Here is a 72,089-nt window from a genome sequence, read left to right on the forward strand (position 1 = left end):
GTACTTAACTTTCTGGAAGATGGTAGCTAAAAAATACCAGATCAAGAATGTTACTAGTTGTTCCGTCGACACGTGTAGGCTGGTGAACCATTTGCGTGAGGTTGAGACTTAATATAATGTCAAAAGGTGCGTCAGCACAGGTTGTGTCATACGGAAGAGTGGAAAAATTGATATCAGGTAGGTTGAAATCGCGAGACAAAATAAGTTTGCAATCTTTAAGATGACTAGACATGTAATCATGCAACGCGGTCAAGCTGTCAAGGCCAGTGCCAGGTATCCTATCAACTGCACCAACCAATATCACATGCTTTTTGAAAATGACTTTGCAAAAAACGGCCTCAACGTCAGGTGCGTCAAGCAAACGTGTGAACACAATTCTTTTTTTTTAAATTATTATGACTACGCCACCTCCACGTGATTGTCTGTCTTTTCTTATGATAACAGAGTTTGGTGGTACTACTTCATGATTAAGCACAAACGGTGATAGCCAAGTTTCTTCGACAGTGACAATGTCAGGTTCGTAATCAAGAAGTACACATTCAAAGGCGATAGTTTTATTCAATAAGCTTCTTGCGTTTAGATTGATTAGTTTTGGTTTTGCAGGTTGGTTCCGCGGGAGACTTTGCCTTCGCTGGCTTTGTCGTTTCTTTGAAAAGGAATCAAGATTATCCTTCTTGATATCGTCCCAAACAAATAGAGTGCCATTGATATTGATTTTGTCTAATGCTAGTTGCACTTTTTCTCATCAATCTCTATTTTCCTTGGCGCTATTCAACAGATTTTTTTCTAATTTCCTGTACAGGGCGGGAAAAGTCTTTGCTGATTGCATGGATCGTTCCTTTCAACTTTTAGCAGTTTTTGAGTATTTTTGCCTTGTCTCTGAAGTCGAATAGCTTAAAAATGACCGGCCTTCTTTTGTTTTCTTTTTTTTTTCTTTTTTTTCGAGTTTATGTATCCTTTTAAATCCTGCAGATTGAACCTCGAGAATTTGTTTGAGCATCTTTTTGGTAACAAAACTATCAAGTGATTCAATACTTTCATTTACGATTTCTGGTATTTCATAAACAATCAAGTTTGACCTTCTGCTACGATTTTCGAGATCGTCGATCTTGGCACAGAGTGTTTTATAGTTCCAGCCACTACGGACTTTTGTTCCTGACAGGCAGTGATTCTACCGTCAAGAGCTGTTGTGGATTCCCTTTTCTGGTCTATCGCCAGGAGCCTTACGTTCGTTTTGATATTCTCTGCTTTGATTTCCTGAAGGTTGTCTCAGATTTTCTTCAGCTGTTCTAGAATATTTTCCATGTCAAGACCGGGGTTTGTTTCGACATCTCCTCCCAGCAATAACAGATCCCTGATAAACGAAGAGGCATCACAGAGCAAAGGACACAACGACCGTGGGCACGGCAGTACAAACAGGAAGAGATTGTCGCTACGTATACAGTTGCCCGTAGTTTCTTCCCAGCTGCACAAAAAGGCTGCATGGTTTGGAGGTGTTCATGCTGGTAACGCTGCCGTGCCCATTGCCGCCGTCCCGGGAATCGTTCGCATTTATAGGGTAGCTGCTAGGAGGCGCCGTTGATGTCCCAGGCGTCAACCAATTCGGCGCTGTCGCAGCCTGGCCGTGCAGACTGCCGAGATACCCTGATATTACCGGCAGCGGCGTCGGCACCTGGGCGTCAGTGGGGAACAGTGACTGTGCGCTAGGTTTTGACGTGGTATTATCGGGGCGTCGATGAAGTGGTCGGGCATGCAGAAGGCCCAGCAGGATCTGCACAAAAAGGATGCATGGTTTGGAGGTGTTAATGCTGGTAACGCTGCCGCGCCCATAAATCGTTAAAACACTTGAAAGACTGCAGCGACATGAGACCGAGCGCGTTTTGTAGTATCATAAATCAACAAATAAACCAATTAAGCGAATGGTTAAATCGCAAAAACGATTGAGAAAGTTAAATACATGTAAATGTAATATGATGAGAAAAAAAAATAAACCCTGATGTTGACGCATTAATATTTCTAGCACCAGATAAAAGGCAAGCTGAACGTTCGTTGTCTATATTCTCTCCGAGTTCCCTCGCATAACCAACAGAAATTGATTTCAATTTATTATGAATGCAAAGGACGACGATTTCAGTAAACGCACATAGCCTCCTTTGCTGACCATTGTCGTCAGCTTCCGATACTAAATGCGCGATCATAAATATATGCGCTTGTTATTGTGAATGTTCGGCCGCTATTATTAACCAAACTTTAATTGTCCAAAGTAATTTATATTTGAACCCTCGTGCTGTCTTGGTCATCCGCATAATCGATGTGGCTTAGTGCTAACGCTGATTCCTGCGCCCCATCCTCGCACGCATTCGGTACGCCGACAGTGAAAATAGTGAAATCGTTCTACAAAATTAACTGCAGACGTTGTGCACATCATGATGTAATGCAAATCCGTAATAGATACAAGCATGGAATCATACTTTACAATGTAAGGTAAGAAAGCGCGGTGAAGCGGGGCAAGAAACAAGAATACAACGTATCTGCCAAGGCGCGGCGCGGAGGGAGGAGCGGAGAGACGAGCTGAAGGAATCTAATGGCGGCCACGTCCTGTGAACCTAGGATGGCAGTGCCCATGCAACTGAGGATGAAAAGTTCTATATCTGCCGGCGCATCACTTACCGGCTGACATGTTTTGTTGTTGTTTTTTTACAGCGATATCACAGCGATAGCTGTTAGTGGGACACTTCGTGGTTTCACGTCGTCGATCGCGCTTTATAGACAGGGAGAATTTTCGGCACTCCGCCTCCAAAACATTCCACTGCCCGCCGAAAACATGTCAATAAGAAAGCAAGATAACATGCATGGTCAGTAAAACAATCCTAGCTGGGCACTCTGGCAATGCACTGGGATAGGTGCCCACGTGACCCAGAATTAGCACGAACAAAAATTCCCAGGAGATACGCAGATAGAACAGCCCTAGAATTTTACGACGTATTCTCCATCAGAAAGCAGGAGAATACAACTGCAGTAATACTCGCTCAATGCACCTGACAGATACAGAGTGTTATTTTCTGAACGAATAGCCAGACAGATGGTATTAATATTGAAAGGTAATAATCCCTGGAGAAGGGGAGCAAAGGGGAAAAAAGACAAGTACAAATCTCCAAAAGACAGGTGACTGATGCACGCTGAAAAAGTCCGCCTGGTCCTGGTATCGAACCAGGTACCTCTCCAATTCCAGTGGAGTGCTCTAGCAACTGAGCTAACCAGGAGTTTGACGTCAGTAGAACAAACGGGTTTTATCAGCCGCACCAGTCACCTGACCCTGTTTGGAGATTTATGTTTGTCCTTTGTCCCCTTTGTTCTCCCTCCAGGGATTATTATCACTTATTCTGTCCAGCTGATTTGCGCCTTTGCCTTAATTGCATTATCATAGTATTCATAGCGTGTGTTTGTCTCCATAGACCCTCACTTGAGAGTGCACTTCGTCTTATACCTGCTTACTTGTTCTTGTTTATTCGGCTCTTTTCGTTTGGAACGTGGGACCTTTTGTAGAAGTGACGTACACAAGAACACGCTCCCCTCCTACGCAGGCAGCTGAAATGCTCTCTACCTAATACACCCTCATCGGTTTCAAAACGCTAGGGAATTTTTGTCCGGTGTTTCTCGGTTTAGCACGAAACGGCCTATGAGGAATTTGTGGCGCGCGCTCGCACTTTTACCTTTCGTTCGGTCCATCTGCTCTGAAATGACACGTTAGTGACTCCGACGTCACGCCTCAGCTGTCGCTGCGGTTCACCTTACGGGTTGCGTAAGTGTTTACAATTTTATTTTGTGCTAGGGAAGGCGGTGTTTGAAGAGTTTTATATCGTGAGTAGCACGTTCATACGAAACAAGGACAAAAAGAGATTAATGTGAATAAATGTGGAGTAAAAGACTTTTGGTGTTAAAGATCTACGAGAACTGAGGCCGAGAGTGGCTAACAGAGTCTGGAAGTATAGTGACTGTGAGTCGCCAGAATAAATTTCGCCCCGTCGACTCATCGTTTGATATCAGGGGTGCTTGATACTTTTTATTAAAAAAACAACGACAAATGTTTGAGAGGAAAGATGATTTTAAGTTTGATTGACATCGCTCTCGACACCCAGCTCGATTTGAAAATCGATTTTTCAACTTACTTTTTAACCAAAAAAAATTAAAAAATTCGGCTTCGAGGGAGGCGTAACCGCTAACCTAAATGTAAAGGCAGAAAAAAACAAGAAACCAAATCAGAACTGATTTTATAAATATAACGGTAAACGTAACCGTAACCGAACTGTTATTATTTTTTGTTTGAGTCTGGCAGTAATCGTGAGCTACACCTTAGCCCCCGTTTTTGTTCCGGCACTCGTATACACGCATGCAGAACAATTATTCATATCGTTCCAGAAAAAAAAAAAAGAAAAATAAAGAAAGGAAGGGCACAATGCTATTGCGCGTTTAGCTTGTTCTCGCGAAAAGCTAACTGCGCACGTAGCAGCCCATGATTCATTACTCCACTTAACGTGCGATGTGAATTATCGCGGAAATATTTCGGCTTATTCAGTACCATTAAATTCCGTGCGGCAAGTGCAACGCAACAAACGACAAAAATACATTTAAAAAAAATCCGTTGAGGTAGGAGCTATGTGTTCTACGCAGCACAGCGGCGCAAAAACCGAGCAAGAATGTTTTCGATTTCGGGAGAGGGCACCCCAGAGAAAAAATAAATTCAAAAGCTTATCGCAGGTATTGCGCCTTGCGAAACTCCGAACGACATGGAATTGCGCCATTTCGATCGGATCGTGCGGTCGTGATCTCTACTGCGTCATGCACGTTAAAGGCTAGCAGGCCCTAAACTCGTCAAACACAAAGTTGGGCCAAAGTTGAGAGATCTCACCGACTGGACAGTCACGACGATGACTTGGCGCTTTTGTCGCCAACATCCAATCGGCGCGCTCCTCGAACTTTTGCCTCCAACTTTGTGTGTGACGAGTTTAGGGCCCCAGCACTGGCTAACTTTCCCACCACATGAAACCCCAGACGCCCATTGGGGCTGACTAACATCCTGCTGTGTAAACTAAGCACACAACACAATTCCTTTTTTCCAGTTAAGAACTCGGAAACAAAATGAACCGACATTTTATTAGCATATGGCAAGCTTACGGGAAAAATGCAGGCGCAGATGACTTCGTGTTTGCAAGAAATCAAGAGGGATTCATTCTAATTGCAACGACATTAATTTACATTTATAAAATTAATAAAAACTAGGAAAGCTATGTCGCCTCCGGTGATTGTGAAATAAGAGCTTTGCCAATTAAGCACACTGCAGTAGTCTAATATTTATTTATTTGTTTATTTATTTAAAAATGCTCCTGACCTCTCTCAGGGATCGTAGCAGGGTGGAATGCAACATAAAACGAGGCGTTAAAGTACCAAAGGGTTACTCATTCAGAACACAAAGCGGAAACAAATTCACTTACAGAGTCTTGGTTAATAATTTTGTAAGGAAGCCCATTCCATTCTACAATCGTTCGAGGAAAAAAGGAGGATTTGAAACTGTTGATGCGCGATTAGTAAGGTGCAATGATAAGTTGGGTTCTTTCTTGGGTGGCGTAACAGGTAGAAAAAGTGATATATAAGTCAACGTTAATTTTATAGTGTTCCTTAATTAATTAAAATAAAAAAACGAAGTCTGCTTACACGGTTTCGTTCTTTAACCGGGACAAACCTAAGCTGTCTGATAAGCTCGGAGATGGACGCCTTCTTATAGGCGTTAAAAATGTGTTTGCGTACTCCAGGGTCGGGCGGATGAGAGTATTGTTCGCCAGGACTCGAGTATCTGAAGTGGCTGATTTTAGTGTTCGTCTGAGAGAAACAAAAATGATCTATGGAGGGCATTAGAGGAAATTAAATTGATCTCTTTATACCATCTAGCATCGGAACTCATCCAGAGACCTAGATATTTGAATTCAGTAACTTCTCTTAGTATATGTTTGTTCATTGGATGGGATAATGAAAGTGGCTTCTTTTTATTAGTGACAGACATGCAAACACTTTTGTCATAATTTATACATATTTGCCATGTTTCACACCTGTTCAAAGTCTTGTTCAAATCACCATTAAGTTTAATTCGGTCATCAACACACTTTACCTCATTATACAGCACACAATCGTCGGCATAAAGACGTATTTTGACTGAAATCTCGTCGGGAATAGCGTTGGTAAATAGCAAGAACAACAAAGGCTCAAGTACCGATACCTGGGGGACGACAGGGTCCACCGAAAACAGGGAAGAACACTCAATTTTAAATCCTACATATTGTTAGAGGCTTGTTAGGTAAGCCCGTATTCAACCAATAAGTTTATTATTTTTAAGTAGTTATTCAATTTTTCTATAGCATTGCATGCGAAACTTTATCGAAGGCTTTCGCGAGATCAATAAAGATCACATCTACCTAACTTTTCTTGTTCAGGGCGAAGGTAAGGTCATGAACTGTCTCAAGCATTTGAGTCGTTGTGGAAAATTCTTGTCTGAAGCCATGTTGGCTGCTCTACAGTGCGTTTTATGTGTTTCTAGAAATTCAGAAATGTGTTTATAAATAATGTGTTCAAGGAGTTTGCAGACAGAACAAGTTAATGAGAGAGGTCTATAATTATTAATCATCTCTCTGTTTCCGGATTTATGCAGCGGTTTAACTCTGGCCACCCTCCAATCGATCGGCACGTCGCCTTCATTTAGTGACCTGTTAAGTATATAATGGCTAGATATTTCGACACAAGCTCTGCATATCGTTTTAGAAACGCGTTTGGCAAGCCATCCAGCGCACTAGACTTCCGTGGGTCTATGTTTAAGAGTAAGTTAAAAATTCCCTGTTCAGTCACACGATCGTTCTCAAGGGCTGGTAAGTGGTCGAACTTGGTAAGAAAAGGTCGAGATGCCGTCATCACGTGTGAACACAAATTTAAACTGTGTGTTGAAATGATCAGCTCTTCTTATGGAGTATGTTTCAAGAACGCCATCAATTGTAAATGAATTTGTGTTTGTAGTGCTTGGTGAGATATGGTTGCAAAACTTTCTGGACGACGATTTTATAAAGTTGGGAAGAGAGATGTTTAAAAAAAATTGTGTTTATTTGCCCTCATTTGTTTTTTTAACTTGTCGGAAAGTCCTTTAACGCTGTTTTTTAGGGACTGGTTTATATGGGTTTTACATTTCGCTTTTAAACGTCGAAGTCGACGTTTTAAATGAACGGATTCACGTGAGATCCATGGATTGTTACGGCTTCGCTTTCTAGTTCGTACTGGCGCATACATTTTAATACAGTAATTCGCAATGTTTTTAAACCTATGCCACAATTGGTTAACATCAGAACCGGACTCGGATGAACGTAGGAAAAACACATCAACTGTAAATCAAGCGTATATAAAATTGTTGCATCGTCCGCCTGAACGAAGTCCAGCACATTGGTGACCTTGGTGTTATCTTTGACAACCTCGTTCGAGAGCTAAGGTAGTACAGCATTGTGGTCAGAAATTCCCTCAACCACTTCACAAGAAGAAAATTTTGCTACAGAATTTCAAATAGACTGCGAGTTCCCGTGCACTCTTGTGAACGATTTTACAGCTTGCGATAAGTCAAGCAATTCTTCGTTATATTCAAAGTCAACACTGCCTAGAAAATAATTAAGCCAATCTATGTTAGGTAAGTTGAAGTCTCTGCACAAGAGAACTCTGGTTTTATTTGTTATATACTGCACGAGATAAGCCTTTAGGGTTTGAAGAACAGAAATGGGCGAATTCGAAGACCTATACACGACTCCAAGGAGATAGTTGTACCGTTTATCGTAACTTAACAGAATACGCCCTCGACACCGTAGGTATCATCCCGTTTCACGATTGCTAATGTTTTTATATATACACTACGGCAATTACGTTAAGCAATCAAAAACCACAGGCGGTAATGTTTTTAGTCATAGTTTCTTAATTGCTTTGATGTCGAGCCTTTCGCCTTTTGTTTCGTCCCAAATATAAGTCGTGTCGTCCATAGTCATCTTATCGTAACGAAGCTTTATTTTTTTATTTTGATCAAGCTCATTAGCCGCACTATTCTACAGGTTTCTTCTGGACTCACAAACTTTAAACGAGAAATCTTCAGTAATGTACAAATTTGAGCCTTTCGGCTTAGCGCAGTTGTTCAAGACCATCATTTTTTCGCGATAATCGAGAAATCTAACGATGACAGGCCGTTTTTTTTTTTTTTTTTTTTTTTTTCTTCCGAAAATTTGCCTACTTTATGACAGCGCTCAATTCCAGTCACATTCGTACCGAGGCGGGTTTTAAAGACTTCGTTCGTGATATGGTTGGTCAACTTATCGGAAGTTTCTGCGGATAGATCTTTTATTTACGCCGTGAATGATAAGATTGTTTCTGCAGCCTCTGTTCTCGAGATCGCCAATTTTCGCAAATTACAAAAAAAGAAAAAAGAAATATATATATATATATATATATATATATATATATATATATATATGCTCCGTTTTTTTTTTTTATCCTGCAAATTAACTGCGCCGACACTATATCGTGCCTTTGACGCGTCTCCAACTAATGTGTTTACCGCGTCCTATGCTCCGAATGCATCAAAATTTGTCCCGAGGTGGCAACAAATGACGTCATAAAAGCCGGAGTATCACGCTGTCGGATGTCGCGATCCTGGCGGTTGGTCGTAAAAATGCTGGCGAAAAGCACGAGCAAACGCGAGTGTCGCTGTCGTCACGGCGTCCCAACTTCTGCATCGCTGCCGAAGCTTGCGTCAGCTGTCACAGTGAAGAGCGACCTGCAGCGGAACGGGCGTCAGCCACATTCACCACCGCTGCTGGGCCACCGCCAGGATCGCGACCGGCGACAGCGTGACGCTTGTGTGACGTCACCAGGCGGAAATTGAGGGACCACTTTTTTCGGACGCGGTAAGCACACCAGCCGCAGACGCGTTCCAGGCACCATACTTATACCGACAGTCCAGACGCTGCACACTGTTGCACACGGTTACACTGCTGTGTCTACATTGGGCGGACGTCGTTCACGTGACACTTCGACGTCACGTGACACTAAATTCCCGCTAAATTTAGCGGAGAAATTTCCCGAGATTAATCCACTAAATTTAGCTGGAGTTCCAGTGTTGCAGCATTGTGGCGTCAAGGTGTCGCCTGACGTCATATAAGATGACGTCAATTTTGTTCACACGACGTAAACGATTTGAGGTTTTGGAGATATAAAAAAAGTCAAAGCTGCACTAATGCCCTCTGTGTAGGTGAGTTATAGCGAAGGGGGAAATAATACAGTGGGCTAATCATCGCAATAAGTAAAATAATTTACGACGCAGCACATGGTTGAGATAACACAACATCAGGGCTGACTTAGCTCCGAGTTACCGGTGCATTGCGTGTGTACGCTGGAAAGGTGAGGTAACATGTAGCGAAGCGCTCATACAGCGCTCATATATCGCTAAGTTAACGCTGTGTCTATACATGGCTTGGACCTTACGTCATTGGATTATGCTGGTACTCATTTCTACGCGCTGCTGCCGAGAAATAATAATGTCGATGGTGCGAAACGTACGCTGCAGAGGGTATGTTCTCACACAATACGAAATTTTACACCCCTAAGAGCGTAAAAACGCTCTTCCAGATACTTGCAAACTACACTCTTGAAGCACCGTTATCGTAGAGTGTTGTTGCTTAGAACAATGTACACCTTTTTTTTTGTTGTTGTTGTTGTTTTTAAGAATGTGAGAAAGGGTGTGAAAAAGTGTGCTACGGTAAATTGAAGCGTACAGCCTTCTGGCCATTGTTTGAGGAACGATCTCAAAATACTTCTTGCTCCTTACAATGCGTTTTATACTTGAAGATACATTCCCTGAACTTAGATACATTATTATGCTCTAAGGCGAAATATTGAGAAGAAAAAAACAAGATAGTGTAATTTTCGCAATTTCGGATGTTGTGCACCTGCGAATGAGTGTATTTGAATTGTCGATATAAAGGCGACAGAGCGGTTACTATGCAGGGTCATCATTTCTTTCTTGTGCGTTAACCATTTCGGCTGTGTAGTGTACCGGTAATTTTAGGGTAATGCAGGATATATATGTATTTAACTGATAGATTACATTCGGTTGACAACGTCTTCTTCGGTCTGCGACCGCGCCCAGTCTGTTCTTTCGCGCAGGCGTCACGTTCTTCACCGGGGCTCGCTCTCCCTCGCCGGCATCTCCGATTGCACCAGCCCGCTCGCCGTTGCCTGGACCAACGGTCGTGTTCGCTGTGCGTGGCGAACACGCACACATTACACGGCACGCACACAATACACGGCAGGCTGTATTTGATGTTACTGTGTATGCTATAACTGTGTGTGGTGCTTGTTGTTTGTAGACTTCTGCTTCTAACACATTGTCCCCTAGGATGATAAAATCGCCAACATTCTATTTTTCCGTCGGTCACCAGCATCCTAAGGGTTTTAGTCTAACACCATTAGGGTGTTAGCCTCGGGACGAGCTGCTTTATACCCTTAAGTGTGTAAAGCTTTTTAGTATGGAGCAACGGCCACCACAATGATCTCTGGTGTAACGATGTATGTGTGAACGGGTCTTTAAAGGAACCTTCCAAGCACCGTAACATCCAGAACGCTTGGGATTACCATTTGGATAGGCAAATAATTTTATGCTTCCGACGTTCACATTTTTCGCGATAGCGGTGTATACACCTTTGACTGAAGCCTGAAACGCCGCAGTCCTGTCACGGACTCCCGTTTGGAAGCCCGAAGGACGTCTCATTGTCGCCAGGTGCCTCGACAGGAGCTCCACCTCGACGGCCACGCAGACAGCGAAGATGTCAGCGACGAGGGCGAGGAGGGGGATGCGGCGGTATCACGGACGACTGGATCCTCGATGCTCGGGTGGCGATGGAGAGAGGGCACCGGACCACCTGGGTCTAGAACTCCGAGACGGTCCTGAAGGCGGTGCGCAGCCACGCGGAGTGCGGGGGGCTCCCCGGGATGACCAACAATAGCTGCGGCACAGCGCACGCAGTCGGGGCGTAGTCGTCGCCGCGGTGCGCCCTTTGTGCCGGAGGTGTGCCCGCGACCCATCGCGGAGTGTCAAAGCTCGATGGAGATGCGCGCTGTGTAGAGCTGCCTCCTTCATTCGTATAGTCCTACGACGTTTCTTTATTCTTTTTTTATTTTATTTTTGTATGCGCCGTCGTAGCAGTCAAGTTTCTCACGACGTCTTCATCGTTGTTCTGTCCCCTTTCGTGAACATTTATTGTCAAAGAGTTTAAAGCCGTTCTGAATTTGCATGGGGAAGTTGCCGACTTGGGTGTTTTCAAGGTGTTTATAAACTTCGTGCGTCGGGATACTAAAGCGTTTATTTACATTAAAAAAAAAAAAAAAAACGCGTTTTCGTTTACGGTGTTTCCGGACAAACAAAATATTTTTTTCCGTTCACTTTTTTTTTTTTTTTTTTTTAACGGAACAATGTTTGTTGTTTTTTCAGGTTGTTTTTGGGAGTAGTGCCTGTTGGTCCCATCAAGTTTGGAAAGTTAGATTAGTCTTCCATAAAAGCTTGTTCTCAATCTTTTCAATTCCTTTTTTTTTTTATTTTCTTGAGGGGTTGCACGTGTAAAATTACAGTACTGCTTGCTGGTGGTAACAATACTGTGGTCACCCGCTCTCTTTGACGAGTTCATGATCGTTCCCAGGAGGAAGCTAAACAGTTTCACGTGTAATCCTTCTTTATGAGTTCGTTCTTTAAAAGTCGCAGCGGCGAGTTGTGAACTGAAGCCATAGATTTTTTCCCAAATCGAAGCGCCCTTGGTGGCATGGTGGCACGAAATGAATTCTGGGTACCAGTTGGCCACTTAGTTTTGGGTTTAGTTTCAGATTTTGTCAAGATCATCGTTCCATGACAGAACACGCTGCTTGCGTTTTCATTGCTGTGACTTCCTACAAGTATACAATACTGTAGGCGTTGCCGGGAAAGACACAGAACAAAACACTTGGCACTGTCTTTGTGGTTCCCGATGTGCCGGATTTTGGGCAAAGGTACGCAAATGTAGAGCGATGGATTACAACGTCCCCACTGGTGCCCCTATCGTGCAAGGCCGTTCGCATGCGCGTGAAGAAAAGTTATGCAGGCTTGGACGTTTACGTGCTTGGCTGCAGGAGTACAGAGAGCGACTGTCTGATCGAAACCGAAACTATCCCACCCCGCTCCGTGGTTCCCAGCGTGCAACGCGCGCAGTGCTGCATGGAGGAATTTTGAAAGTGGCCTATTGAGGTTCCCACATAAATTACTCTTTTTGCGTTCCTGACGCAGCGCTGAGCTTACTTAGCCGAACGCTGCGTAAATGTCCTAAAGCCGATACACAGTACCTTGCTTTGTCATCGTAACGGGCACCTATCAAAATGTCCGTAATCTAGATGATCGGCCTTGAACTTGTACTACTACTGTGCTAGATCTGTGACGCGTCTAATTTCAATTTTGGCAAATACGAGCGATTTTGCAGCATTACATTATCTTTTGAGACAGGATGGTATAAGCAAGCATCTTTATTGAGAATTCAGTCATCTATGAACTAGCGACTGCGATTGTCGCGGTTACCACCATCCCTAAGAGTCGCGAACATTTGTAAAGGAACGTACATATTCGTCACTTTTTTGCCGTCCTGTTCGACGACTCGAGACACTTACTATACTTCGTTGTCCCTTAAGTAAGACCGAACGCTACCAAAGTTACGAGCCAATAGTGCCAAGCACGCTTATTGGGTGAAAAGCGATAAACATAGATGTCCCCCCTCCTCCCCACAAAAAAAAAAAAAAAAAATACAGTGTATTTTTTATTGCAAAAATAAGCTAAGCATCTCCGAACGCTGATGTTCCGCCCACATGTAGCCCTGTAGAGGTCCTAACCAGATGCCAAAGGTGCATTACTAAGCGTTACCTTATTCAAACGTTCCGTTGTAAGTGATCTTTTTTTTTTTAATTTTTAATGAGAAAATGGCGGCCGACAGAGCTCTCGAATACAGGGAGCTCTATGGCACCATGTCACCTAAAACGGCCAAAAATGGGCCCCATTTTTTTATTAAAACTTTTTGAAAATAATTTATAACTTTCGAATAAGATAACGGTCTGTGTTGAAACTTTGGCACCTGGTTCGGACCTCTAGCGAGTGCTACATTTGGGCAAAGAATTAATGTTCGATAACGCACATTTTATTTTTTCGGTGAAAAAATAAAATGCCCGTTCCGACACATATTAGCCACCTTGAGCGCATCATCTACGAGATGGGAGAACGCCTCAACAGCCGGTTGATCGACCTCGATCAGCGCATCCACACCATCGAAGAAGCAAAGCGACAGGCGCGCAAAAGGCCCAAACAGTGCACCTTACCCAGCACCTCCGGCGACACGTCCCCTCCCCTCCAAATTGATGATGATTAACCCCCCATCGCCCAAAAACTCATCCGCACCTCCACCCCCGCTGACCGTATGGCAGTGGAACTGTCGCTCGTTTCGCAACAAGAAACCATCGCTCACTCTCCTCGCCCTTCAACACTCGCCAGACCTCATCGCCCTTCAAGAAACGAATACGGACAACGTGTCGCTTCGGGGTTACACGACATATGCCACTAATCCAACATCCTGAACAGCCGTCCTTGTTCAAGCCACCCAAACCGCCCAAACGCACACTCTACCTACAACGATAGATTATACTTTCGTCGAACTCCTACCCCGTAAAAAGACAGAAACCAGCCTGTACGTCCTTAACATCTACAGTCCTCCAACACAGACTCTCTCGGCGATTGACCGCCTTCTAAGAATCGTCCGCCAACGAACCAGAGGCCACAAACTCGTGGTCCTCGGGGATTTCAATGCCCAGCATACGGCCTGGGGTTACCCCAGAAACAACAAAAAGGGTACAAGCTTACATGAAGCTACTCTACAAAATCAACTCTACCTATATAACTCCCTCCACATTCCCACTAGAATTGGCAACAGCGTCTCGCAGGATACGACCCCCGACCTGACGTTTACATACAACATCAAACAGGCTACATGGTCGCGCCTGGACAAAACTCTGGGCAGTGACCATTACATAATACAGCTCCAAATCCCACACCAAAGGACCAGGAGCCAAAAAATTGGCACGGCACGCATCACCAATTGGAAAAATTTCCGAGAAGCAACTCCCACCGGTCCCATCATAAGCCTCGAGGATTGGACTAACCAGCTCCTTGAGAAGGCACGGGAAAACACCAAGGAACTTTCCCTTACGGAGGACAATCCCGCCATCGACGCCCATCTCCTCCACCTCTGGGACGCCCGCAACGGGCTGCTCAGACGATGGAGGAAAAACAAGACAAACCGCAAACTGAAGACCCGCATTGCAAAACTAACGGCAGAAGCGGAAACATACGCCCTCCAACTTAGCCAATTAAACTGGATGCAACTTTGTAACAAAATCCAAGGAACGCTGGGGACCCGTCGAACTTGGCACCTGCTACGCTCCCTGTTGGGGACCGGCGAGTCCAAGGCGGTCACGACCCACCAACTCCGCCGATTAATTCACAACCACCCGGGTAGTGAAGCCGATTTGTTAGATGAGCTCAAACAACCTTTGGCGGCCCCGTCACACGCCCAACCCAAGCGGGCACCAGACTACACGGGTGACCCCAACCCTGAAATGGACGAGCCATTCTCACTGGCTGAAATCGAGGCGGCGGTATACACTCTCACCCGCAACACCACCCCGGGTCGAGACAAAATACCCAACAAGCTACTTCGAAACCTCGATCACGTAGCACTGGAAAATCTGCTAGACTATATCAACGACTGCTGGCTGGCGGGCTCCCTGCCTCCTCAGTGGAAACACGCGGACATCACTCTTATTCCAAAACCCGGCAAACCCCTGAACCCCAAGAATCTCAGGCCCATCTCCCTCACTTCCTGCGTTGGCAAGCTGTTCGAACACATGGTCCACAACCGGCTGTCGCCTCACATTGAGGACAAAGACTACTTCCCCGACACAATGTACGGCTTTCGCCCGCATCTGTCCACTCAGGACATACTGCTTCAGCTCAAGGAGGAAGTACTGGACAGCTTGAATAACCACAGCAAGCGGTCGATCTTGACCCTAGACATTAAGGGGGCATTCGACAACATTTCACACCAGGCCATCCTTCAAGGCGTCGCATCCACTAACTGTGGCGAGCGCACATACAAATACTTCGCCTCATTTCTCACCAACCGCACGGCAACAGTGGGTATCGGACACCTTCGATCCGACACGTTCACAACCATACCAAAAGGAACGCCACAAGGGTCGGTAGTGTCCCCCCTACTGTTTAACATCGCCATGAAGGACTTGCCACCCCTATTACAAGCCATCCCAAACCTACATCACGCCATCTACGCAGACGATCTAACACTCTGGGTCCCCACCGGATCAACGGGGGACCAACAAGACGCACTTCAAGCAGCCATCCAGGTGACCCAACAATACCTGCAACCCAGGGGACTTGAATGCGCCCCAGAAAAATCTGCCCTTCTAACGCTGTGCAAGAGAACATACAAGAAAAACAAAGACCCCATACCAGATCCAGAGCTCACCATTGACAACCAACCCGTCCCCAACGTCCCACACCTTCGCATCTTGGGCCTCAACATACCAAAAGATGGCTCAGGCGCCCAGACCATCCTCTTCCTGCAGCGCACACTAACTCAACTCATGCACCTCATCCGCAGAGTCTCCCATCGCCACTTTGGACTACAAGAAACCGACACTTTACGCATCATTCAAGCTATCCTTATCAGCCGAGTCACGTACGGGACACCGTACTTGGCCCTGAAATCCGCGGAGAAGGAGAAACTGAACGTTGCCATTCGCCAAACCTACAAGGCCGCCCTGGGACTACCCCCAAAGACGGCCACACGAAAACTCCTACAACTCGGCGTCCATAATACATGGGAGGAAATACAAGAAGCCCATCGAGTCTCACAATTCACCCGACTGAAACTCACATCGGTAGGAAGAGCTACGCTCTACCGGCTCGGTTACACGCCTCCTGCAGAATGCGAGCAGAAGAAACGCATCCCTCTCACCATCCGACATTCCATCAAAGTCGCACCTATTCCAAGAAACATGCATCCCATCTACAACAAGGCACGGCGAGAAGCCCGGATACGAGCCCTCAAAACCCAATACGAACACTCCCCGGATTCTTCTTTTACTCGCTACACGGATGCTTCCCCGTACCCCCAACAACCAGCCCACGCCGTGAGCGTCACCGACGCCCATTGCAAAGAAATGACGGCAGCTACAATTCTCACTACGTCTATCGAGACAGCAGAAGAGCTCGCCATTGCTTTGGCGGCCACCACTGGCAACGAATATATCACTGTACTGACCGACTCTCAAGCCGCTTGCCGCAACTTCCTACTTGGCCGCATATCACCAACGGCCCTCAAAGTTCTACAAAACGTACGTCAACTCCCAGAACTCCATATCGTCTGGACCCCCGGACACGAGTCCTTCGAGGGAAACGAAGCGGCACACGCCGCTGCCCGCGCTCATATACACCGGGCAGTTTCTCAAGAAGGCGACGACACGCAAACCCCATGCACTTTCAAACCTACTCCTCTTAAGAAATACGCGGACATCCTCGCTCATTACCGCCACGAACGACGACAGTTCCCGCCACCGCACCCCCGCCTATCCAGAGCCGAAGCGACCGCTTTTCGTCGGCTACAAACTAACTCGTATTCCCACGGCACTCTACTGCACGCCATGTACCCCACCCTATATTCTGCTACCTGCAAATTTTGCTCCCAGCCTGGCACCCTGTACCACATGGTCTGGGAGTGTCAGCAAACCCCATCCCTCGCCCCCAACCCTCACGCAACCTACGAGCAGTGGGTGGGCCAGCTGACCAGTTCCGACCTCTCAGCCCAGCGTAGCCTGGTGGAGAGAGCCCGGAAAGTCAGCGCGGACCAGGGCTTCCCGGACTAGAGGAGGCCCCCCACCGGGCGGGCGCCCAACTATCAGCGCCTGAAGCTCTATTTATTAAAAGTTTATTCCTCCTCCTCGGTGAAAAAAAAATAAACTGCGTAAACTTTCTTGGGGGACACCCTGTTTATATCACGCGTCATTTTTCGTGTTTCTGTTTATTTCGCGTCATTTTTCGTGTTTCGTGCTAACGCCAACTGATCCAATCAAGCGCCAAGAATGCGTCGTGACATCGCGTTTTAAGTAAGCGTGTTTGTGTTACAATTATAACTTTTGGTCCCGCTTGAACTTCAAATGAAATGGAGTATATCTGATCTTCATTTGATAACTCCGCGGTCGCCTCTTGCGGCTCTCGTGGAAGGTAATCTTCTGATTTTCGACATTTCCTAACTTTCAAGATGAAAAAGCAACATCGTGGATCAGTGGCGTAGCCAGGGGGAAGACTTATGGGGCTTCAGCCCACCCTCCCCCCTAAAATCTAGCCAAGCCTATATTACACAGAGCTATTTTGACCCCCCCCCCCCCCCCCCCCCCCAAGTCAAACACATCCCATCCACCTTAGTCCCCCCCACCCCCGAAAAAACATTCCTGGCTATGCCACTGTCATGGATTGAAGAAGTTTCAACAAATCGAGCGCGGTCACCACCATCTAAGGTAATTAAAGTCCGTGCGCTAGCGTTTCAACGGCATCACGGTGAGATTCAGTGCAGACACGGATTGGTTGGTCAAGTGCGCTGAGTGAGCGTTAGACTGGGCCTCGTGTAATGTCAGTCCGTCGAAGGACGTTATGGGTCAGGATAGGGACCAACTGCACAGTTGGCTTTGTCCGAGCGTCATAACGTCACGGGTATAGGTATATAGATGAGGCTGTTCACAGGCTCATAGGTATATAGATGAGGCTGTTCACAGGGCGTGTTGGCGCACTCTATAGGGCAGGGGAGAAGGAAGCATGCGGAGTGCTGGAGAGGAGAGGAGGGAACCCCTTCCTCTTTTCAGCATTTCGTCTGCTTCCGCCTCCCCAGCCAGAAAACTTTTTTAACCTGTGACTGATTATAATTAACCATTGCAGCTCTTCGCCGGCCGAGAGCGAGAAAGGGACTGTTATGAGCCCTTCCTCGTTGTCATAAAAAATTTCATATATAGGCAAGGACCTTTGTCGCACCGGGGAGGCCATTTTTCGGCGATCTTCGTGCTTTCGTGTGCGCAATTTGCCAGATTGAGCGGCTAACTTTCTAGGCGAATATCTCAGAACGCGGGCTGGTTACGAGGATTTTAAGAAAAATAAAACAGTCTAAAGAAAATAAATTTGTTTTATAGTTTCCAGTACAAACACACGCCCTAAGTAAAATAATTAAAATAATATTTAATTAATTAATTAGCGCACTAGCAGCTGGAAATGTCCTTGCACCTAATTTACGCCTACGAACACAACCTAGATGCAAGACAGATATCACATACCTTCAATATGATAAATAATTTGTTCTGTTTATCCGCAGATTTTCTGCGTATTTGCTCTTTATGTACTCGGTCACATAAGCACAGCCTTGTGGCCTCTGAAGTATGCAGGGAAAGGAACACAATGCACATATGAGTCAACATTCCTGCTTAATACCAAATCGAGACAGCCTATAGTGCTCTATACGAGTTTTGCGTGGGCTGCTTCACACCTGGTATTACACGAAACCTGGTTCTACTGCAAGAAATATGAAGAACCACTCGTTTTCTCAACTAGTGAAGTTGACGTTAAAAGTCCCCGGTGATGAGTAGTGATGCATCATCAAGACATTCCACTGGAAAATTTTGAGTCGTGAAGTTCTTGATGGCAGAGTTGGATGTTTTCCGAACAGTAGTCCGCGCACTGTACAAGTTTAAATCTTCAAATTTGACCCGGTCCGGACAATCTACAGGTGTGAACTCTACAATTATTGTTTAGATCCGTCGTCTTGATAAGACGTGAAAGATCTTATGAACGGCAGAGTATATTAATGTTGAGTAATGTACGATACAAGTATTGTGAGCGACGTAAGCGGACATTTGTGAAGATGTGATTTGTATTATATATGCATACACGGAGATGCGTTCATAAAGTTCGTATCATTGTCCCGAAGAAATAGAGATTCAGCAATCAAACTCGAGTGGCAGTTGAGACTTTCTCTACATGTTCGCTACCAAAAGTCATCCACTTTTTCCGGGGATAAACCACATTCTGGAGGCCATTGTTATAGAACTGCTCGTTTTGAGTGTTCAGGAATCGCTCCACTTCAGCAATACCTTGGTCGTCGTCCTTGAAATGATTTCCTCTTACTTGGCCACACTGGAAGCGTCTGCGCCATTTAACCAAAATGTCATAAGCTGGGGCGTCGTCCCCAAACAACGCTCCCAGATTCGAATGGATATCCTTGGCATTGCTTCTTTTCAAATGGAAAAAAAAAATGGATCACTCCATGTTCTTGGCACCGACGGGCGGTGTCATTATTTTCCGACTCCCTAGTGGCGTTCCACGCTACTATAACATGCGATGTTTGGTTGTGCAGAAACTAGAGGGACGCGCGCTGCGTCCCTCTAGTTTCTGCACAACCGATAATATGAACTTTATGAACGCCCCTCATGTATATATATATATATGTATATATATATATCATCATTATTAGTAGTAGTACGTTTGGTCTAGGCATTATGTGCGGACTATGCACCGGGTGTATAAGCAACACCGTTTATTTTTATATAAACAACCGGAAAGAATAAACACAAAGTTCGGGACGCAAACAGACGATACAACTCTTGTTGTATCGTCTGTTTGCGTCCCGAACTTTGTGTTTATTCTTTCCGGTTGTTTATGTATTTACCAACACTCTCGTTTTTAATGTTAACGTTTATTTTTTACCCCAAAAGTTTCCCTGTGGTCTACATACCGCGTCAGGACTGAAGTCCGCAAATATGCTACACATAAACGACGATGACACCCATTGGGCTTCACGGCACAGGCGTCGCCACAACTGAAAGTGTGCAAGGAACGATGTTCGGGGCGCGATGCGCCTTCCACGAACTTCACTTATCCCTCAGCGCCTCACCGTCGGCCGCGCGGTCGCGGCCCCATTCGAAGGGCGAAGTATACTGGGTCCCCTAATATCGACACTCGGTGAAAAAATCGGCGAGAAATCCGGCGGCATTAATTGGCCGGCGCCAAGGTCAAGCGCGGCGCCGGCCAATCACGGCCTCTGAATTTCTCGCCGACTTTTTCGACAAGTGTCCAGACTAGGGTGCCTGGTTGAATGTGGTCGCGTGATTCGACAACGTCACGGAGTCTTCTACCACGAGCCACGCCGATGCCATGAAGGAAGCTGTGGAATTCTCTGAAACAGCTGTCGCAGTAAAATCGTTCCAATGCGGACCGGAAACGAAGGAAGGCCTGCACACTTCCCCCCGGCAAAGGTAATGCGCGACACGTGCCGGAGCAAATGCGTATCCTGCGTACATAGCTCGTAATTCAACCCGAGGTCATTGCCGGGTAGCGGGATGAATCTGAGAAGCGGCCAGTTGCGACTGCGACGCCCCCCTCGGCAGCCGAAAGCCCAGCAAGGAGGACGTACCAACCGGCATGGCTAGTTCCCTAGTCTGTGACGAGGTTCAACGAGCGGACGGCTGTAAATAATATACACCGGGCGACCTGGTCGTGGCATTGCAACGGGTTTCGGGATGGGCGATGTCGCGCGACAGAGAAAGCGACGGCTCACACGCGGAAACTGGTTCCAAGGTCGCTTACACGCGCCGCGATGGCCCTCGAGCGGACGGTGAAGGGCGAATGACTCGTTGGAACGGCAACAGAAACTGTCGGGCCTTCCAGTCCCAACCCCAACTCTCGGGCATCAACACCAGGCTAAATGCTCTGAAATTAGCACTTCAACTGAACAAAAACGAACATCGCAATGTTTCCCGGGAATATTTTAGACGGCAGTAATAAAATATTAATAAGCAGTAATTAAACTTTTGGACGCGTATAGTTTTTATTCCATTGCTCTACAGTTTCTTTGCATGGAATCCTGCAGGCCGCATTCACAAAATTAGCAATTTCTGCTTTTCTTGTCAAAAGATGGTAGTGTTCTCGCGGACTGCAATTGCCTGGGTATCATAGAACGTAAAGCAATTACAATTTCGATATTTCCTGGGCCTTGTGGTTGGCCATGCGGTGGGCCCATTCGAAGGTTTGGCTATTGCAGTCTACTGAGTTCAGGCTGCCGAGAGACGTGTTTTGCGTATTAAAAAATAACGGGATGTAGTCACCTGACAGTCGTTACACGCTCGTTAAATAACTAAGCAAATCAAATTCAGGAGGGCAGCATCCTATTAAAAAAAGAGGAGAGATTCGCGTGTGATTGTTCCTACAAACAAATCAAAGCTGACACGATGCCTGGCACTTGTGGACGTGACAAACAGATAGCTCTTAAAATTAAGACTTAGTTTGACGTGACCGCGTTGGTCAAGTTAAATAAATAGAGAAAGAATAAACATAGTGACGGACAGAGCAGCACCTCTTTCGACTTTCAACACAAATAGCTTTATTAGGCACCACTACCCGGCCCAAGAGACCCAGAGACGGAAAGGGGAGAGCGAAAAGCGGGAACATGGAAAGGTGAGGGGTGGTAGGGAGAGGATAAAGGCGACACAGAGAGGAAAATTACTCGCAGGGAAGAAGAAAACCCAGAAGAGAAGGGGAAGCCGCAAAGAAGAGAAGCCGCTTGAAACGAAATCACCGGACGGACGACCGAGGCCCGCGGGGTACTTGTCAAAGCCACAAACTGCGGGCGAAGGCAGGCCGCGTCTTTCGTGGAAAGAGAAAGAGAGGGCGCCGACATCTCGATTATCTCTGGGCCGTAGCGACCTCGGTTAGAACCTAGGATTCTTGCCGAAGAGAATCCAGGGCGACATGAGGAGCAGGCCCTATTGTGGACAGCAATTGGGTGTTGTGATTCCCTCCCACCGACCTCTCTCTCATGTTCTCGTAACCTGTCGTTGATGCAGCGCCCTGTCTGGCCGATATACTCCGCGCCGCAAGACAAAGGTATGCTGTAAACGCGCCCCGACGCGCAGGGAACGAAGCTAGTCCCGTGCTTCTTGGAACATCCGGACTGGGAGGGTAGGGGTTCATTTACGAGACGTCACATAGAATCCAGCTTAAACTGGCACGAAAATACGACATCGACGTCGTACCTCCTGGCGACTGCCCTGAGACGATGTGAGGTGTTATGGTAATACGGCGTGACCGAAAACTTTTTTGGGCGGGGTGGCTTTTTGCGGTCGAGTGAAGATTTGGAGATTAAGACCTTTATCCTCTCCCTACCATTCCTCACCTTTCCATGTTTCCACTTTTCGCCCTCCTCTTTCCGTCTCTGGGTCTCTTGGGCCGGGTGCCGGTTCCTAATAAAGCTATTTGTGTTGAAATTCGAAAGAGGTGCTGTTCTGTCCGTCCCTATGTTTATTTTTTCTGTTTTTTTTTTTTTTTTTTAACTTCACCAACGCGCTCACGTCGAACTAAGACTTCGAAGGTTTCCAATTTCTTTGAAGTCCAAGTGCGCAAAGTTCGAAGCCCGGTTTTCATGTTCCGCCACCAGTTTCAGTTTCAAATAACGTTTTCACGCCTCACTGGTTTTTACGAAATCAGGTTTAGAAAAGTTCGGTGTGATATTTAGACTGCGAGAAGTTGGTCAGGCAATTAAATGAGACGACGAATGTCCCGGGTCTGCTGGAATATTTGCCAGTGCAGAGTGACGTGTGACAATAGATCAGTAATTTTGACCTCCGGCCCGGGGTGGTCATTAACATGCATCACGAAGTAATTGTCCTACGAACGCACTGTTTAACGATACTCATCCAGTTCGAAACGGACAGGGGAAGGCAATGGGTTGAGGCTCAGAAAAACCTTAAAGTGATCTGGCAAACTGCCCCCGCCCCCCCTACCCCCTTGCACGCTGGTAGCAATGCGATCGAACGCCGCCCGAGTGACGCTGGCATATAGTAAGTTTAGTTTGTAGATGATGCAAAATCCTAAAACTGGGAATGACATTTGAAAAAAAAAAGTGTAAGAAGACAGAAAGAAGGGGACAGGACAACGCCTCAACCTCAGCTTTGGGAATGAAATTTGAAAGAAAAAGTGTAGAAGGACAGAAAAAAGGGGACAGGACAACGTCTCAAACTCAGCTCAGGACAACGTCTCAAACTCAGCTCAGCTGAAAACTCAGCTCAGGACAACGCCTCAAACTTAACTCAGCTGAGTTTGAGACGTTGTCCTGTCCCCTTTTTTCTTTCTTCTTACAATATTTCTTGCGAATTACATTCCCAGTCTCGGGATTTTGCATCATGATCAACATACACCAGCTCGCCTGCAACGGATTTTGCACCATGACCAACATACACCAGCTCGCCTGCACCTTCACAATTTTTTTGTTCGTAATTGCTTTGGAGGTTTATTTTCTGGGGCGGAAGAAACGCCGAGCAAAAAGCACGGAAGCTGACGCAACTTGAGGTCGAGGAGCGTTCTACCATACCAGTGGCGTCGGAAGTGGAAAAACGGAGGGGGGGGGGGGGGGGGGGGATGGGGAGGGGGCTCCAATCTCTCCCCCATCCCCTCCCAGATATTTCGGACTGTTAAAGAAAACAATACGGGGAAAGAGAGCATGGTCGAACTTATTTTAATCTGAAATTATTTATGCATATATATAGCTACTGTCGCTCTTCACTGCATAAAAGATCGCGTAGATGGTCATTGTTAGAAACTCGTTGTCAGAAGGCACTACTCCTCACATGCCTGGTGGCTCGGAAGTTCAAAGCTACGTCTTTTCGATTTAAATAACTCTGCCATTGGTAAAACAAATTCAATAAATAAACATAACAATAAATGCAAAAATAAAAAAAGCTGGAGAGAAAAAAAAAACTATCAAGAACCCACCGGAAGTGTTGTATTCTTGCATATTCAGAGGCCCTGAACTATGAAACAAGTTTCTCCTACCAAAATGTGCACAGGCCAAAAGAAACACGTCCCAAGAACGTAAAATGAGAAAAAATATTTTTAAGACGTGCTGAATTTGAACAATTTTAGAAATCTTCCCCCATGAGCTAATTTATTGCTCAACGTGAAAAAACAATAAACGCATTATTTTGTATTTTGCAGATGGTAATTATATGTAATGTCTGTGGTGTTAATTTACATGCGATACCTCAAACAATGTGGGCGAAAAAAATTACCAAGTTTAGGGCATAATTGCCCGTAAGTACATGTTTGGATATTTCTTTGAAACTCGTATTGAAAAAAAATAATCATATCTTAAGACGACACTGACGTAGGCTATACATATATCATTCTTAAAAAGTTTAACACCTCTACCATAAATAGCTTCGGCTATAGCGCGCATCAAATATGGCACAAACGACAATTGTCAAAAACCAGTCGTCCTTCCTCGCTCCTTCGGGAATCTATTTCTTTAAAACCAAGCATGCCAGATGATTGAAATAAACGGTATTGTTTTTCGCAAAAAATGCGGCACCGCATGTAAAATTGCGAAAAAAGATATTATGAATGTACCTCACTGCTTGAATCCAAATGAAACCGCCCGCCGGTTTCATTTGGATTCAAAAGTTGGACGAACTTCGAACTTTTAGGGTAAAAGTTCGAAGTTCGTCGAACTTTTGACTTTTCAGGAATCGAAAGTTCGACAATTTTCGAATTCTTTAGATTAGTAAGTTCGAAAGTTTGAAAATTATCAAATTTCTTAGCGTAGGAAGTTCGAAAGTTCGAAAAGCTTTGAAGTTTTTAGTGCAAGAAATTCGAAATTTTGAAAATCATCAAATTTTTTAGTTTATCAAGTTTGAAAGTTCGACAAGCATCGAATTTTTCAGCGTAATAAGTTATAAATTTCGAAAAGCGTCGAACTTCTTAGTTTAATAAGGTCGAAACTACGACTTCCGTCGAATTTCTCGATATGGAAAGTACGAAAATTCGAAATCTTTCGAACCTTTCGAACCGCTTGATTTGATCATCCAAACTTCGGTTCGAAAAAAGTTCGCGGCATCCCTAGTTAGACATGTACAGCCATTTCAAGCCGATAGCCATTTTTTTGGCAATTCGAGCCAACCAGGTCAATAGCAGACGCTTATAGCCAATAATAGCCATTGGAAGCCAACTCAGCCTGCATAAAATCAAATATGTCAAAATAGTGACTGATCGTCATTCATAGACACTAGAAGTCATTTGGACCCAAAACCCGCCATATAATTTATAAACGTTATCATATAGCCAATAATAGCCATATGAAGCCAAATCAGTCTGCACACAATTAGGTAAGTCGGAGTAGTGACTAATAGCCGTTGATAGTCACTAGAAGTCATTTGAACCCCGAATCTACCATATAATTCAGAAATATGATCAAATAGCCAATAATAGCCATTGGAAGCCAACTCAATCTACACACTAAAAATGACTTATTGTCATAAATAGTCACCTGAAGTCATTTGACCCCAAACATGCCATATAACCAAAAAACATTCTCATACATCCAATAATAGCCATTGGAAGCCAACTAGTCCACACGTAATCAAATAATGTGAAATACTGACTAATAGTCATTGATCATCACTAGAAGACGTTTGAAGCTTGAATCTGCCTTATAATTAATAAATATGACTGTATAGCCATTGGAAGCCAACTCAGTCCCCACACAATCCAATGGCTCGAAATAGTAACTAAAAGGTATGCATATAGTCACTAGAAGTTATTAGGACCCCAACCCTGCCATATAATGCAGAAATATCAAAGAGCCAATATTAGCCATTGGAAGCCAACTTAGTCTTCACACCATCAAATAACTCAAAATAGTGACCAATAGTCATTAAAAGTTACTAGAAGTCATTTGAACCACATATCTGCCATATCAAATTTTGATCAAAAAGCCAAAATTAGCCATTGAAAGCCAACTCAGTCCGCGCGCAATCAAATAACCCAAAATAGTTACGAATAGTCATTGATAGTCATTAAATGTCATTTGGAACCGAAAACCGCCATATAATCAGGAAATAAAATCAAATAGCAAATAATAGTCATGCAAGTCCAATCTGAGACATAACCTCACAAATATCACGAAATGATCACTAATGGTCATTAAAGTCTATCACAAGTGGAACTACCCAATAAACAGCTGCTTGGTCTATATGCCCCGAAATAGCTTAGGATATTGGCCGAGAGCCATCAATAGCCCTTGGAAGGCAATCTAGTTTATACTCGTCCAAAAAACTCAGGAGTACGATACAATGGTCATTGCAGTCATTAGAGGCTAACCAGGCCCCCAAAACGACAGATAATACTGAACCGGACACTAATTCTACTTCCTTATAAATACTGGCTCTTCGTTAAACAGTCAGTGTAGCATTTACTGGCTGTAATTACTACGTCGTGGAGCATTTCCAGACTCATTGGAGGTGAATCTCATATAATTTAAAATAATGACCCATGGAGCAATTACACATTTGAATTGCTGTGCTTTCTTTCTAACTGCAAAGAGACAGTCATTACAGCTAATAAGAGCCATTGCCTTTAGAGTGGTCCATAAACCGTCAACTTACCAGAAAGTGACTAATTGCCGGTAGGTCATTTGTACCAGGTGTAATACATAGGTCCATATAATCTAAATACTTACTGCTAATGTAAAGCGCACCGCATTATTAGAAATACCGTGTATCAGCTCTTGCTCAATTGAAATCGTCCACACCGATTTGCCATATATATTCTCAATTCCTGATGTGTGAAGAGAAAAAATAGTGTAGTGAATGACTGTTATCCTTTTAATTTCTAGCTCATTGTTTATCATCCCACACCGAGAGATGGCAGCACTTCTGTGTCTCCCGACAACCCCATGTATTTTGGCTCCAGTTTCCAGTATTGGTTGTCAATGGTGTTTGATAAAGCATCCGATCAAACCTAACGGCAAAGCCTAAAAAAAAAAAAAAAACACGTTTGCGAGCTTGATTTGTCGCGGAACACGAGACAGCCAAACCATCACCACCTAGATCAGCAGAAGGCCTCCGCATCGCGATCCCAGTCAGATCGATCGAGGCCTGACATTGGGCACGAGTGCTGCGTCAGTGTACGGCCGGGGCTCGTGGTGTTCAATCAGCGCGTCGAATAAGGTCGTACTCGGGCCCAACAGCCGAGTTAGCGCGATCCGAGTGTGGTGACATTTCATGGAGGGAGAGGAGGCGATGCGGGGGCTCTTTTTATTTGAGGTGGTGTTGGCCAAACGCGGAGAACAATACCAAAGTCCTAACGAATGACGAATCTCAGAGACCACAATTTCACTTTTAAATAAATGCGATATGTGCAGGGACAGTGATCATGACGTTTCACTTGCCCACTGTGTCTGGTCACGTCGCATATTTCAGATCTAATCGTTTTATGAGCACCGTCATTCAGTCCCTCTGTTGTCCACCCTGATTGGATGTCTCTTTGTTCTCCAGAAGAGTGAACTCGGAGACTTTTTTCTCGAGCGCAGTGAGCAAAATGTGCGTAACCGAGTGAGTTGCAACGACCAAGAACCGTGGTAAGGGAAGATGTATACAGAGCGGAAGATTTGCGCACAGAGGCTCAACTGGAGCAGCGAACCTTGCACGCCGCGGAAGAAGCTGACTTGCCCTGCCGCACAATGCAGAGGAGCGCGTGTCCGAGTCGTCGATGCGAGGTCCTTAATTCGGTGGCAAGAGCGGTGCGCGTCGGTTCTTCACCCTGGGCGTCCCGCCGTCTGGTTGGGCGGCGGGGGAAACCCGTCCGCTCTTAAAAGCCAATGTCCGGCGCCAGGCTGACCCGCGAGTCCACTGCTACCGCACGCCCGACAGGATGGGACCAGCCGTCGCTGCTGCACTGCTCTGCGTCCTCGCGCACGCCACAGGCAAGGCTCTAGGAAGTTTTAGTAGAGCGTTCGAATGACTCCGATAACGATAACCGATTCCCTTCTGACGACTCTGAGCATGCGCCTTATTTTTTTTTTATTTTTTTCTATTCCTTGTATTGTTATTAGAGTCCAAAAATCATCTATTCTACAACTTTCACCTTCTGTGCACTTAGTATACACAAAAGAATCAGTTATATCACATGTGCTCTACGGCGCTTAACTCTCCAACAAAGGTTGGTTCCGGGAAAAGAATATCGCCCTCTGATACGCTAACCTCTTACTTAGAAAAAAAAGGGGAAGGGTATTTTTTGTGCTAGTTGCATGTTTATGTTATGGTAATGTTATGGCGATGTCATTTGTCAACTTTCTCCAACAGCTGTCTCTCTTTTTCTTCATAGTTTGTTTTCTCTGCAAAGCACGCCATTTTAACGTGAAATATATGGCAAGCAAGTGTTCCAAAAAGCATAATGGAAACATCGGAATGCAATGTTAATCAAAGAGCAACATAAAAAAACGTGCAGAGAACGCGCGATGGCCAAGCGGCCAGGCACACGCCGTCATTGGTAGAGGTCGTGGGGAAGCATGAGCAAGTGGGACGTATTTGGCGGATAAACAAACGCACGGGGTGCGCCAGGGGCAGATGAACTTACACGCCGTATAAGTTCTTTGGCTTGGACTGCGAGTTTTCGCGGCCCACGAAAGTGTAACCAAATCGTGTTTTGTGTAACAACAAAGCGCACGTTGTTTGACCTTCGCCAGTCACGTGAAATCCGGTAAACCTTTTGCGCAAGAGGTCGCGCCTCTAAATTTGGCAGATTTTACTTGATTCTACGAGCAAACTTTATGTAATCACTCTGAATACAAGACTTTTGACGGAAATAACCAAAACAAACCGCATTTCTTTTTTTCTTTTTTGTAGGAATTTTGGAGATTTTGTTATTTTGGTTCTCGCTAAGTGATAGTCCGTGACAGTTTCGGTTTTTTGTAGAAGAGCTCCCTTAGACTTCGGGGCAGTTTCATGAGTTATAACCGTCGCGGACAAATTTTTCTCCTGCCGCAAAATGCTAAGAAAACAATATAATAATTACTACTGCTCTTTTGTTTCAGAAGCCTTCAAATGGGACGATTTGAGGGGTATGTTTCATTTAATATATTCTGTTTTTGTAACAAATTATCTTTTTTCTTTTAATTCAGAGTTTGTTTCCTGCACGTGTTTGTAATGATGTGTGTGAGCTAAGAATGCTTGTAGCCTTTACTTAAAGTTTTCTTTCTCTTCCGACCAAAGCGCGCACTAAATTTATGGAGAGTAACGTCAAAGTTCAAACAAACTTACACGACGTTGAGTAGGTTCGTTCTATACTCCGGTACACACGAAGTTCGACCGGAGCCGATGCTATGCGATCGGTTGAAGTCGGTCAATCAGCGCCAAAAGCTCGTCGTCACAGCTCTGGTCGTCTTTGAGAGTTTTCTTTCGTCAGCCCAACCAATCACGGACAGGAGAAAACGCGGGATCGAGGCGTTGACGCTGTGCACGATCGGCGTGCAAACGACGAGTACAGAAATAACCGTTGAAGGCAGTGGTGTCACTAGGGTTAGCGGCACCCGGGGCGGTGGCCCGCCGCAACCCCCCCCCCCCCCCCCCCCCCCTCCGCTCGGCGCCCACCACGACCCCCCCTCCCCACCGGCCCGTCGCGACACCCCCGGAGCGCTGCACCCGGGGTTGTCCGCCCCCCCCCCCCCCCCCTCCGCACACCCCTTGTGACGCCACTGGCTGAAGGAGCAATTCGTCTCACCGAGCGTCCCGCAGACGAGTCATGATAATGGAATATTTTCATGTATCATGGAATAGCTCTATATGTGGCACCCCCGCTGCACGCGCCTCGCAATCGTTACTAATATCAGTGCTTAGAAAAGTGGAAGACCGGTCGTAACCGAAACACGCCCCTAAGGTCTTATACTTTTCGTCTTGCCTTAAAGCATCCATATTCTTGCGATTGGATGCTTGGCTTGTTTACATTTAAAGTGTGCCGTATCGAAAGAAAATGCATTTAGCGACTTGCTGTTGGTGTTCAGACAACTTATATTACGTTAAAAAAGCAGTGTTACTAAATTTCAAGGAGATAAACGCCGTGATTATCATGTGTAACAGAGCCATTGCTTTTGTAAAAGAAATGAACTGGTTCTAACAAATCTTCCTAACCCGAGCTGCTGTAGAATAAAAACGGTAATGTTCTTTCTAAATCTGTGATCGATGCGATGCTGAACGCACACGCTGTCTCTGCCTATTCAACTTTCTTCAAGTACGACGTCTCTACCGAATCAAAGAAGCTCAATGTCATATAAAAATATGGGCACGAAAATGAATTCTGCTCTTCTTTTAAAATGTCCGCTCTACAGTTTTATATTTCGGCGTCCTAAACCGCGTCCGTGGCATGGAGATTCCGTTTCGCCCTCCGAAGCGCGAGACGTAGGGTTCGAACCACGCGTGGTCCCTTCCTTGAAGAGCCTTTTTCGGGTCGTCGCTCGTAGCCTCAGTTCTATTGCGGCATAAAAACCCCAATATATTCCTTTTTACTTCAGCGTTCACCCCCATCACTGTCAAACATCGTAATCGGCGTGTGATTCAGAATTACTTTCGGGCATCTGATGATGCCAGTGTTTGACTGGAGCTGCGGATATTCGCCGTTGAAATGGTGACGGTTAAATGTCGCGCAAGTACAAATGAGCGTCTCAGTTTCCCCCGTAGATCTTAATATTCACTAGGTATAATTTACGGCGCTGCACGTATACGCTGACGGAGCGGTGGGAGAACCTTCATTTTAAAGCAACAAATACTTTTTAACGGAACCCTCAATCCCAAAATGTCCGCCCGTCCTTCCGTCCAATGATTTCCCGATAAATTCAGCGGGGAAACTAAACTAGTGCTCATACTCCGTGTCACTAGTTGTGTGTAGTACAGCTGAAGGCAACACCAGGCAAGGGGAGAAAACGCAAACACTAGGAAAGCGCTGGGGAAGAGGAGAGAATTATCCGCTCCTCTCTAACGTTCCTAGCACTCATTCTTTCTCCGACTACCCTCCTCTCCCGTCCCACCTTCCCAGCGTTCGCCATTTTTCTCTCCGCACGGCGGCGTTTCCACCACCCGATCCAAAGGGCTCAGCCAGATTCATCCATCCATCTGTCCTGCACGCAACTAAAGCCCGTTGCAACTCAAGAAAGGAATTGTGCTAGGATCATGTGACGGGCTAGTTGGTTATACATTACGAAATTAAAAGCAGCGCTAAAGACGAGGACAAGTAGAAGACACAGACACGGACAGGCGCTGTCTCACAACTGATATTTAGTGAAGAATAAAAGGAACATAAAGCAGAAGTGCAAGGACATATACGAAATGAAAAAGAAGGCTAACCAAAACGAAAGAAAGCAACAATTATTTTGACTTCAAAATAAAGAAATAGGAAAAAAAAGGACGGTAAACATTAAAAATTTACACAAAAAAAGATTCAAATGAAAACCTACTCTAATTAAATGAAAGAAAGGAAAAGAAAGAGGAAGAAGAGGACTCTGAAAAGTAATCTAGTTAAACGAAGTTCTCACTCAAAATATTGTAAGTAATGCAATTCCTTCGCCGATAAGGCTACCGACGGTGCACTGATGCATGTATCCCCTTTAGCTGCTATGACGTGCGCCTCATGAATTTCTCTTGTTCTTTGATCACTGAACTTCCTTGAGATTTTTGTTCGATGGAATAGGGGAGTACACTTGTTATCTCGTACGTGTAGAGCAAGATGTCCCGCCGGTGAAGACTTAAAGACAGTGCATGCTCTCGCAATCTCATGTTCACACACCTACCAGTCTGACCCACGTAGACCTTCCCACACGAGAATAAAATTTCGTATACTACGCCCCTAAGGCAGTTCACAAACTTATTAACATGCTTGACATCGCATTTGTCCTGTTTGTCGTGTTGATAATTGATTTTCGGATACAGCCTTTTCAACTTGTCAGGTGCAGAAAGCACCACCCTGACATCAAATCTGTTGGCTACCTTTTTCAAGTTAAGTGATATAGAATGGATTTACGGCACAATGGCTGGTCGGCTCCTCTTCTCTTTGCTTCGGTCTTGTATTTTTTCATGCATTTATATATTTTCTGCCACATCCGTCAAGATGGACTCGGGTATCCCGCAATTTTCAGTCGCTGGATTTGGTTGGTGAAGCTCTCTCCGGCTGAATGGTGACACGACTTGTTCAACGCCGCTCTTAAAGGGGTAGGGAAACGAAATTTCAGCGCTCATTTTCTAGCTTTAATGTGCTGCATGTTGCACCCTAACCTCGAAAACACCAGTCTTCCGTTGAAAAGCACAAGAAAACTAATTTTAAAGCTAAATAAAGAATCTTCAATGTGCACCTGGTGGATGCATGCGAAGCCTGTTTGGGAGGTAGTCTAGCAACGTTGTGGAATCTGATACGTAGTCGTGACGTAGCAGATTCCTTCGGAGCAGCGCCGCTCTTCGGCATTTCAACGTTTTCCTTCTGAACTCACAAATCCCGCATTGTACCAAACCTACCAAACGGTCCAAGAAGACGGAAAGGAAGGACTCCCCTCTTTCTCGGACTGTCGTTCGTTCAACCGGAAACAGCCATTCTCCCCCTAGAAGATTAGCCCGTCGCTCAAATTTCAAACAAAAGTACCTTTCCCCACCTCGTTCAGCCCTAAGCTGACAGTGTTGTGGAAGCTACGTGCTCCTTGTGCCAGCCACACGCTTGTCACCTCAAGGGTACTTCGAACGGCTCGGTTGTAACGCGCTTACGCTATTGACACCACCACAACTCTGACAACGCCACCAAGGGCAAAGCTCATAACCACGCCAGCCTTGCTACGTCACGAACGCGGGGAATCTTTTCTTTCTGTTTTTGTTTCTGCCGGATATCCCATGACGCATCGCGCTCTCCGTTCACTTCTCTTCAAACGCTTGCTCGAGTGCACCGTTTGGAACGAAAAATATAGCCAATCGTTCAAAATACAAAGATGTGATTAGCATCTACGGTTATTTTCCATCATGCTTGACTCATTTCCGAACGAAATTTGAATATTTAAATTTTTGTTTCCATACCCCTTTAAGCAATTGGTCACGATTCCTCTTTTGGTGAGTTTCAAATATGCTGAGTCGAATCGGAGTAGCTTTTTCTTTGATCTTGGTGAATACATCCAGCACAAATGGTTGTCCTGGAAGGTCATTCGCAAGTCTAAAAATTGAAGGATGCTGCTTGGGGGAAGTTCATGTGTAAATCTGGGAGGAGTCCTTGAGAATGTTGCATAAAGGTGGCGTGAGTGTCGTGAAATGCTTTGGTGTTGTTATCTTCCGGACGATTAGTAAGAACGACGAGGTAGTCGTCGACGTATCTAATAATACGTGTGACTTGGCCGCTTGGAAGATTGTCGGCAATAACCAGGTCGCACCCTTGGACAGGAAAATATCACCTAACACAGGGGCAACGCATGACCATATGCATATTCCCTTTCTTTGAACGTAGTTCTTGCCATTAAACGTGACTACATTTGATGAAAAGTAGAACCTTAAGAGCTCTAGAAATGATTCTACCGGAAGGCCACAATTATTTTGAAAGGCAACTGCTCCATTTGCTTCAATCGATTCATTTACTGTTTCAAACAGTTCAGCGTGTGGGATGGAATAAAATAAATCTTCAACGTCGAGAGGGTGAGGGAAAGGAAGGCCAGGGAGGAAAAAGCAGCCGAAACGCTGGAGAGGAGCCCGTTGCAACTCAAGAAGGTAGGGCGAGAGAAAGAAAGGTCGAAGAGGAGGAAGCAGACGGAACGCTGGAGAGGAGAGGCCTCTCCTCTCCAGCGTTCCGTCTGCTTCCTCCTCTTCGACCTTTCTTTCTCTCGCCCTACCTTCTTGAGTTGCAACGGGCTCCTCTCCAGCGTTTCGGCTGCTTTTTCCTCCCTGGCCTTCCTTTCCCTCACCCTCTCGACGTTGAAGATTTATTTTATTCCATCCCACACGCTGAACTGTTTGAAACAGTAAATGAATCGATTGAAGCAAATGGAGCAGTTGCCTTTCAAAATAATTGTGGCCTTCCGGTAGAATCATTTCTAGAGCTCTTAAGGTTCTACTTTTCATCAAATGTAGTCACGTTTAATGGCAAGAACTACGTTCAAAGAAAGGGAATATGCATATGGTCATGCGTTGCCCCTGTGTTAGGTGATATTTTCCTGTCCAAGGGTGCGACCTGGTTATTGCCGACAATCTTCCAAGCGGCCAAGTCACACGTATTATTAGATACGTCGACGACTACCTCGTCGTTCTTACTAATCGTCCGGAAGATAACAACACCAAAGCATTTCACGACACTCACGCCACCTTTATGCAACATTCTCAAGGACTCCTCCCAGATTTACACATGAACTTCCCCCAAGCAGCATCCTTCAATTTTTAGACTTGCGAATGACCTTCCAGGACAACCATTCGTGCAGCCTATTACCGTACAAAGATCTGCCGATGACCAGGGGGACTGTCTTCATTGTTTCCGCTAGCTCAAATTACATGTGGAAGTAAAATGAAATAGAGGAAACCTCGAAGAAAACAACCGGAACTTAGAGAAAGACACGCGTGTCCAAGCCATTCTTCCGGGTCTTTAGCTCGTTCCTAACCACCCAGTAAGGAGGAAAGCGCAGACAGCTCTTTCCCCTTTTTCCTATTGTCCTCTTTCAGTAAAACGGTCTATGGTTGTTCTTCCCAAGAAAAGCAAATTCGGTGGTGCGAATCGTACGCTGTAAAAGGTGCGTGCTCAACAGCAAAGCAAGGCCGCCACAATGGCCGCTGGTGTTACGTCAATGCGAGTGATGTGTATAATTGGCAGCTCCCTTTATCTCCATTGCCCGATGATGCTCGAAATAAATGCAGTATTCAAGGTGCGATCGTTTAAACCTGTCGTTTAGGAGAGGAAAGAAGGACTCTTGTTTTTATCGATTTCCCCGGTACATCGACCGAGGAAACCGGGTCTGGGCGCACTGGTCACGTTGCACCAATTTTCCCGCTACATTATAGCGGGGAAGCTGAATTGATGTAGAGGTCACGTGGCCATGTCACGTGCTTTTTTCTATATTTACCGGGGAAAATAAATAGGTGCACGTTTTATGACGTGAAGTCACGTGACATAAAATTTCCTGCTAAATTTAGTGGGGAAAGGTCACGTGACATCAATTGACTCACGTGACCTATAATCCGTGTCACTGTAGTCCGTTCCAACTTAAGAAGATGGGGCGAGGGAAAGGATAGCCGAGGAGGAGGAAGCAGACGCAACGCTCCTCGGCTATCCTTTCCCTCGCCCCATCTTCTTAAGTTGGAACGGACTACAGTGACACGGATTATAGGTCACGTGAGTCAATTGATGTCACGTGACCTTTCCCCACTAAATTTAGCAGGAAATTTTATGTCACGTGACTTCACGTCATAAAACGTGCACCTATTTATTTTCCCCGGTAAATATAGAAAAAAGCACGTGACATGGCCACGTGACCTCTACATCAATTCAGCTTCCCCGCTATAATGTAGCGGGAAAATTGGTGCAACGTGACCAGTGCGCCCAGACCCGGTTTCCTCGGTCGATGTACCGGGGAAATCGATAAAAACAAGAGTCCTTCTTTCCTCTCCTAAACGACAGGTTTAAACGATCGCACCTTGAATACTGCATTTATTTCGAGCATCATCGGGCAATGGAGATAAAGGGAGCTGCCAATTATACACATCACTCGCATTGACGTAACACCAGCGGCCATTGTGGCGGCCTTGCTTTGCTGTTGAGCACGCACCTTTTACAGCGTACGATTCGCACCACCGAATTTGCTTTTCTTGGGAAGAACAACCATAGACCGTTTTACTGAAAGAGGACAATAGGAAAAAGGGGAAAGAGCTGTCTGCGCTTTCCTCCTTACTGGGTGGTTAGGAACGAGCTAAAGACCCGGAAGAATGGCTTGGACACGCGTGTCTTTCTCTAAGTTCCGGTTGTTTTCTTCGAGGTTTCCTCTATTTCATTTTACTTCCACATGTAATTTGAGCTAGCGGAAACAATGAAGACAGTCCCCCTGGTCATCGGCAGATCTTTGTACGGTAATAGGCTGCACGAATGACAACCGAAAGCGCAGAATATTATCGGAGGACATCTGTATCACACCGATAAGGCAATTGCGGCTGCAGTGTCTTCAAACTCCATCCCCTTTCAAATGACAAAACCTCCGGCGGCAGTGGGTTGCGTCCATACGCAGAAAGTACTTTTCCTCAACGGCGTCTTCTTGAGTGTGCTTGGAACTTTTCGCGAATAGAGCTCGCACCGAACTTAACGCTGTACCGTCGATGAACATGGGGTACGCTCGCAAGATGGGTGCAAGTTTATTGTGGCAATCGTTGTTTTAGCCTGTAACTTTCTGTAACTTAATCGATCTTGATGCTGATATCTTGCTGTGGTGTCATTAACTATATTGTTTCATCTACAACGCTTAGTTCAAGGCTCATTTCCGCCGCCGGGTGTGGCTGGAAATTTTCGTAAAGTTAGTTCTATCGGTTTCCCTTAATCGCGATCTCCTGCTCGATAGCAGAGAGCCGTGAATTCACGTTGACCGTCCCAACACGACCGGGTTGCCCTTATTTTGCAAATTAGCACATAACGTAGCTGGCAAGACAACTTAAATTTATATTGATGAACCATGCTCATGCACCGATTTCGAACCGCAATTGAATCATTGAATCGTTGAAGCAATGGGCCCATACAACTTCGCTGTTTTCAGTTCTAGACAAAAGACACGCTCGTCGACACGGGATCCTCAATTGAAACTTTTATAACCATCTGCCAGCCGGAGGCAGCTGCTTTCGATTGTTCCCCGTCCTTGTTCCCATTATATTTCGTTGTTGTGAACGACACTAAACGCGAAAAACATTATCGATGTACTGCGTCTAAACTGACAAAAATCCTGAAGGTAAATTCAATCGCAGTAAACTGATACAATAGTTTGGTTACTCACCTCCGATTTTTATCGGTGGCGCGTTCAGTGCCGCTCTTCTCGGCCTCGCCGCTCTGGCGGATGCCATAATGAGGGCCCAGAAACGTTCCTAACAAATTGAAAAACGTCATCCGCGGCACACGAGAACACAAGACGCGCCCTAAGTCAGATACCCAGCACTTTGGAGCACCCAACCAGCAGACCCAACGCGGGAGCGGCACCCCGAAGAACACTTTCGCCAACATTTCTAACCAGTCAGCATGGCCGCGCAACTTGACGCTCGCTAGATGGCTCTACGATATTCAAAATGGCGCTACCCATGATAAAGCGGTTAATTGTCGGTGACAGCCACAGGTTGAGAGTAAAGTGGAAGCTTCTCCCATCTCTTATCACTGTAGCAGAGCGAACGCTGGAAAAGAGGCGACCTCCCCTCCAGCGTTCGCTCTACTAAAGTGGAAAGAAGTGGGAGGAGCTTCCATTTTAATGACGTCATATGTAGGGTATGAGATTAGGCGAGCACAAAACATGACATCGGGCCAGAAGTGAGACTACGAACACTAGTTTTGTCCCCAATACTCATTGTCGAGGAGATTTATACCTGCAACTCCTAGAAACAATAAAAAAAAAAGCCACTGTAGGGGATTATTTTCCTAGTTCACTTGGGATGTCGTCACCCATGTGCCATACTGTTGCTGAGGAAGCGCGTTTTCAGTGGCCGTTGGATCTCGTCGTAGGCACGGTGCATCTACTGATGATGCACTCAAATTGTGCCGTAAGATCACTTTTAGGGCGCAGCTCAGAATCCCGTTTCCGAGATGAGGGGCGTCGCCGTCAGTGTAACCGCGCATTGCATTATCGGACGTTTCCTCGCTAAAGATAGCGAGGAAATTTTCCCGCTAAATTTAGCGGAAAATATTCTAGCTAAACATAGCGGAGACATTTCCCCGCTAAATTTAGCGGAAAAAATTCCCCGTTTAACTTAGCGGGAAAAATTCCCCGCTAAATTTAGAGGAAAACCTTTTCCGCTATATTTAGCGAGAACTTTAGCTAAAATGCCCCACTACTGTCAACGACTAAATTTTCGTGAGGACCTAATTTTCGCGAATTTCGCGAATCGCCTACAATTCGCAAAAGATACGTCCCGCGAACAATTCGGGCAGTATGTGAACGCTACGGAAACTACATTCGATTCGCGAAAATTAGAACCCGTGAATAATATCAAAATTTCAGCCTTGGCCCGATTCGTGAAAATTTGAGCCCGGAAAATTAAGTCGTTTACAGTATATGAGAGGGGAGGAGGAGGGAAGGGTACGGAGAGGGAGGAGGGGCATATCCTCCCCTCCGTACCCTCCCCTCCTCCTCCTCAAGAGCTGCGCTCTAATTCGGCATTGCGGAGAATCGTAAACGCCTTTCTTTTTTTTTTTATTGTAATGGGTGTTGGAAAATAATTAGCTATTTTCAATGATCCCCGTGTTCAGGTGTCGTTCTTATTCCTTTCTTTTTCTTCCAGTAACGTGGGGAATGCGCAACTGGCAGGCTAGAGCATTCGCCCAGATGCCCCTAACCGCACAGCAGGCACGGGAGCAGGACTTTGTTCAGCTCAACACTCGATGCAAAGGTATACCTGATCCCAAAACGGCTTTGGTGCATCACATCTCCTACCTCTATATCTCACCTTCTATAGAAGAAAAAAATGTAACCTATCAATAACAACCTTAAGGTCGGAAGAGGAAGGGAGATAATTGTCTACACGAGATTATTCATTTAACTGCTCCGCTTAATTTTTTCCTACAGAAACACTGGGTTCATCAAAAACGCTTTAACAAAATTTGCCGGTCGCATAGAGGCAGGTTGCTTCTGAAAACACAAATCAAAGGTTTCGTTCAAAATTTCCCATGCAAAATCCACGAAACGTTTCTTTTTCTTTTTTTTTTCTTTTTTTTTTTGGGGGGGGGGGGGGGTTACAGATTTTTAGAAAAGGCTTTAAAAGCTTGACTAACACAGTTGGTGGGGATGAGTTCCGCTATCAAGCGGACATAATATACGGGGCTAATCGTCATAATGAGTCAACTAAGTAAAGAAAACGTCTCCATTATTTTTTCATATTTTTTTTTTTTTTAGTAAACGCGGACAAATGGTTTAAATAAGAAACTTGCTGACCGGTATTGAAATCAGTCAGGTTTAGAAAAACGTAAAGCGCGTGTGATGCGCGGAGGTGCGCTAAAGTGGCGACTCGTGCAATAGGCTCAAGGTCGCCGATGCGAAAATGCGGCCGCGCGGTTTCGCTGTTTCTTATTTCCGTGTTTGCGCATCGCCAGCATTGCGCCCTTTTCGCAAGTGGCAACTTTAGCGCATCATGAACCGCGTTTCCCGCGCGCTCCAATTTGTTTCTAAAATTGACTGATTTGATTGTTTTCGACGAAGAGCAAATTTCTAATTGGAACTGTATCTGTTTTCTAATAACCACCAGGTCAATTAACTATCGAATTTCAGTAAATATTTGACTTATTGTGACTCTTATCCGCCCTTATATTATGTCCGCCTGGTCGCATAGCTCATGAGCACAATATGCATTAATGCATAACATTCACTTTCTTCGTCTTTTTTTAAGGGACGATGCAACGATATTAGTTTGGAACGTTTTCACTTTACACAAGCAATAAACCTCTTTGTTACGGCGTAATTTTGAGGGTTAAAGTGACAGTTTTCTTTCAATCTCTACTTCGCAAAAGTTGATAACGTAACTTTGAGGTCGCAGTGTTTGAATAGTCCCCCGAGTGACAAAATTTGAATGCGGCTCATCAATTGGGCCCGAGCATTACGTTAGCACTCGATTTGGGCTCGTGATAATCAGTAGCTCAAAAGGCATTCGTGAAGTGGCTTGTGCCCAATCCCCGCAATGACGACAGTACGCGAATCATAACAATGATTGGAACATAGCGCGTGGCATGTGTTTTGCCAACCCCAGGGTGTGAGTAAACATTGGCTGCATTTAATAGCTCCGGATCACGTGGTCGCTTGTTCTGGTTGCGAGTTGAGGGAGTCAACGCTTATTTAAAACGTACTGCGAAACAGATGGGACGGAAGAAAGGAGACAAGCAACCGCTCCTTTCTTCCGTCCCGTCTGTCTCGCTGTACGTTTTAAATAATCATGCCTTACCAACACGCCCAAGTTTCCATTTTGAGTGAACCCTGCTCGTTTTTCTGGATTTTTTTTTTCTGTCGCTACTATTGCGTGCGGAGAAAAACTAACGAGTGTTTTATATGCTATAAACGCCGGGGGTTTATTCCAATTGGTATTTGCGCAAAGTATAAAAAAAGTTGCATTGTCCCTTCAAGCAAACCTGTAAAGCCAAAAAAATAAACTAGTAGTCACTACAGAGGGGCCCCTTTCCAGTAGAGGTTGAGGGCTTTCCGCAGTGCTACTGGTTGTTGAAATCTCTGGATGTAGCAATGTTAAACGGACTTCCGCTGAGTTCCTAGATTCTGACGATACGTGAACGATTTATATCAACATGTCCCCTTCCCCTCTTCCCTGGACGATTTTCGTATAGCCTACTTTTTTAAAACAGAATTTAGAGCAAAACAAATGGAACTTCAGCGCAAATATTCAATTTGAGTACACACGTTTATTCTTATAGAATACCCGTTATTAAAATACCTGCAACATACCGATACGGGGATCAATGGGCTTTGTATGACTTAGCCATACTTTGAAATAAATTGTTGCATATTAATATAATTGCAGAGATGTCGGCAAAAAAGATTTTGATCGCATACTTCATTGCTGCTGAATCTTTCTAATCTTGCGAGAGCTTGTTTCTCATGTACTTTTCACTTCCTTTTCTTTTTTTGTGTATAACCGCTTGTTTTCATCTTTTTTGTCTGTTTTCTTGTGTTTTCTTTTTTTAATTTGTGTTTTAATATAGTTTACTGTCTGTTTCTGCAGTGGCGCCTGTATTGACTAGTGACGGGTGGCGGGAGCATCGTCAAGCTGCTTCGTGCAACTTTTTCTCCTGTCCACCTCCCTCCTCTAGAGTTAAAATAAATACGATTATTATTTAAAAACTTCTGCCTCAATACAAAGACAGTCGTCTCAGAGGTTGCGATTTTATGATCCCCCTGGCATTATACAGTCATGTCTCGTTACTATGGACCCTGTTAATATGAATAACCCGCGATATGGACACCCTTTTAGGGGACAAAGTGAGAAAATACGCGCATTTTTGTCTGATTGTTATGGACAACTCACATTATGGACGACTTTTGGGAACACGGCGGTGTCCACATTAATGTGACATCACTGTATAAGTTTTCAACGGGTCATCCAAATAACTACAACAAAAAATATTCCACTCACCGAATTTTCGGTGGTCGATCAGGTGCAGGAGCGGACGCTACAAACTAAACTGAAACCCACCGTTTGCTCCAGGCACGTTCTATGGCTTGAGGTTTATGAAGGACGGCGACCCTTCGGTGGTTCTCCTCTACGACGTGAATGGAGTCATTGCGGGACTTCAGTCCGGGGTAAGTGAGCAGAGAGAGCGCAGCAACACGACCAGAGGTACTGTCACCCCAAAGCTGACATTCGCGCGATGAAGCAGGATTCTGCACTAACGTCCATTTGGAACCTTACAAATCTGCTTATTTCTGCTGTACCGTATGTCCACAGCTCTAAGATATGTTTCTGGATCTTTACGGTGCGTTCTTACTGGGGGATCCATGTGAGAAACCGCGCTAATTTTGACGCCAGCCGTCAACACTTGGAAGTCGGCGGCGAGCGGGATTGGTTTGAACAACCTTAATAATAAGGGAGAGCGGGGAGGGATGTGGCGGTGCGAGGAGTAATACAGTCAATATATGTTTTCGATAGTTCTAAAAAGTTTATGAGCTGCTAGATGGATGACGCTGTGGTAGCGTCATCAATCTACCTTCAACTGTAATGGCGTACCCGCTTGGCGTATTGTACGCGATCTGAGTCGACGGTTGTCACGTCACCATGCACTAAAAAATAAGTTGCACACATTTGTTTTTATAAATTGTTTAACCAAAATGGTTTGGCCAACAGCTGTAGTAAACTAAACCTTGATAATATGTGTTAATAAGGTGCTTTCAACCACTGCTATCTTAAGCTTAACATCTCCCCTATTGCCACAATTGACAACTTACCGTGTGCAAGGAACTTTGGGAGGAATGGGACAGTGGTGGGAAGGATGGGACGGTGTCTCAGTTCTCCATTTATAAAGATTGCTACTCTGACTGGTCTATAAACACTAAGGTTAACCTGTAATAATGGTAAATCCTCTCATTCATACTGCATTTAGGCCAACATTTATTTGTTTTGTGTAAAATGTTACGGTAATCTTATTAACCGGTTCAAAACCACAGACAATCGAAGGAAAAAAATATGACTGCAATCGGGCATTATATTTATTGAAGACCCTTCTGCCCTATATATTCACTAGTAAAATTGTTAGCGCAATCTTGCATGTGTCCAATTCCTCCCTGGGGGGAGGGTGGAATAGGACACATTTTTAGTTGCCCTTTTTTAACATTTCCAGAAGAGTTAGGAGAAAGAGCCGTTCAGCTGATGTAAACGGTTTTGCACCCTGCATTTAGGAACATGGAGCAATATTTCTATGTGCCCATCAAACTACACTAAAAGAGTGAAAACTTTCCTGCCCCTCCCCCACTCTCCCCTATCCAAAATAATCAAAGATCCTGCGCCATAGAATTTCGGAGTCATTACAGTAAGATCGAGCGCATGCACTGGTTGGACACGAGCACTGCGTCAGCGCTCGGCTTGTCCTCGTGGCCAATCAGTGCGTCGAAGGACACTTGGCGTTTGGCTCGGGCCCAGTGGCTGAGTTGGCGCCATCCGAGTGTGATGACGTCACGCGGAGGTAGAGGATGTTCATGCACTGGCTTTCATTATTCGAGGTGGTGTCGTCCGAGACCGAAATTTGCAGCCGAAAAAAATAGTTTCCGTTGTGTGCAGGCCAACCAAAAAGCAAGGTGCAAATTGTGTCTTTTAACGTCCTTAGCCTGTCTGAATTGCAAATCGTGCCTACCATACTTCCCTGTCTTCTAGCTGTCAGCAGAGGGGCTCTTTAATACCTTAGGATTATTCGACCCTCCAACAGAAGGGTGCATTTGAACGTCAAACGCAGCGCCTACGAGGACGAGCTGTGGAATTCGGGGCGGGCGGCACTTACGCGAGTTCTGTCCCATTTTCAGTCGTTGGTTGATTGTCTTTATCTCGTATCGGTGAGGAAACATTGTATACTCATTCTGACAGCACAGCGGACTTGCTCCTATATATGATATCACGTAACAGTCAAGTGTTGGACACTAGAAAACGTGTCGTTCTTTGTTTAGACTGACCGTATTGAAACGAGAGGTGGTGGTGCTGAAAACGTCTTTATTGATATCGAGAAGCGGGTGCAAAACGAAGTTAAACGACGTGACGACGCGCGAGAGGGTGACCATCGTGGAGTCTCGTCGTACTCCTGGAGCTCCTGGAGAACTCGAACCGCGCAGGCACGGCGGGAAACAACAAATAAAAACGGCACGCTTTTTTTCTTTTTTTCTGCCGACCGGATTTGGATGACGTCAAAACGCTTTTTTTCATTTTTTTTTTTCAAGTGTAATCGTATCATTAGACGTGTACTCTTCAACCGAACTTTGTTGTACAAGAACTATCGGTCGTAGGTTTTGGTTTCCAGTATTTACAAGATAGCAGCAATAATTCAATGCAAAATTCCTTCTTTTTTATTTTTTTTTTTCAGTGGGGGGCGGGGGTTGTTCGAACAATATGCAGAAGAAAAAATTATCAGAGAGATAATTCATAGCTTTTAATGTAATTTTATACCTGATATATTATTAAGTTCCGTGCCCGTAATAAAAACGCTAACAAACGTCGGGATGAGGCTGCGAATCCATGCTCATAAAGCACCGAAGGATGTTTTTGTAATCTCTTTTCCCGCATTTGTCAACCACTTCTTGCTTATTTGTGACTTATTTGTGTAATTTCTTTACCGATTAATCTGACACAAATTAAATACCGATAAATGTCAAGAGGACGCTCGCAAAATACGTGCTAATTTCTTTTCCCCTCAATGTATAAAAGAATAAAGGGGCAATCATATTGAAGTGTCTACCTTTTTTGCGGTCTCCACTTTCCTTGAGGTTCGGGTAAGCCAGCGGGCACGGAGAGTGTAACTAAATATCAGTGCGTCATATTCTAACCGGACGACGCGGAAACCTCCTCCACCTGCAGGGGCGACCCGCGGTGCCGAAAGGGCGCGATATGTGAGGACATCGTGACGTTTTAGGCCCTGGCCTTACTACTGGTCAAGCCGCTATAAAACTTTTTTTAGTCGAAATACAAAAGTGGCGCGAACCATTTCAATTGTTTATGAAAGTAGATTTGTTCAGTATTTTGGATCAGAAAAGAAACAAATGCAGTTTATAAAGTACGGAAACAAGAACCCTCCACAAATCGGTAGAAAAGTCGGCGCATACCAGAAAGGTGAAGTGGGATCAGGCACCAACGTGCCGCGAGCGTAGAAAGGTCCCGGATGTACCCGGCAGCGTTGCGGTCGTATGGCCTCGAGGATCCCACCGGCTCCGAGCGCTCCGAAGGCCTTCGGCAGGCAGGTTTGTCTTGCGGTTTGGCCGTTTGGCGGTATGGCAGCCCGAAGTGGCTCCCGTTCTGAACTGATCTTCACCCCGTGTTTGCTGTCATTTGTGGCCAATGAAGTGGCATGCCGAATTAGTGTTTAATCGCGCGGCAAGTGCAATGCGAGCCGTCCTGGCCGCCCGCTTCACAGAGCCTATGCAGCACATGATTTAGTGGCACCCTCTTGAGCTGTCAACACGGAGTGCGGCAGCCGTGAGCGCTCGCTGAGCTCACTACCCCTCCTCTAGTTCACGGCCACTTCAGCGACCAAGGACGTCATGAAGGAGGTTATTTTGCTTGTTTTTGTAATTTTAATTTGCCTATAACATTTAAAATAAAGCGAAATTCGAGAAGAAAAAAAAGTTTCATTAAGTTACTACGTTCAGTGCGCTCAGGTTTAGTGCAAATTAAAAACCAGACCGAGTCGTTGCAGGGCCCCCGCGCCGAAAGCGGGGAACTTTAGGCGCAGCCAAGTGCCGAGAGAGGAAATCAATCTCGCATATATACCTGAGAAACTCGCCTATTGCAGCGTAAGCAAAGTTAATAGTCCATATTCCTTTACATTTCATTATACTTTCAATACCTATGTTCGCGCCCATATTCCACGTGGCCCGCCTCTTGCCCAGTTCCGCGCGGGGCGTGGCAAGGCGCATCCTCGAGCGGGATACCTCATGGACAACATTCAAGGACAGGACATTCACTTCCTCACCGTCTACTTCATACCGCCAGGTAAGCCCTCACCTGTAGAGCATCTATTCACCGGCCACCGTAGCCGTGCAGGCAACGGTTTAGCGCGTAATGGCAGAGAACCCCCGTCCCGTACACATTGTACCAAGCATCGCGGTTGTTGCTTGGCGAAAGTGCGCAATACACTCCTTTCAAAAGTCCGCGCCAACGACTATCCGCCATTGCTTGATCCCACACTCTGATCTTGTATTGGACTCGAGCGCTGCTTCAGGATTCGGCAAGCACTCGGATCCAATCACACGCTTCCCAACCAATGACGACCATCAATGTTGCTTGATGGACTTTTTGAAAATAGTCTATCCTAGCAATGGAGCCTCTAACCGAGCTACATTTCAAATTTGCGACAGGTCAGCGCCTTGGAACTGAAAACTATGTATGCAGTTATCTTAAACTTTACCTGAAAACGCAGGATATGCTTTCCGGTTCTGCAGAATTGTTAAAACAAACAGCGAGAAGCACAACAGTAGAATGTGAGCTTCCTGAATCCGTATCCAAAGCTTATAGGAGAGCGCAATGGAAAGAGAAAAATGCGCACCTCTTCGCCGTGTTGAAAGGAGTGACAGCGATATCCGTTATTTCGCGTACACACTTTCATTCATATCATCCACTCTTTATTTACTCGATCACATGTGGTTGCGAAAGCATGTAGGAAAGAGAACGCACTGCACACACGAGTCCCTGCTTACCTGCAGAGCATGCGAGTGGGAAGTTGCATCTGACAGTGCACGCATCCCTCACCGTATGCGGAACGCAAGTTCGTCCGCTTCTTTTGCGGGGGTTGCGTTGACTTCAAAACGCCGAGCTCTGATTGATTTTGATTGAAAGGATAGGGGGTAGTCCTCGGTGCTAGCTGCCTTTGAGGTCTACCCACTTGCCTTCCAATCGGAGCCAATCAGAGCTCGACGTTTTGACGTCAACGCAACCCCCGCTAAAGAAGCAGACGAACTTGCGTTCCGCATATGACGAGGGATGCGGCGTCGCCCGCCAACCGCACGAGACATAACTGCCCGACAACAGCCTAAGTGCGCGCGATTTGTCGGATGTCACGGGAAGTGCACGCGGGAGTGTTCTGCCTAGCACGACGCCGACGCCTAGAATACAGCTGGGAATTTACCCATAGAAAGAGAGGGCGAGAAGGAAATGGGGGCACGCTTGGAGGTCAGAACGCCGAGCTCCGAGGACGCGCTATCATCTCTTCCTCTCTCTCTCTCTCAAATAAGCTGCGCTTCGGAGTAACAACACCTTGGGACTGTGAAACACGATGAAAGTGAGTGAAACACGCGCCACGCGCACGAAGCCTGAAAACGGCGCCTGCTGTACAAACTTGTCCCACTATCAAACAAAAAATTTAAAAAAAAGACGCCGAGGTAGATTAAGCATCTTTTTGACAGTTCGACGTGTTCAGTAAATGCTAACAATTGCTTTTTAATATGTCCGCGAGCAGCCCTTGTTTGGTTGCGTGCCCAGGCCCCTAATCAATGGCTCGAACGTAACGGCATCGCATCATGTTGGTGGCCAATTATACTTGTTTTAGCCGAGAACAACGAATGAACTCGATCTCACCAGGCAGTTTGACTTGGACACCGCTGCCGCAATGCATCGAGAGAACTGTCTTTCTGCACGTGCGACAACCCCGTTGGAACTCTGCACGTGCAGAGCCTACAGGGGGATTCACACACTTGCTTGAGTAGGACGGAGTGCAACGGCTCGCGACGTACGAATTGCTATGGCAACAGATGCGTCGCCTCGAACAAAACAGGTTTTTACCCCGTTTTGTTGGAGCCCACGCAGCTGTTGTTGAACCAAGACGGCACGGGCCCTCCTGTCCATTGCCGAACGCCTTCTGTGGTCTAAGGTTATGGCGGCGTCACACATGGGCGCCGAGCGCTTGGTGAGACCGCTATATTCAATTGTGCCCAATCTAGGCAGAAGATACGCACTCAGCAACAAGGCCCCAGAATGGTCGCTGATGTGACGTATGTGCGAGTCATGTATAAGGGCCTGGCCCCAGGATTCAGCTTGCCTTCACCGGGTCGCGATTGTGCATCCTCTCTCGTCATTCCCTCCGTCGGACGCAGAGCTGATCTGCAGCCGCGGCCGCAGCCTACGGGAGCTGGAGGAGGAAGGCGTCGGCTCGAACGTTTACCTGCAACGGGAGAGCGAGCTGCTCAACGGCATCGTGTCGGCGCCCCGCTACGACGACGACGTGCGGCACAGCCTCTGGGTCCGGGCGTCCTGCTTCCCCGGAATGGGTCAGTGTCTCAGTGATCACGCACCATCGCGTACAGGAGACGTTCTTCGAGTAACGGAATGCTCGATAACACGGACCTTCTACTTCTAGACATGTTTTCACACCGTTCGTTCCTACGTCCGCGCATACCCCATGGCAAACCCATGTCAACGCGACCGTCACGTGACCTCACGTCACGTGCCCTGTGTCCAGTCACACGGATCACGTGACAAACGTAAAACGTATCACATAAGATGCCGAAATCCCTGAGACTGCGAGAAAAATTTACAATTATACACTACAAGGTTTTTTGGTGTATGTATTGACCCGCACTCTCGGGTTGCGCCCCTAGATTTAGTTCAAATGTCCCATAACACGTGACACCACGACTTTACACTATGACGTCACGGTGTAACGTGACACTATATATCGTCACCGTGACATCCCGTCACGTCACCTTAAGTGTCGCCATGGCATCACGTGGCATCATCACTAGACACCGTAGCGTCAAATGACAAACCATCTGTTCTTAACTCCCCAAAATGACTGTGGCACCCGAGTCAGTGGCACTTGGGGCGGGAGCCCGCCGCGACACCCCCTTGGGCGCTGCACCCGAAGCAATCCGCCCCCCCCCCCCCCCACCCCCCTGTGTGACGCCACGGCGTGTCAGTAATATCCGTAGGCAGCTCTGGCGTCATACGGCTGACCTCAGGTGAAATGGCTCTTACTTATTTTACGTCATGACTACGCACTGGTCAATAACATCCGGCACACATGGGGTGAGTCTAACAACGGCTTAGTAAGAGCTACCAGTCCAGTCGTTTCTGCACATTCGGACTAACTCGAGCAAAATAACCTTTCCTTGTTCAATCTTAATGCCAGAAGCCTTTTTCCAAAGTCTACTGAACGTGCTTGCATTGCAGCGTCATTCCCCGCATATCATTTGTGTCACTGAAACTTGGCTGCACGATTCCGTACTTGACTGCGAATTTACTCGCCCTAATTGTAATGTGGCTCGTTGCCATACGTCTTCTGGAAGAGCTGGTGGCGTTGCATTTTTTTCACGTCTGACGTTCTTTTCTTTGTCCTTCCTTGCTTACCAAATACAAAGTCATTGTGGTGCAAGGTGCATGTAGATAAGTTCGTCCTTGTAATTGGGGCTATTTACAGAGCTCCTAGCTCTTCCGCTCAATTGCTGTTTGATATTCATCATTATCATATTGAAACATAACCTTGGCAACTTGAAACTCATACTTGCGTGTGATTTCAATGCTCTTTGCCTAAATTGGAGTACGCTATAACGGCAGGTAGCTTTGATAAAATTCTGTGTAATGCCCTTGTTGGACGTTGCAGTGTCATTCGATTTGGATCCAGTAGTTAATCAGTGTACTAGAAATAATTCAATCCTTTACCTTGTTTTTCTTAGTCATAGCATTACTTTGTCTGGTTATGAATGTTCCGTTATAGGGGATTTATCAGATCTCAGAGCTGTTTTTACAACGCCAAATATCAGTATTTTACATGCGAATCCTGAAATTGTCACAGTACTGGACTTTGAGGGAGCTGATGACGCGTCCATTCTTGATGTAATTGATTTATATCTTGATGAATTTGTTGCCCCAAGTCATGACTGTGATGTTGACGTGCTGCTAAACCAATTCTAAATATTAGATTGTGATTGCGTTAAAAAAAATCATGTTAAAACCAAAAAGAATTCTACTCGCCCATGGATTACTAGAGAGATGTTGGAAGTATCACGTCACGTTAAGAGGAGTTGAAAATTGAGACATTATGCTTATCACGTAGAGGAAAACCGGTTTGAATGTTTGAGTAAACATTTACAACAAAAAATGGATGCCGCAAAGGTTAAATATTTTAATGTTACCCTATCTCGATTTGTGATGTCAAATCCTGCAGAGTTTTGGAGCTCTAGCATTCTTAGAAATGACACTCCTCGTAGTTTTATTATTCGGGATAAATGTGTGAGTGACTCTGTAGTTATCTCTAGTGGCCTTAATAAACGTTTTTACTGTGTTTTGTATTTCTTAGAATTGGGGGGGGGGGGGGGGGGGCAGTGAACCTAGTTTTCATTCAAATGTTGTGTGTGCGTAGTTAGCAAATATCCAGGTTAGTGTTTCCGGTGTACACAATTCGCTCTTGAACCTCGACTGCAAAAAGTGCCCTGGCCCGGATGTCATTCTGAATTCCTTTTTGCATCGTTATTCAGATTGGACGTCGAGATACTTAGCTATTATTTTCAAGAAGTCACTTTCCTCCGGAACGGTACCTCGACTTTGGAAATCAGCAAGAATAATTCCCATATAGAAACAGGTTAACAAACAGCCCTAATAATTATACACCATTTTTTTTTTACGTCTTCATCCAGTAAGCTTCTCGAACACATAGCAACACATTTCCAAGCATCTTAAAATAATTCATTTCTCTGTCCTCAACAGCATGGTTTTCGCCAACAATTCTCAACCACTACGCAACTTCCGGAATTCACTCATGACATCTCTTTATCCTTGGATAAGAGAGGAAAAGTTGGCACCATTTTCATTGATTACTCGAAGGCGTTTTGATAGAGTATCGCACCCCAAGTTATTTTTGAAGTTAAAAGTCATCCTTAAGAGTACCCTTTTACTATACTCTGTGTCACTATAGTTGCGTCCAGTACAGGCGAATGCAACACCAGGCGAGGGGAGAAATGGCGAGCACTAGGAAGGCTGGCTAGGAGGAGAGAAACCTCCCATCTTCTCTAACATTCCTAGTGCTCTCTCTTTCTCTCATCGTCCTATATTGCCTCCTCTCCCGTCCCGCCTTCCTAGTGCTCGTCCTTTCCCTCTTCTCTTGGTGTTGCCTTCGCATGCACTGACACGGAAATTAAACTGGATTTCTTATTACCTGAATTGCAGGTCGCAGTTTGTTTCATTTGCTGCTGAAATCTCTTCGGAGGTTTCGGTTAGTTCGGGTTTGCCGCAAGGATCGGCGTTAGGTCATCTTCTATTTATTTTGTACATCAATTATGTTGTAAAAACATACCGGTTAATATTCGTCTTTATGCCGATGATTGCGTTCTGTACAATGACATCACGTCCATTAACGATCAGCTGTTACTTAACGAATCTTTTGTGCGCTTTCTTAATTGGATTAGAAAATGGCAAACGGACTTAAACTTTGATAAGAATGTATTTATGAGATTTAAAAATAAAAGATCGCCGCTTGTTTTAGTTATGCTATCTACAATAAACTTTTAAATGATTTTATCGAGTTTAAATGCTTAGGTGTTTTTATTACGCCCAATCTTAGATGGGATAGACATGTCTTCTTTATCTACTCCCGAGCCCTTAAGAAGTTGGGACATGTCAGGTGGACTCTCAAACGCTTTACCAAGGAAGTCAAACTAACCAGCTACAGAACCCTTGTTAGGCCCATTCTAAAGCATGGATCTATTGTCTCGGACCCCTATCTAAAAAAGATGTTAGTCTACTTGAATCCACTGAGGCCAAGGCTGAAATTTTTATTTTTAGTAGGCATGACCGCAATTCCTCTCCTTGATCACCTTTGCCATCTCTTGGGCTCCAACCCTGTGTTGGAGGCGAAAGATAGATCGACTTAAAATGTTCCACAGAATTGTCACTGAAGACTGCGCCATAGGGCCAACTAAATACACTTCAATTTTTACTAATACGCGCACCAGACGATCTCATCCATTCAATGTTGTTACCTTTCTGTGTCATATAAATTGTTTTAAAAATTCGTTTTTTTTCAGTAACTATTGATGACTAGAACTTAACTGACGGACAGATTCGTATGCTTTCTAGTGTTGATTTTATTCGCGCAATTAACAATCTTTCTTCCCCTTAATGCATGTCGTTTTAAGTTAATCATTTTCAAGGGCATCTTGTTTTTCTTCATTGTATTGTTCATGTACCTATATTTTCCATTCCTGCAATGACCTCATATGAGGTCGTAGTATCTATAAATAAATAAATAAAACTGGGACGGGAGCGACGGGAGAGGTGGGAAGTATAACCGTGCTTCACTCTTAAATAGATTCAGAAAACTATACCTATTGTGGATGCCTAACGGGTAGATTGATGCAGAAATGAAATTAATTGCTCAACTATGAAAACTATTCAAATCTGGCGGATAATTTTTCCACGCAAACCAAAGCCTCCGATGGCGCCATCTGAGGTCGAGCCGGTGAACCCTACCGGCAATAATTCTTTGTGAAAAATCGAGGTGGCGCCACTCTAAACTAGCTGCGTGGAGCTAAAAATACTATTTGGTTAGGTGGTGCAAGACACCGCCCGATTCAAAGGGAACAGCCGCCGTGCATACATACATCTGTTGTGCTGCGAGTGTATTGAGTGTAGGCTGTGATTCCTGCAGTCCTAATTTTTTTACGCCGATAGCTATTATTGGCGAAGTTCCGCCAGCGATTTCAGGGTGTTTCGTGTTTCGGATAGGGTGCTGGCCCTCTGAATTGAACGGGAAACGCTTCCCGCTCAATCTAGCGGATAATTGCAGTATCACCGTAACATTGTGACGTTACAGTGCCATGTGACGTCACAATTTCACGCTAGATTCAGCGGAGAACTTGTCCCGCTAATTTTGGGGAGGGAATTCGACCGCTAAAATTAGCGGAACATGTTCCCCGCTTAATACTGCGGGGAAATTGTGATGGCACAGTCTTACGTGATACTGTGATTTCCAGCCAAATTGACCGGTAATTGTTTCTCACTAAAAATGACTGGTAAATGTAAATTGTGGCGTCGATGACAGCGAAGTCAAATATTCCCGTAAGGGCATGTGATATAGTGTCAAGTGGCGTCATATTGGAGATATTGGCAGCCATAAAAAAAGGCGCGCTGAAAAATGTATCCGCTACATTTAGTTAGGAAATTGTGATGTCACGTGACATGACCTCACGTGTCGCTGACGTCATATAACGTCGCAGGCGCATCAGAGTGTGCAGCGCCACTATGGTGCCAGGAACGCGCCTCCGACTGGCGTGTTAATCGAGTCTAAAAAAGTACCTAGATTTCAGCCTGATGACGTCATAGAATTGTTTCACTGTCGCCGGCCGCAATCCTGAGAGTGTCACAGCAGCGACGGTGGATATGTGGCGGACGGCTGTTTTGCCGCAGGTCGCTCGCGCGTTTGAGAGTCCATGGAAGCTTCGGCAACCAGGAATTAACGCCGTGACGACAGCGACACTCGCGTTCGCTCGTACTATTTACCGGGACTCCTAACACCATCCACAGGGACCGCGACACCCGACAGCGTGACGCTCCGGCTTTGTATGACTTACTTTGTTGCAACTTCGGGACCACTTTCGATGAGTGGGCGGGATAGGACGCTAAAGTCGGAGACGCGCTCCAGGTACCGTAGCTCCACGGTTGTTGCCGCAGTTCATTTGAGGGGCATGGCGAGGGGCCGGTAGTCGACTCTTTTCAAAAACCCTTCAAGAAATGTTGGGTAAAGTACACCTATAAATCACTTAAAGTACAAAGTAAATGAGAGATAATGTACTTGAAGTAAAGTATTGCACACCGGGTGCACTTGAAGTAAGATACAATGAATACAAGGTACTTTCAAAGTAAAATACACGCACTTTTAACGCAATCTTTCATGGTGTCCTCTAATTTCCTATACACACGGTTGCCAGATACTCCCAGACAAACTCGCCAAATATTTTGTTTTAGAAATACACCAGAAATAGTCAAATGTTCGGGAATAAAAATAGGCCAAATACATGTATAAAACCCAAATACATATATAAAGCCCACGTATAAAACTTCATACGGGGTATATTTGTAACAATTCTTTTGAAAAATGATGAAATAATATATGAATTTACAAAAGAATGCAACAAGAACACCAAATGTTACTAGTCTCCATAAACAATGGCGGAGCACGGGTACATTACTGCAAATATTGAAACTCGCCAAAAAAAGACTTCGGACGATACTTCAGATAAAAACGATTGCGTCTTTGCAACCAGTTAACACCATTGATGACCTACTTATTGTATTGTGACGCTTGTGACATGGATAGTTTACTTTCGTACTCTCTTGAACTAATATTTGTTTCCTGCCTGGCTCAAAAATCCGATGTTTTTAGAAAACAAGTGCTTTGAAATTGCTTGAATTTCGTGTGTGAAACATGGCGGAGCAGGGATACCCAAAGCTTTATTCCGGAATACAAACATTGAGATACATCTACTTTAAGGTCAAAATAAAGGTACTGAAATACATTTTTCTTTAAAGAACCCCTGAAAAGACAAAAATAATGTTTTTTTTTTTTTAACAGTTTGGTTGGGACACGCGCATCAATAAATAAATTTTACGCGAAAAAACAATTTTTTCGAGCAATATTGACGGCTAGAAATTTATCTGAAATTCCGCGCGCAAAGTTCATAACGTCACGGGTCATTCTCGGTCGTTTGCTCTTCCCACCTCAACGTGATGGCCAAGCCGATTTACCTCTCCTCCACGCGCCCGAAATACGGAGAGAGAAAACAAGTGGAAAGGAGGTGACTACCAATTAAATCGCGTCTCGCGCCGTCAATATTGCTCTAATTGTTTTTTTTTTGTTTTGTTAAATCGCGTAAAATTAAATTTTGAACACGCAAGTCTCAACCAAATTGTTAAAAAAAAAATTTTTTCTTTTTAGTGACTTTTTAAGGTAACGGGATATCCCCGAGATATACTACTGCAGAAACGGCAAAAAAAAAAAAAATATCTTGGAATACAGATATAAATACATAAAGAAACAATTTTCTTCCCGAACCGTGGAGGTGCTGAGGGAACAGTTCGTGTTGAATCGTAGCGCTCGTGTTTTAGTTTCTGTGGGCAATATATCAAGCTTTTGTTTCAGTTTTTCTCTCTGTAGATGGTGTTAAGTAGCTGGTTCGTATTACAAAGTCTGGAACCCCTCACCCCAAAAAGGTAGTTTCCAGTTTATCGTAAAAACCCAACAGTTTATTTTCATAAACAAATGTAACTAACTACCTAAGCCTGGCCTGCCATTTAAGTACTGAAATACAAATAAATTTTTAAATGTATCTTGATACAGAGATGCAGATACCCGAAAGTATTTCTACGATATTATCCCGATAGATTTGTATTGCGATACTGTCCAGCCTTGGTGTGAAATAGCTTAAAAAATCTAAATACCCAAATGGCCAACCACCATATTTTCCCATCAACTACAAAAATAAGTAGCCCAATCGGCCTATTAATAGTCCAGCCTTGCAACCTTATTTAAACGGCGATATTTTAACTGGTATGTATTGCCCCGGGGGTAATCGCGGGGGCGCATGGCTTATTTTGGTAATGGCGGCGAATACCGGATAGTGTAGCCACAATTGTGCGCCATTTTCAGAAATGGCGGTTAATTTAAAAGTACCTCCGATTTATGAATTTGGCGCCGGTTGCACCTGCATTAGAATATGTGGAAGTGTTTTCTTCTTTTTTTTTCTTTTTTTGTGAGGGAAATGTTTGGTTTTAATGCGAGCATTTTTTTTTGTCGTTTTTCGGCACTTTCTTTTTGATACCGACTCTGTGCATCATTACTCAGGCAAACCGCCGTTAATGAGTACAAAAATTAAACAAACAAATGAATGCATAAATGAATGGATGAATGAATGACTGACATTACATATTTTATAAATCAATGATTTTATATTTTTCAGAAAGGAAAAGAGTGATGATCACGAGGAACGTTTTTAATAATTCCAAGAACGTTTTTTCTGTGGTAGTCGTCCCTTTGTGGTCGTTCCCCAAACTAGATCGGCGTAACTGATAAGTGAATAAAAAACTACATTATAAATTCGTTTTTTTTTATTGTTTACTGGAAGAATATGTCTATAATTATTCAATACTCCTGCAACCTTGCAGTTAAAGTTGTTGTGTTGTTTGTTCCTCCCGGTGGTGTGGGAGGCAGGTTCCGCTCCGATGGTCTGTAGCGTGGTGGCATGAACGTCGCTGAGTGACAGGTCGACTCACTGCTTGAAAAGAACTATGTGTATTTACTTACACTCTAGTTACAAGTCCCAACTTGGGAGACCATCCCGCCTCGTCTAAAATCTCGACCCCCGTCCCCAAGTTCTCTCCATCAAATCCAAAGTCTGCATCTCTCAAACTCCTCTCAAACTCTTCTTGTAGGACTGTAGAGTAGTGTATTATGATACACGATTGAGCCGGAAGTAAACAAAATCTGGTCACGTACACGGAAGCAAACAAATGCCGCGCACGTACTCGGCACGTGCCTTGCTTCCATCCTGTATCATCCTCCCACGTGACCATGACGTCACGTTCCCACGCCAACGCCCCGTTCCCACGCCCTCTCCCATAGCCCGGTCCTTGGACCCCAAATTTCGGGAGCTGTCAATCATTCGGCAGAGTCACATGATGATGACGTCAGAGGTCGGGTGGTCCTCTCCCATACCCGGTCCTCGGACCCCAAATATCGGGACCTGTCAATCATTCGGTAGTCACGTGATGATGACGTCAGAGGTTAGAACGACACTCGGCGCCATCCCACGTGATGTCCCATGGCTCGGTCCTCGGCCCCAAATTTCGGGACCTGCACAGAAATGAGTGTGTTCCCAGAGGGTACGAATTAACTTGAGAGGGTGACGTCACATTATGATGTCATAGCGTGGGACGGTCACATGACGACGAAGGACATGTGACATTTGAATCGCCGCGCGGTAAATGCATTTTGTTCGCTAAAAAAGGCCCTGCGGTGGCTGGGAATCGACCTCGCTACCTTGAGCACAGAAGCCCGACACCCTACCCCCAGCGCTATAAGCACATTGCTTCCCAGGGCGCTTAACTCATCTTAGTTGTCCCTGTGTGCAAATCAGATCACGTGTTTTCCTGCTGCTTGGATTTTGTAGCGGAATTGCCGAGTCATTCACCGGAGGGCACTGCAGGGAAATGTGATGACGGAAGAGTTCAGGATTGTTGAGTCATCTGCCAGGAGGGAAAATGCACTGTCACGATGACGTCACAGATATGTCGTCCGTCGTCGTGGCATTAGTCACGAGAAATACATTATCGCGTGTTTTCCCTAGAGGGTCATGTGACCAGCGTCACGTGATATTTGAATCGCTGCGCGGTAATATCTTACCAAAAAATTCTTTCTCCTAACTGGATTCGAACTCAGAGAGTCGGGATTGAAGCACGAGTTCTGCATGTGAAGATCGCATCTCATATTCTCGATTTCGCGCGTGCACAGTTTAAATCCGGGCTTTAGGCGTATGAGTTGACATCTCGGTTCATAGATGGCGCACGTCTTTTTTGCTAAACGTCTTCATTGTTAAGCCTAGTTCACATGCAGCGGTTTTGGCCCTAGAGCGGCGCGATTTCTGCCGTCGCGGCGCTCTGGCCAGCACCAGCAATTCTGCGGCACGAGCGTTGCGACGGCAGAAATCGCGCCGCTCTAGGGCCAAAACCGCTGCATGTGAACTAGGCTTTAGGGCATGAGCGACATCTTGCAGCGTGGGTCTGACCTTGCGCCATCTGTTGCTGAAAAGTTAAATTGTGCGTGCTCCTAAGGTGTGTCCACTCGTATTTTCGCGCGCGCGCAATGCATCTGACTTGCCGAATCCGTTTGTAGATGGCGCGCACCTGAATCCCTTGGCTGGCGTGAACTTTTACCATTATCACGCGATATCTCTCGATAATGTTAGTGGCAGCTTTGTAGATGTCGACAACTCTCGCTAATTTTAGCTGTCTGCTGTACCGAGCAACGTGAGAAATGAACCGGAGCATGGTCGCATCCATACGGACCAAAGACGAGACAGATATGGTGTTTCACTTTTTTTATTTTCATTCGCTCTAAAAAAACAAAACAAAACAAAACAAAACAAAAAACACGCACACATATAAATGCAATAATGGCTTTTAAATTTACTCAACGCGACAAAGAAACCAAAGGAAACACTTTGCACAAAAATGTGCAACACAAGCAATAACGCGAAAAAAAAAAAGAAGTTGTCGAATAGCGATGCAAAAAATATTTACAAGGTCAGGACGTGGATGAGGAGGCTGATCGCTCGCTTCCTAAAACGCTCTTATGGCCAAAAGGAAGCGTCGTAATCCCATCGCTGCAAATGTATCGCTTGTTGTCGAACGGATTCAGAGCAATCTTTTCGACCGCGATGCTTTTGTTCTCGTTAAGTTTTCGAGCAATCAAATGCTGCGTCACTCTGTGCAAAGTTTTCGTCTCTAGAGCGTGCTTGTACAGTTCGTACGTCAACTTGCGAGACTCGGATTTCTTTACTCCCTTGGCTCTTACGCAACACGTGTTGCTGCTTGTTTTGAAGCTGTATAGCTTTGGTTTCAAGCAACAAAAAGCCACCAAGTGAGTAGTCGGATATTCGTTTTTTAACACGCCGAGCTTCATTTTGTTTTCGGTTGAAAAGAGTTTGTGACTCTCTGGATATCCAGATGTATCCAAGCATGCGTCTCGGAGTTGGAGGAGTTTGTCGTCTACGTCTGATCCCTGAAGGTGTAGGAAGAAGGAATCCGTGTCGCAGTAAAGAGCCCTCGCTGAGGGGATCGCACGACGAAGTTGATTATAAAAGAAGTCGTACATTACTATTTTTGATATCTCAAGAATCGAGAACCCTGCGTAGAGTGGTTGCTTGAGTTTGATCACTTTCGGAGCAAACTGGAAAATTACGACCTGCGAGCTAAGTGCTCGAAACTGCGTCAGGTTCGGTTTCTGAAGCATTTTCAGTATGTCGTCCTCTTGAACGCAGAGTTTAATCTGTCCATGTTTACGTGCATTCTCGATCGTCTTGCCATATATGCTGTTCATGAACAGTTTGGAAAGATTCTTCTGAAAGGAGTTGGTTGCTTGCTGTCTCAGCTGGTGGTTAAAATCAATAAACTCCCTCAAGAACGCTCGCTGTGAGAATTTTAGGACTCGGTGAATTTTGGTGACTTCTAGTCCTAACTGGATGTACAGTTTCAAAATCCGGTAGTGTAAAACGTATTTCGTTTTGTCGTGAAGTGTGAGCAGCAGCTTCGTAGTGGATTCCTCTTTGGGCATTTCAAACTTGTCAATCAGACTTTTTTGATAGTCGGACAACCAATCGTAGGGAACGCTTTGCTTCACCGGGGCCAAGGGAAAGTCAGAATGAGTCTCGTGTAAGTGATGAGGATACCTGAGGTCTACCTCCAGAATGTAGCCCGTCGGAGCGTCATCTGGAACGTCACCAATGTTCAGGCAGGCAATCTCGTCTTTCGTCATCCACTCAAAGTCCGACACTGGCAGGGCTTCTCTCATTGTCGCCGCATACAGACCGTTGACGTCCAAGTCCAAAATCTGAGACGGTTCGTGCTGCGGGTTAAACGTATCCGTTCCCGGAACATTTGCGACAGCATGACGGGTCGTGCATTGGGTAATCCCTCCGCGAATACCCTGTTCTATCATGAGATAGGTGTCAGGGTCGTCAATTAGCTGCAGTCTTACTTTCGACTGTTTCAACGCACACGACAAGCTTAGGGACGGTAACGATACGAAATGTAAAGCCTCAATTTCGTACGTCTCCAGCGTCCAGCGTCTAAAGTTTTGGAAAACGTCGGCCAGTAGGAGGCAGTCCGTCTTTAGGTACAGGTCGCTGTATTCTCCGAGGTTCTTCAAGCCAAAGGTATCGAAAACGACCTGTGCGTGTTCGTAGTCCTCTTCACACACCCCGCTCCCAGTCAACTTGTTAAAAAAGGCCTCTCGTGGCGGGAGGCTTTGACCCTCGTAACTCTCAAAGCTTGTAATGAAATTATAACAAAACACTCCTTTGCGGGCAAGGAGGTCGACGTGCTCGGGAAAGGACTGACGAAGGCAACAAAAATGCTCTGTTCCTTTAGAGTGTAGATTTTGCACCAGCGTTTCCAGGCTTGCATTAAGAAATGCGAGACTGTCAATAAAGCGAAGGTTGCCTATCTCTAACAATTTAAAATTCTGGCACGAGCTTCCGAGTACGTTAATATCCTTAGATTCGAACAAATTAAGCCTGCCTAGAAAGAAGCTGAGGTCGTAGGAATGGTTATGCGCTATGAGTGGAACGGTATGTTTGTTGATTCGATGGTTTAGGTTACACTGGGAGCAAAGCGCCCGCCTATACCCTCCCGTCATGTGGTCGTGGTCGCGAGTTTTCATTTTCTTGCTAAAGCTTTCGTAGCAAATACCACAGCGGGAAAAGTCCGCGTGGGAAGCCTCGTTTTCTTGAGTCATTTCAAGAGGCACTTCACTCGACCTAATCAATCGGGGTATTTCCTTCGCTAGAAAGTTGAGAATCAAAATAAATCTTTCTACGCAGTCGGGTCCGCGATAAAGGTATTCCTCAACAATGGACGAATCGTTCGAGCGGATGACGAGAAGACAGAAAGAGCTGGGGACGTGATTCTCGTAAACATTACCCGTCGACTGAGTCGGTTCCAGAATCGCTTCGAAGTCGTAAATGCAATAAAAGGGGAACTCTTCCATGACATGCGTACTCCGAAAGTATAGTTCGTCACCCTTGTTTGGGAAGACGGTTTTGCCCGGCTTCTTGTCCCTACACATTGAGAGATGGTCAGACAGGGTTTCTTGCCTCTGAAACCCGGTCAGACACCTCTTACAACGAAAGCGTAGGCTTTTGGCATTTGAAAAAAGTCTCGCAAAGTTTGTAATGCCCACAAAATGATTCTCAACAAGGAGAAGATCGACATGCTGCTCCAACTCGTTATCAACTACCTTCAGTGGGTAGACAAAGTTTTTCTCGCTGTCATAACCAAACACATTCACTGAGACACAATTATTTCGCTCAAAGGCCCCCACGTCCTGCGGGAAGGTTACAGGGAACGTTTTCGGAAACACATATTTGCACATATGTTCACGATACGAGGATGCTCTTCCTCTGTAAAACCCGCTCGCAGGATGCAAAACGGCGAGCACCGCAAACACAAAGCACATGTCCCGTTCAGATTCGTGAAGACGCTCAGTGACACTGACAAGGCATTGCTTTGAGGCAAGTTGCTTCGGTAGAGAAAAATGTCCGCAACCAACGGTCGGGGGAAGGAATCGGCCCAAATTAATAGTACAAACTTTGATCCCGACAAGAAAGAATCCCGAGCCTTGTTCCTGATAATGCTCCAACCGGGCAGCTATTTCAGTGGAGACTCGCTGAATTGAACTATTGATATTACCGTCCACAAATGCGGTTTGGACCTGACTATGAAAAAAGTGCACAGTCACATCAATGTCGTCGTCAGGAAGGAGACGTCCGAGCTCGACAGTGAGTGTCACAAAAAAACGCAGAGGCAGACCAAAATGTCTGAGCACGTTTGACATATGCTCTGCACGATGCCTAAAAAAGGTCGCCACGTCGTACGCCTCTGTGTCTCTTTCGTGTAAGTGTAACTCGTACTGAGCCACATAATTACGAAGAGCGCACACTCTTTCGTAAAAGGGAATGCATGGCGAGGGAGTCACATTGTGAACCAAGGCTAAGTGAACTTGTAGCGAGTCTGCGCTGGAATAATACTGTCGATCGTCGGGAGAGCACAAGTGACAAGTAACCATGATGGGGATGAGATGGCTGGACGATATTCGTTGATATCCGACGTTTAGGTGCCGAGGGGGGCTAGATGACCCGGGTCGTCTAGGTGACCTTTTCAGAGATATCGAAAAAAAAAAAAAATCCTATTAGCGATGATGAGAACGCTATGCTTTTAGACTGCTCACCTTGCTGTGCAAAAAGGGTGTGACGGCAGACCGAGGTGATTTTTCTCCCTCTCGATGACCAAATGCTGAAAAAAAAACAAAAAAAAAACGTCTTATTAGCAAGGAAAACGCGAGGCTTTTCGTCTGCTCACCTTGTAGCGCGAAGATCAGGAGAAAAGAAACCATGCGTGAGTCGGATAGTTCGAGTGCGAAGCAGGGAGTCATATGCCGGGCAATCGGACTAAACGGTGAAGTCGCAATGTTTAACGCAGATTTTCCTCTAAGCAATTGCTGATAGGATGCGCACGTCCGACGACGACACTGCCATTAAGGCTGCGGTCCCACGGCGGCCATGACATATGACGCTTTCAGCAGGTTTTCGAAATGCGATCGTGGCGTGTTCAAGCTTGCTAAAATTATGTGTTATATATCATCTTGTAGTGTACAACATTATCTTTTATCTGATGTAGGATTTGTTTTCCTAGTGCAAAAAGCTAATTCAGAGGGCACCCGCGAACATTGACCTTTTCGGCAAAATATGGTTTCGTAGTACAGTGGTACAGGGTGCACTATTGGAGCAATTTCTTTCTAATTTTAGAATGTTATAGAAGAAGAGTGCGTTAATTGTCAACGGAGGCCCTTTTTTGGTTTTTTATTTTATTTTGACAGATATTTACTTTAGAAAAATTGACTTTGCGGAAGCACTTCAGTCGCGAAGTTTTGGGCGCCTACTCGGTCATTTTATTTGAAACTTTTTACATCAGTTTGTAATTATGGTCGAAAGAGTTACGCTAAATTTCATTGTAATATGGCTTAAACTTTTTTCGGAATGCTCACGTGAAAAGTGACAAAAACCGTTAATTTTGGCAAACTTCATTTGGTAGTACAGTGGTACAGCGCTTAGGGATTGGCACACATGAATAAAATTGTAGGCCCGCAAAGAAAAACATATTCTGCTTTGCAAAGCGAGGCCCTTTTTCTAAATTTCACTTTTGATTTTCCATAAAAAAAGTTTGAATATAGGTGAAATCACGTATATCTTGATAGTCAAAAACGAGTATTTTGACCCCTTTTGGCAGACATTTAGGTCGATATTTTTAGTATTAAATGGAGATTACTGTTCCAGGTCCTGATTATTAGCCCACATTTTCACTAATCGAGCCTATTTATTAAAAAGAATCATAAAACACACAGAAAACACAAATTGGATATCTGGTTGCGCCCTCTATGTGGCGGTGGCTGAAATGTGACTACGCGAGGTTCAGGAAACTGCCGAGGATGGCGCTGATTCCAGCTGTGGTTGCCAGCTTCGGAAACTGGTTGTACACTTGGCTTCTTTGGTCGAAACTCGTGAGGTCCTTTATAACACGGTACTTTCTGCTAATATAGCTTTTAGGAAGAATTTCAGTCGCTTTCATATTGTCAAACAATTTTTTTTTTATGCGAGGCTCCACCGGTTCAGTTTGCTGAATAAATTGTTCACGGAATCGATATCGAAGTTTCAAATTACCGAAATGCCAAAATCGCCAGTTCTGCGTAGACACGCAGCGTGACGCACGTGCTTCTGGTGCGTGTGCACGTACGTGTTTGCTGCGTAGTTCTTCGGTTGCTGCGAGTTTTCGCGTATTTATTGTGCACTGCTTACCTCCGTCTGCGCACGCATCTCATCCTTGTAACTACCCCTGCTCTGTTTGCCTAGAGTGAAGTTTGTGTCTGTCTTTTCGTTCGCTGACTAAGCTCGTGTCGGTGTCCTTCCTACTGGCTGCTGTTCGTGTTTGCGTACCATGTGTGTCGCTTTGATTACTAGGTCCCCTGCTTATGGGGTGGAGCAAGCGGTGGGCGTCGCGCCAGGGGTGGGTCGTGATTGGGGAAACAGCTTAGCAGCCGACGCCGACTTCGGCGCGTTTCTTCTGCGCACGCGCGTACTGTCATTGATATCGCTACTTCGCGCCGTGACGATGCGCTGATCTACAGGCCGGTCGGCGCTCGCGTGTATTGTTGAAAATTCTCGAGCGTGTATTTACGTTTCGAAAGCCATAATAGAATTAAAGTGGACATTTGGCCGGCAGCCGGCATACCGTGGCTCTGAAAACAGATTGCTAGGAGTGCCCTCTCATTCGCTGGTTCCACGCTGGGTGCGCGCAGTCCGTGCTTCTGGCCTCCCCGGCCGCCCAAATGCGTTTTTCTGATGCTTGTTTTGTTTTCAGTAAATAGACAATAGATTCCTGCTGATATTCTCCTTTATAATCTTCACTCTTGACAACTCTTTAGTGTTGGAAGGAACTCCGTCAAATTTGACGATAATGCATGTGTAAGTACAACTGGAACCTCATACTTGCAAGAATACTTTTCCTGGATTGTCTGCATTAGAGTGCCTCCATGTGCGCTTCGCGCACATGAAGGCTCCCTAGTCTGCACCTTTCTGATAATATGATCGGTCTCCATAAATTGCACTTCCCCGCTTCGGGAGCACGGCCAGCGGTGGTTCTCTGTCGGTCATCGAACCTCACACACGTGAAGCGTTGTCAAAGCTGTGATATACCGGGCGTTTTATTATTCTGTTTTGTTTTGTTTTGTTTTTTTTGTTGAAAGAAATTATACTTTTGGTATTCCCGGGGATAACATTATCGGCTGCGGCGGACGTAAAGGAACGAGCGTAAATTGACAGTTAGTGGCCTAATAAACTAATATTTGCCATTTGCGAACGCTGGAGAGGGTGCGACCTCCTCTCCCCCGTTCGCTCCGCTGAAGTGGAACAGGGTGGGAGGAGCTCCCACTTCGTTCTTGACCTGTCACCGACTACAGTTGCGAATTCCACTTGTCTTTTTGGAGCGATGACGAGATAGAGCTGAGTCATGTATTGCGTTCTCTGAGATGAAGAACGCAATGCGCGCGGAGTTGCTCCACGTATGCACCAGTCACCAGTGAAAACGACCTGTCCTCCGAGGAGGTCGAGCGAGACGCCGGCTGACATGGGGGTCGGTCACCTCACCGTCACCACCGTCTACCGTGCCTTCAAAAACACGGGGCGCAATATGTTTCTGCAGTATAGCAAAAAATTGAACAAACAAGGTGCAAACTTTCATTTTTTTCCTAAGTGTGGTTTGCAGGGCTGAACCGAATACAAAAACGATACGCCGTGCTGGGATGACGTCGACTACAATGGTACACGATCATAGCAAGAGCACAAATCCTGCCACGTTATTTTGCTACAGTGATAAGAGCATATATATCTTTGTCCGCGACGCGGCAACAGAGACATTATTTCCAAATTAGAGTTCGAAGTTAGCCTTCGATGCTAGCACTGACCAACTCACTTCACTCACAGGGTGAAAACGTGAAACTTTGTATCATTCGGACAGAGATCGAAAAATAACACGCACCGCTTCAACTTGGACACCCCAAAATAATTAACTGTAGTGGATCGCACGCAAAAGCTTCGCGTACGCAATAAAATTGCCGGTCAGAAGTACGGTTCCGCAAACAAAATCAACATATGAGTCATCAAATTATGAAGAAAAACCAGGTGTGAGCGTGCCAAAAATATTCGACAATTATTGTTGTCAATATTTGTTTTTCTATCCACGTGCTTATGTCGCAGTGGAAAGCCGTGAAACTCCCTATAAAATTATTTTGGGCAGTGTTTCCGACGGTGCTCGCTCGATCGTAAAATGTCGCTTTGTTGCTACTTTGGCGAATCAAACAAGGAAGCCACGTTCACCTACAATGCCCTGTCCACAAGAAAGGAAATCGAAATTTTCGCTTCGTTTTCTTTTTTTTTTTTTTTTTTTATTCTTCTCTTCTGCACGATATAGGGTATGAATTATTATCCTTCCCTGTACTCTCGCTGCGACGAACAGTCCGATAAACGAGTCACCCTATGACAAAGATGGGGGTCCCGAAAATCTTCTAAAATCGTGTTTGTTCTCAGAGACACATCCGTGTGTAAGAAAAACCGCGGCCCTCTCCACGAAGTACGGACATATTTGATAAATAGCGTTGACTTGAGGTTGAACTTTTCATTTGCTTTGTAAACACAAGCGTGACGTCACGTGCGCATCCCACGCGACCCGACTGAAGTCTGAACTGGTGTACTATGTGTGGACAATGGGGCATTATTTGGACTTCCCGGCCGCGACGACCTTGGCGAGGGAGGACAGATGGGGGTCCCGAAAATCCTAGAATCGTGGTTTGTTCGCAGGGACACACACATCCGTGTGTAACAAAAAACGCGGCCCTCTCCACGAAGCTTACACAGGCATTGTTGTGTGACTACTGAAGATGCCTCCCGCAAGGGAGGCGAAACTGGTCAGAACTTCAGCTTGGGCGAGTTGGTTATTCATGATTCATGGAGGCGTTTATTCATGGAGGCGAAACGTCTAGTGAAATTGTTTTTTCCTGTTCTGTGAAGTCGGTGCTTTTATTTTAATTATGTTACCAGTCGGCCTGTGTGACCAGTGCTCATTTGAAGAATCGCCTTTGTCTTTTTTGAACCCTAACAAAAACACCCTCATAACATTTTTTTTTACTGTTCGGCTACGTTGGCATAGCCTATAATGGACATAATTTTTGCGAAAGCCTACTTTTATTTTATAATTATCTGTAACCATTTCTAATTGAAGAAGTGACAAGTATAATAATTATATTATGATTTCATATCAAAATTCGACGAACCGGGAGATGCGAAATTCGGTGAAACAGCTTTTCAAAAAAAATATCCGGTGCCCGAAACTTGCTTATATTAAAATGTCTAACATGTGTATGTGTTCTAATACAGAAGATGAGTGCAATGTGGAAACTGAATGGCCTCACAAACAATTGTCAACGAGTTGGAATTTTTGATGAATTACCCTTTGTCGAGTCATCCTACTACCGATTGGCCTCTTCAATCAATTGCCCGTCGACAAATATTGTTGTTGGTTTATTTGCCATCTGCTGTAAGGGGAGAGTGTGGGGCTCGTCAAGCCGACATCTGCCAGCATTTTCATCACGCCTCCAGCGCCTGTACCGACTGACGCCGACGAGTTGGCCTAGAAATAAATACCCACGGACTATACTATAGCCGCTAAATATCTCTACGCGAACATGATTTGTTTTCAAAGGGGCACCCGCCTGTCGGTGCTTCTTTGAATTATACATACGTCACGGTCAAAACGTTCCGCAGCTAATGAGTGAAGGCCGACCAACCTATTTTGTCCAAATGTCCGTGTATGGGAGATGAGAATGCCACTGCGTCAAAGGCAAGACGTGCGAGCGTTGCTAAAAATAGAGACCACTATCGATGTTTTAGTATACATGGTTTCATTCTTAGTCAGAGCTCAAACAGAGGTTAGATGTCACGAAAACACATACACAAAGACAAAAAGCACTTTATCACGGCGCATTGTACGAGTTGTTATATTAGTGGGTGGAATCACCCAAACAAAGATAGTGAACGCCGTGGCGTTTAGGTGTTGAGCTGTTGGTGATGCTTGATCGGCGCAATGTGTCAGTCGAGCTCCAACTGAGGGTGATATGAGGCGGGGCAGCTCTGTGGTTTTACTTGTGTTGCATAGTTAGTTTCGGCCGTCAGCAAATAGTGAAAAATGTCTATCTACCTATCTCTCTCTCTCTCTCTCTATATATATATATATATACAAAGGCAAAAATGCGTACTGTCAGAGTTACTAATTCGAAGTTTACTACGACGTTTCGAGCGGGGACCACTCTTCATCACCTAATGAAGAACGGTCCCCGCTCGAAACGTCGGAATAAACTTCGAATTAATAACTCCGACAGTACGCATTTTTGACTTTATATATATATATATAATATATATATACATTTTACTAATACAATGTCTGGACATTTACACTTACCAAGTAACCATTTTCAGCTGTGATTTGAGACTGTGTTGCGCTTATCCCGCTCTTATTTATTTATTTTTTGTTTCTCTTGTTTCTGGCCTTTTTAGTATAGGCTTCCACCAGCTCGCTTGCGCGTGAACTCTAATTTCAAGTGAAACAAGTTTGTAAATTAGGGCGACACTATATAGGTTTGAAATCCTATACCAATTTTATTGCCATTTGGTGAGCCACGTACGAATTTTGAAATATATCTTTTCATCCAAATAATCGATTAGTAAATCGAATAGCGATTCGGACGAATTTACTACGGCGGGAAGAACGAATTTGCAAATCTCATGGCAATTAGGAAATTTCAGCCATCCTTGGTTTCCGATTGGTCGCGCTCAGTAGCGGCTCCCTCCGCACAGAGTAGCCTCGAGTCAGAATTCGCGGAGTCTCTACTGACCGGCCAAAAAAGTGCGGCGCTTCAACTGCTCCCGCCCAGACGACTTGATGTATTTGTATACGCCCATGACATCGGCCGCGATCGGCGATTGAGGTTCCGTTAGCCGACGCAAGCGTCAGCGGACGTCTCATATTTCCATACTCTCATTTAACTACAGAAACAAAAACAACAACAAAAAAATCATCCAGTTCATGCTCACTAGGTTCACCACTGACAAGATAGTCGGTAGTTTACGAGTTTCCGTGCAAAGCCGATCAAAACGAGGCACCAGATCAACTTTTACGGCTGCCATCAGGAAAGATCTGGCTTGTCGCGTTCCCTCAACGTCACTCCGAATGGGAACAGGCCCACTCGTCACAGCCAAGTCGTCACAGGGAAACTGGTCATAGGTGAACTGGTCAAAGAGGGCATCTCGTTCTAGGTGAACTTGTAGTAGGGGAAGTGGTCGCAGTGACATTCTCGTTTGGAAAGTTCGTCACAGACTTTTTTTGATAGGGAGGGGGGGGGGGGGGAAGGGGAAAGGGGCGGGAGAGGGGGGTTTATTTTGGAAAGTGGTTGCATCAAACTTGTCGCAGTTTCAAACTTGGCTTCTCCTTTTGCTTGTTTGCAGGGGACGGTTGTGGTCGGCTTTTCGGTGTTATCTTTACTTACGTCGTCCCTTTGTTGTTAAACCCTTTTCGGAAGCTTTGCTAGGTCGGAAATTATTGTTCAATGACAAAACAGGGGTGCGGTATGCAGATCTCCGCACCAAGATGCTACTAAGTGTGGCAGTTAGGTTTCGTCTTTGGGGGCGTCTTCTTTTTTTTCTATATCTACGCTGAAGGGGTTTTTCGTTCGAAGTGGCTTCGAATACGTATATATATAGGGGCGAAATGTGCGGACCTTCAGAGAGCACGACCGCATTCGTATGATGAACCGAATTAAAACCCAGCGTGACGCTCCCATGCTGTGCGAAGGGTACTTTTATACGCTTAGCCGAAAAGACCCCGACGCTGTGTACTGGGTCTGTAGAGATAGAAAGCATTGCAAAGGCCAAAGCCATCACCCTCAGATGCACCATGACGACTTGCCCTACTTGATGTGTTTACTTATGACGAGTTCGCTTGTGATCAGTTCTCCTAGAACCAATATTTTCATGTTTCATAGTGGCTGTTAGAGTAGGTCATGGGCCAATGAGTTTGCTTCCCTTGATAGCACGAGCGCGCACGCCCAACCAAAGCACGGCGGAAGCTAACGTGCGCGTTCTTTACTTGTCCCCGACGATATACCATTCTCAGGTACGGCCCAGCGTGCGATATTTACAGCCAAGCACGCGCGTGTTTCTTGCTTCGGAAAGCGAACAAAGCACGCGCCATACGCACAAACTCTTCGAGATGGTAGCAGAAGCTCCTTTTGAGAAAAATCTGTTCAAGACCATGTCGTGCTTTTATTTTTTAGTTGTAAATTACTATTTTTCGTCAGTTATCGAAGCCGAATTGCAAACGCAAGATCGGCGAAAAAGGTAAATTGTGACGAAATGGACAAGTGCCCAGTTACCCCCTGTTACGACTTCCCCGTATACGAGATGCCCTATGACGACTTGCCCTATTTGACGAGTTTACCTATGACGAGTTGGCCTCGACGAGTTGGCTTGTGACGAGTTCTCCTAGACCCACTCCGAATATTGTTTGTGCCCCACGCGCCATCCTCTTGTAGCAATATTTTTATTGTCCCCATGTGATTTCTTTTTTATGTTCTTACTGGTGTTTGATCATAATTCGGTCATTGAAATAGTTTTTGCTGCCGACCCTACCATTATTTTGACCCTCTGGCAGCAAAGGAATATTATGCCGGCATTACACACGAAATAAGAATGTAGACACTCCGTCCCATATCTCAAATTACATCACAACGTGTTTACACAACTGTAGTGCAGAGGTACGATGAGCAAGGTCTGAGAAAATATTAGTTTCAGTATTTTCAAAAGAGCGACGAAACAAAATAAAGAAAGGACCGCCAATCGGCAGCGCGTGCAAGCAGAGGCAGTAGTGACAGGAAGCGCGAGGTGTGTCTTTCGTACGGCCGGCATCAACTCACGCACTGTCCGAAGATGTACTCTGTTTTACTCGTAGGATTGCAACGCTGCGGAATGTAGGCGTGTGATTTCAGAAAGCGCGTCCTACCATTTCTACGCGCGAGTGCTCCTGCAACCCAAGCATTGTATACAGTTACGTCCTCGCGCCCGTGCCTTGGCCAGCCCCGTACACAACTTATGCAGTATCGAAAAGGCATAGTTCAAAATTGACGGTCCCACTTTTCCATACCGCTTCAAAACCCCATCTCGCTCAAATCACTTGGCAGCCGGACAATTTTGGCAGGGGGCCTCAAGTTGGGGATTATCCGGTACATTGTCCTCCCAACAATGAACGTGGGCGCGACACGCCAGAGGGTGAACACGTGAAAGGAGGGGCGTAAGAGTGGAGAAGGAAACTCAAGGTCGCAAGCGACGGGAAAAAGGGTTTCGAAATTGGCGCGCAGGTTTTGCAGCATTTGCTCATACGGACAGCCAACGCCGCCCTGGTGGTTCAACTAATGTTTTGTTCAAGATGGCCGCCGTGGTACCGCAGCCTTAAAGGAGGACCAGCAGAAATATTCTTCCGCCTGGCGAAAAGTCCTCCTCGCCCTCTTTCTTCTTGTATTGTAGCACGGCGAGGCGAAGGGAAAAATCCTTTTTTGCGCCGGCTTCTTCTGAGAGCATAAGCCGAGGAAATCCCCTTTCTGAGCGACGGACGATGGGTGCGGCTAGAGTAACTGTATATGCTCCGCTTGCGGAGCAGAGTACCGCAATGGTGCCATTCTGGAGCCAAGCACTGCGGGAAGCCACGGTCGGTTTTTGCAGGGGCACGAGGGCGCACACGCGAGGAGGCGTGCTGTGGCGTGCTGCGGCGCGCTGCGGAAGGCAAATAGTGCGGCGACGAGCCGCGTATGCGCCGTGATCATTGTCCCTTCGCTTTCTGTTTCCCTCTCCATTGCAAAAAGCGCACCCCCTGCTTTCAAACGGGAGCTCGCCGACTAGCCAAGAAAGCCGGATGTGCCGGTCGCGTATCGGTATCGCGCATCACTCCGCAAGAGCCGCAGACGCGAGCAACGCGATCGTCGACCGTGTCGTCTGCTTCACATACCTTGAAAACGGATGTCCCAAAACATCTTTCACGTTATAAAGAACGGGATTGTACTGTACCCAGTTGATACACATAATGTTCAATGACTTAGGAAGCTTTTGGTTCGTTCGATTTTGGACTAGGATCTATATTTTGCGAACGCAAAGCGGAAAATATGTTGCCCCCGAAACGCGGCGCTCTTGAGGGCCGCTTTCCCGCACGAAGGTCGGATACAGTTCTGCCCACGTGACCACTCCTCCGCCAATGCGGAGATGGCGGCGAAAGGAAAAGGAACGCGATACTCTGGCTCTGCAAGCAGAGCCTATACAGTTACTCTAGGTGCGGCAGCAGCGACCTCGTGACTAACGGGTATCTTCAGTTCCTATCATGTAATCTGCTTTATTTTTTGGCTCTCGCCATGCCTAGCACCTCGGGTGTAGGTTTCACGGAGCTGCAAGGCTGCGCCCTCGCAGTCACCGAATTTGAGCTGTCGAAGGTCTTTAGTTTAGCCCGTGGCAAAATAAACGCATACTTGGGAGCTGCGATGCATCCCCGCACCCATTGAAGGAACGTTTCATAGATATTTTCGGTTGATCAAGGAGCTCAAAACACATGCGCGAGGTGTGGTGACTTGAATGTGTAAGGATGACTTACATCTTCACAAAACATTCCACATTAAAAAAAAAAGAGTAAAGCTATACGCACCCCGGAGTGCGCTTCGGACGGAAATGGCTATACGCACTCCGCTTTTCTCGTATAAAAAAAGTGGACACAACGAGATTCCTAAGCGGTGCCATGGCATAGGGGTTAGGATGTCCGTTTCATACGCAAGTGGTCGCGGGTTCGATTCGCGGTGGGCCAGCTTTTTTTGTTTTTTTTTTTTTTTTTCTCAAACAATTTGTTTTGTCGAGGCATTTGGCGATATTTACGATATTTCCTTTTTTGCTATGAACAGTAAAAAAAAAAAAAAAATCGAATGTTGTCGAGAAACTTTGCAGAACTAAATGGTAGCGGACTCCCTTTCCGGAGGTGCGATCGGGGACAGCGGGGCTTGGATTGCCGGCTGGACGCCGCGAAGCGGCGTGTACTGGTTACGCTTTGTAATTAGCAGCCGATACTGTCGCCGCGAAGCGGCGTGAACGCAGGCGGGGGGCTGTGTTAACGAGCGCCCCAGTGATTCACGCGCCGTTCGAAAAGGGTGGCCCGAGCGGCATGATCTCTCGGAGGGGTGCGTATAGCCATTTCCGCGCGAAGCG

General features: G+C 45.5%; 1 protein-coding gene and 1 pseudogene across 1 annotated transcript; one reads left to right on the forward strand and one right to left on the reverse strand.

Annotated features, from left to right (window-relative positions):
* Positions 1-13,342: 13,342 nt before the first annotated feature.
* On the forward strand, positions 13,343-38,729 carry LOC120837322 (annotated as a pseudogene).
* Positions 38,730-57,721: 18,992 nt separating this feature from the next.
* On the reverse strand, positions 57,722-59,107 carry LOC115329348. Its single transcript, XM_029990914.4, has one exon. The coding sequence runs from the start codon at positions 58,985-58,987 to the stop codon at positions 57,722-57,724; it is 1,266 nt and encodes a 421-aa protein (XP_029846774.4). The 5' UTR covers positions 58,988-59,107.
* Between the last annotated feature and the right edge of the window lie 12,982 nt (positions 59,108-72,089).

Source organism: Ixodes scapularis, unplaced genomic scaffold (assembly GCF_016920785.2).
Source record: "Ixodes scapularis isolate PalLabHiFi unplaced genomic scaffold, ASM1692078v2 PGA_scaffold2__306_contigs__length_199485367, whole genome shotgun sequence".
Lineage (NCBI taxonomy): Eukaryota > Metazoa > Arthropoda > Arachnida > Ixodida > Ixodidae > Ixodes > Ixodes scapularis.

Coding starts and splice junctions, on each gene's coding strand:
- LOC115329348 (XM_029990914.4), bottom strand. CDS start 58,987: ATGAGAGAAGCCCTGCCAGTGTCGGACTTTGAGTGGATGACGAAAGAC.